This window comes from Myodes glareolus, chromosome 26 (assembly GCF_982192425.1).
Source record: "Myodes glareolus chromosome 26, mMyoGla1.1, whole genome shotgun sequence".
NCBI classification, from domain to species: Eukaryota; Metazoa; Chordata; class Mammalia; order Rodentia; family Cricetidae; genus Myodes; species Myodes glareolus.
The window spans coordinates 12,861,401-12,930,971 of NC_142051.1; the positions used below are offsets into that span (position 1 = coordinate 12,861,401).

Genomic DNA, 69,571 nt, shown 5'->3' on the forward strand with positions numbered 1-69,571 from the left:
TTTCAGACACCATTTGACAGATTGGCCAGGCCTTCACTGTCCCGGAGTCAAGAGATCCACCTGCCTTTACCTCCAGTAAAGTGTGCTGGATTAGTGGTAGGCACCACAACCCAGTTTAGCCCTTCAAATTTTGAGTTGGAATCTTGTTAAATTAATTAAACACAATGAACTGAGGTACAACTGCAGCTTGAGTTAAAGTTTTAAAAATCCAAATAAAAACCTAATAGAATGATTTTACAGCCTGAGCTGGTGTCTCAAAATAAGAAAAGAGCATTTTACAAATCTGAATTACCAGTTTATATGAACTTGGAGGGAACCCGGCTCAATGTTTGGTGGTTTTAGGTTTGCAGAAAAATTAAGACCTCTCCACACTATTCTCAGTTCCCATATGGTCTCTCAGTAAGCATGCCCATCAACAGCCAATAGGGTGAGAAAAACATAACTCGGGAAGAGCCCAGGAAAAGCAAAGCTAGCCTACTCTGTATGTAACGGTGTGTGTATCCATCCTGCAGCTTTTGCTCACCCAAGTATTCACAGTTCAGCAGTGCTTCACATATAGTAACCTTACTCAAGACTATCACAGCTTGGCACTGAAAACTTGTCTAAGATATTTTGGGTGACCAGGGATGTAGCTGGTAGAGTGCTCGCCTAGCATGCATGAAGACCCCCAGCACTGTAAAAATGAGGTATAGTTGACATATGCCTGTAATCTCAGCACTAAGGAACTAAGGCAAACTTGCCACGTTGCCTTTGTTAGTACACTTTAAGTGCCCCAGTTCTAATATAACAATTCTTGCATACTTTTAATTACCAGAATTCCACATTAAGTAGTTGAGATTCCAAAACCAGGTATGGCACTCCACCTTTAATCCCAGCACTCTGAAGGCAGAGGCAGATGGATCTGTGAGCTCAAGGTCAGCCTGGTCTACAGAGTTAAGTCCCAGGACTGGCTCCTAAGCTACTGGGAAACCGTCTCAAACAAACAAAAAGGAGCTCAGCTGGACAGTGGTGCCCTCATTTCGTCCTACCAGGAAATAGAAGTAGGGAGGTCTGAGTTCAAGTCAGCCTGGTCTGCAGTTTGCCAGGAACAGCCAGGGCTACAGAGAAACTGACAGAGAAATTGCCCCAACCCCACCACCGCCACAAAGACAAAAAAGAACAAATGCATAGTATTATGAGCAGATCCAAATTTATTTTTAATACCATGTCATTTCAAAAACCTCTTAAGTTAGTGGGAGCCTTGGTTCCCTGGGACAGCATGCCAGAGGTACAAACTGTAACCTTTCTCTTAACCCCCAGAGTCATCCAAGTCCACAGCTTCTCAAAGTCAGTTCTCTTCAGTCTACTCCTCTGGTTCCTGGCTTTTCTTTCATGGGAGGGAACTCAAAATATTTCAGATGGGAAGCTGGGCGTGGTGGCGCACGCCTTTGGTTCCAGCACTCATGAAGCAGAGGCAGGCGGATCTCTTTGAGTTTGAGGCCAGCCTGGTCTACATAGTGAGTTCCAGGACAGCCAGAGCTACATGGTGAGAACCTGTCTCAAACCAAAAAGACAAAAGAAAAAAAAAATAAAAAGACCAAATAGACAACAACAAAAAACCCAGTGGGATTTTCAATGTAGGTTCAACGATGGAGCATGAGGAAAAACCCACTGGTTCCAGAGAGGGGGGCAAAACCAGCAACAACAAAAAACATGGTTGGGGATGATTACTGCTGCTCAATTGCGAAGATGGATGGATGCAGGACTCTGCAGAACAAAATGTCTACAAAAGTTTACAAACAAGAATCCATTTGGTAGATGTTAAGAATCTTCTTAATGGAGAGACATCAGCATCTACCATCGGAAGGGCCTAACCAGATACCCTACATCACGAGGCATCTGCCACAGGTGAATAAAAAATACAGCTGGTCCTCCTCCTTGAAGGCAGATTAAGTTCTCGGTGACAGTGGGAAACAGAAAAGCCCCCAAAAGAACAAGAAAATGACATTGGTGACATAAAAATTTCGGCAGAGGTTCTAGTGGTGGTGGCAATTTAGCCTCCTTTGTTCTGTTGTAGGGTCTCAAACCTTGACCAAGCAGAGTAGAAAAGGCCAGAAAGAGGGGCTTGAAAACGGTGCATTTTGACTCCTGATTTTATTATTAATTTCTTTTTCTACTGAAAGTAGTCTTCAGTGGCTGGGAAGCCTGGCCTCCCAAGACCAGAGTCAGTTGGAGCTGGTTCTTTGTTGGAAAGAGTGGGTGGGTGAATGGGCGGGGACTAGGATGAGGGCAGAAGACCCTGCTCTGCTGGCGGTCCTGGGTGGCGAAGACGAACTGCACTTCAGAGCCTGGGGTGCGGTGGGAAGGGGGTGAGGCAGGAATGACAAGCTGGGGATATGGGACCCACCTCAGTCCCCAGCTTCATTCTCTTCTAATGTCTCTCCACTGGTTGCATTCTCTGCAGTCTTGGAGGCCTATATTCCAAAACAAAAAGACATCAATTCCTAACTCCTTTGGCACCAACTCCAAGCAGAGAAGGTGAGCCCCACCCCATGATTATCAGAGGACTTCCCACCAGAAGATCACACACACCTTCTTTTTCTTCTTTTTCTGCGTTTTTCGACTTGCAGAACTCTGGAGGAGAGCCTGGAAGACAGGAGGAAGACAGCTCTGAAAAATGCAGGCTAAGCGACTTCACAGGGAAGTGCCCTGTGGGTCGGTGCCCCACGGTCACCACTTTCCACCCCACACTGACCTTTAGCTCTGCATCCTGGACTTCCATCTCTGACTTGTAGAGGTCAGGCTCAAAGGGACCACTGGTTATCCGCATGGGGCCATTGGGCATGAGTAGGACTGTAAATTTAAACTGGGCAACATATTCACCTGGGGGGGAAACAGCAAGTTCCAGTCCCACTTAGCTTTCTGAAGTTAAGGGAGGGAAGCACGTTAACTGGGGCTCTAAAGTGAAGCCCTCCTCAGGACTCACCCTCCTTCTCATAGAGAACATTAAATGGCTGCAGTAATTCATGTTTGGCACATTCTACCACACCCATCCGAGCCTTCTTCTCATCTTCAAATGCTCTGGGAAGAGAGACAGCACTCAGGTCTCCTTAACAACCAACCAGGTCATTACCACTTATTTTCATTAGTGTGATCGCAGGCATGATGGGGGTTGGGGGCAGGGCATGGGTGTGCAGACCAGAGGACTTTCTGAAGTTAGTTCACCCTCTACTGTTACATGGGTTTCAGGGGTTGAACTCAGGCTGGCAGTCTTGCAAGCTCCTGACCTGCAACTGTACAGGCAGCTGGCCCTATTTTTTGAGAGATTCTTATTTAATGTAAGTCAGGCTAACTTAGAACTCTACTTCCTGCCTCAGCCTTCAGAGTGCTGGCATCACAAACATTGCCACCACACTCAGGTATGCATATTTTTAAATAATTTCTATCTTTGTAAAGAAATTATGTTTGGGGTTGCTCTTCTATATTATATTCAACCAGGAGATGAGCAGGACAGAGGACGTGCATTCAGGCAGGAGCTACAAGTCTGGGCAGGAGAGAGAGGGAGGGGTCAAGGGAAGGGAGGATGTTTCTGAGTGTACAAACTGAGTCAGACTGGTTCCCAGTCCTGTTCTTGCAGTACCTTAAAGTAAATGGCATGGCATCAAAACGCCTCTCCACCTCGCTGAAAAAGGCACGTGAAGTCTTCATCTTCAGGCCGTACTGTTTAGAAGGGTCTCGTTTGTAAATGGTGGTTCTCTGTCCTGCATCTTTAGCCTAAAAGAGTTAAGCCAGGTCAAATGTGGTCTGGTGAACATGCCTTCAAGTTACCCCTTTTGTTAATTATGGAATTCCTACCTTGCCTTCTCCTGAGCTGACAAGGACATCCACAGCATAAACTTCATGTACCTCAAATTCAGCCTTTTCATGGTCCTTCCTAAAAGAGAGAACGTAAGCCAGACACAAGGGTGCAAGCCTGTGATCTCAGCATCAGGACATCAGTCAGAGGGGAGCAGTGCAAGTTCTAGGTCAGTCAGGACTACACAGTGACAACTCCCCACAGAAAGATGGCTCAGTAATTAAGAGGAGGCATTGCTCCAAGCCAGGCGGTGGTGGTGCACGCCTTTAATTCTAGCCCTTGGGACATAGAGGCAGGCAGATCTTTTTGAGTTCAAGGCCAGCCTGGTCTACAAGAGCTAGTTCCAGGACAGGCTCCAAAGCTACAGAGAAACCCTGTCTCGAAAAAACAAAGAGTATGCATTGCTTCTTAAAGGAACTGAGTTCGGTTCTCAGCGCCCAAACCAGATAGGCTTACCAATGCCTCTAACTCCAGCTCCAAGGGGACAGATGCCTCTGGCTTCTATGGGTATCTGCACTCACATGTTCAGACACACTTAAAAGGCAAAGAATGGGGCTGGCACCTACTTCTGCTGGTCTGTAGGATTCTGGATAATGGTTTTCTCTCCATCGATCACATGCTGCTTCAACTGATGTGACAACATACCTGTAGACAGGATAAAGCCTATGATACCAGCTATACAGCACCCTAACAGATTCCAAATCCACTCCTGTAAGCAGTTTGATGGTGCGATTAAGCCTGACTATGGAAACAGGGCACAGACAGGTATCTATCTGCATAAGACAAAGCTAGATTCTAATTCTACCACACCTCTCGCTGTTAGACCTTTAACCCCATTATCTGAGGTCTCACCTTCTATTGGCGTGCAATTAAATGAGTGAGCAACTTTGTTCCAGGCTTCTGTCACTTGTGTGTTCTAGAAGTACAAGAGCAAATAAAGGGTGATATATCTGATCTTTCCAACTTATTCCAACACCCCCTTGCCAAATGTCAGTGATTCTCATTCACAATCTTAATCCTATAAACTAAAACACAGATTTTAAAAATGAGCCACGCTATGGTTGGAGGCCAGCTTGGTGAGTTGTAGGTCAGCCAGGGCTGTAGAGAAACTCTGTCCCCAAACAAAAAAATTGCTTTCATAAAAGTGACAATAGTTCTTAAAGACCAGAGCAGATCTACACCCCAGTGCAGAAGATGAGGAAACAGGCTCAAAATAGTGGAGAAGCCTTGCCAACCGTGCTTTCCAATGTCAAGCCTAGGGTTTATCCCAGCATTCTACCCGATGGAGACGAGAAGCAAAGCAACAAAATATTTAATTTTTCAAAAACTTCTGTGCTAGCCTGTGGTGGCACAGGTAAGCCTTCAATCCCAGCAGGGTCTCTGTTGAGTTCAAGGTCAGCCTAGAACAGAGTGAGTTCTAGGACAATCAAAGATACACAGAGAACCTTGTCTTGGAAAATCAAAAATAAAGCAACAAAAGAAAACATACATTACTAAATAATGTAACATCTAGGATTCGGTTCTCACTTTCCGTCAGGTAGGTCCTAGGATCAACAGGTTGGCAGGTTTAGCGGCGAGGGTCCTTTCTGATCCTAACACTCATGTTTACCGAAAACACTAATTCAGTCCCTGACCCAAGAGCCCCAGGTCAATCTCACTTTTTCCTATTTTACAGGTGACAGAATTTGAGCTCAAGACTACTACTGGCCAGCTGTGGCACACACCTATGATCTCAGGGGAGGAAGATGGAGCCAGCGACACCAGGAGGGGGAAGGTGGCTTTTAGAAAGCTAAGTGCACAGATCGCAGGATTCCACAGTTATAGACTAGCGACTGTGCAGATAAGCAAGTGTATAAAGTAAGTGACGACTGCTTTAAGAACTTGCTGCAGGCAGGCACTGCTCAAAGGGCTTGGGAACACTCGGAAATCAGTGTGCCACACGGGACAAAGGCAGGATTTTAAACAGAAAGTATGCAAGTAATCACGAGGACGACACACCAGCTGAGTACAGCGTGAGCAACGAGAGCACAGAAATGGAAAACAAACTTCTGAGGGCTTCTCTGAAAGTTAAGCTTCAGAGAGAATGTCCACTGAGAATTTAAGATGCTTGCTGTCCACTCACAAGAACTACCTACCCGCTCCAGGTTTCCTGATACTTTTTTTCAAACAGAAGAATTTAACCAGACATGAATTTGCCTACACTTTTTTCTACCCGCTTCATGCAGTTTTTAAAAACTTATTCCATTGTTAGTTACCCACCTCAAATTATTCTGGGGTCAAAGTGCACAAACAGAATCTAAAATGGCCTTTATAGGCTCTGCCATAAGCAGTTAGACCCCCATCCCTAGCATGGACTGTGGTAGATACTGAGAGTTAAATGCTGCTTATAGGTGCCTGATTCCTCTTTGCTTATGCCAAGCTACAGAAGTGTAGGAAGCACCTTACCTGGTTTCCAGGTTTGACCAGTCGTAAGGCAGCTTCCGCACAAAGATGAGCTGCCTTAATGACGTCTGCTTTCCGCCCTGTGACCTGGGTCCCCTGTGAAGAAACAGAACCACTGTCATTCTGGACAGTCAATTATACAAGAGAGCCAGAAAGGCCTTCCATTCGTTTCTCTAGATACTCTAAAGTCATGCGGTACTAGAGTGGAGATGAAAACCCAAATGGCAGCATGCCCCTCCCCAAGACGACAAAGCTGAAAAGCATGCTACCTACCTGAGCTACACCAATCACAAAAGTGTGAGCCACGTTAGCAATGAAGCCATCCACATGGACTCCAAGGTCACTGAAAGGCAAGAACAGAGCAGAGCACTGCATTAGGAAACAACACCGTGAACATGTCGGAAACGACAAATTCTCTAGAATGGTTTAACCTTACATTTTTACCAAGTCACCTTCCTTGAGTATATAGTCCTGATCACTCTTCAGAGGGGAGAAGTGACACACACAGTTATTTACCGAAATGCTGGTAGGAAAGGCAATACCTGTAAAAAGAACCATCAACCTTACTGCCTTGCTCTGTCTTGGGAACACTTGTTGCCCACAAAACTGAAGGGGTTTTTATTCTAGGGACCTTGTTTCCTCAGATTGGGAAGAAACTATACCCATCCCACTGCTACTCCAGACTTCCAGTGATGGACAGAAATTTCAGTGAGAGACGGGGCTGGATGTGGGTCAAACGGGGAAGCTAAGAGGGGTTCTTTCCCTTTACCTTTCTTCATTTCCTTCTCTTTCTTGAAGATTTTCCCTGTCTCTTCCATGATCATGGCATCTCCTTTCTCACACAGGCTCAGTACTGACACACCTGAGCTGGCAGCGTCCACCAAAGACCGAAGTACCCCTGGGAACAGAACCCCACCAGGTCAGTCCTGCATGCACTCAAAATCTAATTAGACCTAAAGTGGAATTCATTTTTCTAATACTCCCTAGTGCCAATGTTGAAAAGAGGAGAGGAAACAAATTTTGTGTACAATCTATCCTCCTTTAATGCCTACCTTTTTTGTTTGCTTGTTTTGCTTTTTTGAGACACCTCTGGCTGTCCTAGAACTCACTACATCTACCAGGTTAGCCTGGAACTCAGAAACGAGCTTGCCTTTGTCTCCCCCAAACAAGTGCTGGCACAAACAACAACAACAACAAAAAACCCAAAAAAAAACCAGAAAAAACAAAACAAAAAAAACAAAAAAACACCACCAACCTTACTTTCTACCTTTCCTTCCTAAAAATAAAGGTTAGCGTTTACAGTTCTTTCAATTATCTGATACCAGGGCAGATGAAGGCCTCGCACCTTCCAAAGATGTTATAGTATTCAGAATCATGGACGTTAGGGAACTGTGCCCAGATACCCCAGATTCACAGGCAAAGCCCAAGAAATTTATAGGCGTCGGGGACATCGGGAAGGTACACATAGAACTGCTGAGTCAAAGCTAAAGCAGTTTTAAATGTTGCCTTCTTCCCTCCCCTAGACACACCAATTAGGTGTTAGCAATCACAATTTATGTAGATGCATTTCCCCATATACAAGTATATAAACCCAGGGGGATTAATCTAAGGTCTCAAAGGTTCACGGGACTCAAGGTTTACTTTCAGTAGACAGCTTCAAAACTATTATATGAAGTTACAATGGTCTAAAGCTGTAAATTGTATGGACCGAAACTGTCCGATTTAAACCAATAATACCAACTACTAAACCATCACCCCAAATAGGGCTATTATTTTGTATATGTCCTCTTTATGATCCACGGGAATTCTAGCTTTGATTTCTTTCGTCTTATTTCGTTATCTTTGGAATTCAGAAAAAACTCGGGTTTAAACCAAAGGCATCCTAAACACCTTCTATTTTGTAAAGACCATTTTAAAGTCCTATGAAGTCCTAAGTGGCTTTTAAAAATGGAAAGGAGCCGGGAGTGGTGGCACACGCCTTTAATCCCAGTACTAGGGAAGCAGAGATACCGGGATCTCTGAGGCCAGCCTGGTCTACAGGAGAACCTGGGTAGCCAAGGCTACACAGAAACCGGCGGGGGGGGGGGGGGCGGGGGCACGGGGACCAGACACGAACTGGAAAGAGAAAACAAAGTTATCTGCCCAAGTGGCAGACAACTGTTGAGAAAGAGCAAGCAAGGCTCCAGTAAGAATTGCTTATGATAGCCCTAAAATCAGCCCCTCTCCGCTCCGCTCCAGCATTATTGACAGGCTCGCTTAGCCGTGGTCTGAGCAGGACCTCCGAACACTGTCAAGCCTCTAAGAACAAATATTAAAGGCCATCTCACAGACTGGGGCAGCAGGCATTAACCTCTTCCAGAAAACCAGGTATCTTTCAGAGTTGTTAGAAGCTCCAGACGAGCCCTCCAACGGTCCCTCGAGCTAGGCTAGGGGAGCAGGGGGCCCCCACCAGGAAGACCTGAAGTAAAGACTTAGCAAAGCACGTGGTGGGGAAGCACGGTAGTAGAGGAAGTGGGGAGCCAGCGGTCCGCACAGGGACCGGGCAACACGTGCCGGCCTGGCGCCTACGGGTCAAGACCCGCGCCTGCCAGAGGGGCGCTTCTGTCGCCAACAGCTGGGAGCTTCCTTTTCGAGGTGGCCTCACTGCTGCCAGTCAGAGCAAGCAGAGATCCGGACAGACCGAAGGGTGATGGGCAGAAGACGACGCGTCTTGCCTCCTTACCAACCGCCTAGGGTCGGAGCAGGTCTGGGCCCCTCTGCGCTCCTCGCGGTCGCCGGCCCGCACCTCCACTCTCCAGCCCAGGCATGGCTGCTCAGTCCCCGAGGCGACACCAGATCTCCCCACCACGTCGCCCCCGGCCGTCGGCACGCGCCCCTCGGTGGCTCACTCCGCAAGACCCAGCCGCTCCAGCCCCTCCGGAGACAGCCCCAAACCTCTCCCTCTCAGCCTCGATTCCAAGACCCCCGAGGCCGCACTCACGGTTGGCGATGTCGCCCCCCATCTTATACTTGGTCACGACCAGGTCCTCGGCGATAGTTTGCTCCTGCTGCTCGTCTTCGCCCGACATCTTCCTACCACCACTACTGCAGCTTCACTTTCCCTGAGCTGCGGCCTCCGTCTCCCTTCCCAGCCACAAGCTGTAGCTAGAGTCTCTTCGATCCGCGAGGAAAGCGCGAGCAAGCAAGGGAGCGGGAGGGCGGGCGGAGAGAGCGAGAAGCTGCGAGCGCGCGGGCTGAGGCGCAGGGCACCCTGGGAGAATGAGTCCGGCCGGCGCCCAGCCTCCAGCCGCCCTCGTGGCCTCTAGAACTACAATTCCCAATCTGCTCCTCGCGCTCCTCCGCCAAGCCCTGGGGCCTTGCCCTCCCAAGTCTGCGCACGCCGGAATCGCCGGGCACGCTGGGAAGGGTCTGGCTCCGGCGGGAAGGCGGAGCCGTTGGGGATCCTGAGGGAAAGCGTGGTCTCTCCGGGAAAAACTCATTCACCGGAGCTGGGAGCCAGAACTCGTAACAGAGGGGGGCGGGCTAAGCGAGGCGGGGCGGAGCTACGCGGAGAAAAAGGTTCAGAGGCCGTTGGGCAGGGCGGAGCCGGGTGGAGCAGGGTGGAGCCAGGGTACCTGGGTCGCTGTGAGTACACCTAGGGCGGTTATCCTGTGCGCGTAGCCTTGGAATCCCGGGTCGGCTAGCGTGACCGGCCTGGCCAGTCCAGTCCTCCTCCTCCTCCTCTGCTGGCAGAACGGGAAGGGGCAGAGCGGAGGTGGAAGATTTAGGGTGAGCGAGCACTAACTGGACAGTTTGAGAGATTATTCATTTACCATGACTTGCTAGCATAATAAGACCACACTTCCCACTGTACTAGAGTAAAAGGGCATTTTTGTCGCAACGGTACGTTCTGATGGGGGCCTCTAAAGGAAATGTTTAGGAGGTATTTGGTCACTCTCAAGAGAATGCGTTCCGAATCATTTTAGGCTTTCAATATTCCACCTGTGAAGGAAAATCCACAAAAACAAAAATGCTCACGGTTTTGGGCTTTTTCCATTTTCCCAAGCAATCGCTTTGACTTTATTGTTTACACTTGCTACTCTGTAGCAATTCTCAGTAAAATGGGTTGATAAAAAGGATTAGAAACAGGATCTAGAGAAATGGCTCCGCGGTTATAACCTGATATTCCTGCCGAGGAAGGGAGTTCCCAGCACCCACGCCAAGTTCACAAACCACCTGTAACCTGAGCATTCTTTGGGGCTCTTGGGGCACTCAAACCTCACACTCCCTCACGTACACGTAATTAAGAGTAAAATCTTAAAAGCATTTAAATAAAAGTTTAGATGAGAAGGAAAAAGAATGTCAGAAGAGAAAGCTACTAACTGTTTGTTGCTAAGAATCTGATAAGAATGGTCTCATGCACTTTTTAGTTGACAATAAAAAAAAAAACACTTTGGCAACTTTTTATTCAGACACGTATAAAAACAAAACAAAAAACTTTTAATGGTACAGGAAGACGTTTTTCCCCAGTTCCCATCCAGGAAGACTGAAGTCTGAAGATGGATCCACTTTCTATCCCACCAGAAGTTTCTCATTACTGGTTAAATGAGTCTTAGAACCTTTGTTAATTGTCTTGTAAGGAGTGTATATCATCTACAACATATGTGGGCTGTGGCTTGCACAAAAAAATAGCCAGTTAGTTGTCCTTCTGTGTTGTCTTCACTTCTTCCTGAGATGAGAAGCCTGGGTGCTGGAGGAAAATGTAGCCGTTGGCATTTGCTTGATTCAGTGCATAAACAAGAAAAGGAGTCTGGTTCACAGGTATAGTCACAGCCTTTGGAAGGCTGAGACAGGATTGCGGGAGCTGAGTTCAAGGCCGTCCTGGGCTACATAGTTCCAGGTCAGTGTAGAGTGAGATCCTGTTTCTCTCTCTCTCTCTCTCTCTCTCTCTCTCTCTCTCACACACACACACACACACACACACACACACACACACACACCCCTTACAAGGATTTGACATAGGTACTCCTTGACACCTTATAATAAAAGTACAGGTATTGGAATTGGGAAGATTTTGAATCCTGGACCTGCTGCTTAATTTCTTCAAGGCTCAGTCCCCCACTATCTGAGGTTTTGCTGTCTACAGTTTTAGTAGCCTGTGATCAACTACAATCTGAAAATGTCGAATGACAAATTCCTGAAATAAATAGTCCCTAAAGTTTAGATTGCACACAATTCTGAGTAGCATAATGAAATTACAGCCATCCTTTTCTGTCCAATCTGGTAATAGCCCATTAGTCACTTAATAACCCACATGTTATCAGACTGACTGGCAGTGATATCATAGTACTTGTGTTAAAATATCCTTATTTTACCTACAAACGGGTTCAGAATGCAAGAGTAGTGGTGTTGGCATTCAGACATACCAAAGAGAAGTGGTTTTTGTTTGAGAAAAGGTAAAAGTTCTTGACTTCATATGGGGGAAGAATCCTATGGTATTATCTAAAATAATAAATCCATGAAATTATGAAAATAGACAAATTAGTACCACTTTTGCTGTGGCACCTCAAACTAAAAACATTACGGCCATAATGCATGATGACTCCTTAGGTGAGATGGAAAAGGTGCTAAACTATAGCATTCAGTTTTGTACAACTAAAACATTGTTTAAAAAAACTATAGGCCAGGCAGTGGTGGTGCATGCCTTTAACCTCAGCACTCAGAAGGCAGAGGTAGGTGGATCTCTGAGCCAAGTTCGAGGCCAGCCTGGTCTACAGATTTGAGTTCCAGGACAGCAAGGACAACAGAGAACTGTCTCGGAAAACCAAACCAAACCAAACTACAGGATTCAGTACTATCTACAGACTGAGGAAGCTGCTGGCTATCGTGGAACACTCGGGGGCTCCTGTATTGGTAATGGGATCAACTCTACCTCAGAAATCTGTAGAGATAGATGTGGCTGAGCTCATGCAGGCAGAGGTCACCTTGATGGTGCCCGGCTCACGGTGAGTGCTCACTCATAGTTACTGCTATCTACTCCTTAACGTTAGTCCGTAAAGTTTCAAGTTTCTCAATCTTTCCATGGGATTTGGTCTCATGAGCCAAAAACTTCCTTTCCTCTTCCAGCTCTGTGTCATCTCTTCCTTAGGACAGTCTGATGAGAAACAAGGCAGTCTAACCCTAACAAGTAGGAGCCGGAGAGAAAGGGCTTAGAGACTAACCCTTCATATCTCCAGGGAGTCTCCCTGAGGAAGATGAGGAACGGGATTGGGAAAGTAGACAAACAGGAAAACCTTCTCTTCTCCTGGGGCTGGGGAAGAGGAGAAAGTGCACAGCTGGCTACGTACCACAAAAATTGCGTAAGGATATGTGTACAAGTCTCCGAAGACTGGACGGCATTGTCTAAGACTGGGGAAGTGGGGGTGGGACCTGAGGGAGGGGTACCCTCAAGAGGCACTAGCTGCCATCAAATGCTCCCTGAGAGTCTCAAGGAGCAGAGGTTAAGTTCTCTGGGCATTAGCCTTGGGGAAAAGCCTGCTATGCCAGTAGTCAGGGTTGTCAAAGGCAGAGTCAGTGGCTTCTAAACTGCGCAGAGTTTTGAGGCGGGCATAACGAACATGGGGGGCATGCTGTCCAGGCCCCTGGAAGGCTCGCATTTCTTCATACCCTTGTTCCACTGCCGGGCAGGCCCCCATGGCGGCATAATCCCCGCCAGCACCACCTACACCTCGCCTGCGGTTCATATATTCATAGTCCTCATCTGGAGTTGTACCAGCAGAGGGTACGATGGCCATAGGATGGAGTGGGCAACTCTGCGTACTGCCCAGAGAGGCACTGAGCTCTGAGCCGACGTCCATGTACTCATAACCCAGCTCCTCAAGGGATCCAGGCCTAGGGGGCCGCGGTGGACTGTTCCTTCTCTTCCGGTTCATGTACTCATACTCCTCATCTTCGTCTTCCTCTTCAGTACCCAGCACAGAGCTGAGACCTACTGAAGAAAGCGTACCTTCCCGGGAGGAGGGTGTACCTGTGGGTATGTATAGTACTTCAGAGAAATAACCAGAAGGAATGCGACTAGGAGATATCAGAGAAGATGAAAGAATTAAAGGGAGTTTGGAGAAAGAGATTAGAAGATTTAAGGGGAAAGCTGGAGGAAGAACCAGGTACCTTTGAGGTGTGTATCTGGCATGACATAGCCATTGACATCCTCTTCCTCTAACCCTGGTGGGGACAGCGGGGTGACAGGGGTCAGCAGGCTGTGTCGCTGGGAATGGTAGGCACTGTCTCCACGTGGCCGAGGGCTCCGACTTCGGCTCCGGCTTCTACACATCAATACTTTCTCCTGGAGTTCAGCCTCAGAGCCTGTCACGTGGCCCTCTGATGACTCTGAAGCCACACGTCCCCGTGGGATTGGGTGCAGAGAGATGGGACGAGGGCACTGTTCACTACCCCCAAAAACTGCAGAATCCTGAGGAGGAAAATAACAGGAGATGACACAAGGAGAGGTAAATGGATTCAGAAGGAGGTGCGGCCATTTAGGGCCTTCTCAGTTGCAGGATGCTGATGAAATCAAGATTTGAGGTGTTTCCCTCCATTATTCTAGCAGGACTTCCAAGCCCATAAGACTCTGCCACCCCAGCTCCCGGCAACAGATCTTACCAGACAAGCCTCCCCGAGATTATTCTGGTTCATGGGCATGTATCCAGACGAGGGGCTTAAAAGACTCTGACTCTAGGGTGAGAAAGGAAAGGAAAGGGTTAAAATGAAGAAAGAACTCTTATTAGCATGGAAGCTAATGAGTGGGGATGGCTCAAGGGGGTTCATGGGGCAGAATCTCGTGCAGTTAGAAGGCCTCCTACCCCACGTGGCCGGGTAAGTGTTCCCACTGGTAAGCTGAGGGCAGAGCCCAGTGTGGTCGCCAGGCTGCCCTCCTCTGCCTCGAGGTCTAGGTCGGGGTCCAGTTCAGGCTCCAGCTCTACTTCCTCCAGCTCTTTGCTTGTCAGAGCAGAGGGCTCTGCCCCAGGAGGTATTCCAGGCCCACTCTCTCTCTACAGGAGCAGACAGACAATCATTAGGGTGGATTCTAGTTCTCCACATGAACTTGATGTCCTCTGGCCCCCACTCACCTTTATAACCAGATATCGCGGTGGGTCACGGGCCATCCTGGTGAACTCATTGGCTAGCTCTTTAAAGGTCGGGCGAATATTCTCATCAATCATCCAACCTGGGGGGGGGGGTGAGATGTAGGGGGCGGAGTCAGCAGAGAGCCTCTGAGGAGAAAGGAGGGAAGTCAGAAAAGGCAGGGTCAGCAGTCAACTCACACTTGACCATGACCATGTAGACATCAATGGTGCAGATCTGAGGCTGTGCTAATCTCTCTCCCTTCTCCAGCAGGTCTGGTATCTCAGCCAGTCTCAGCCCCGCATAGGGCTCTGCCCCAAACGTCATCAACTCCCAAACTGTAACACCTGATATGAAAAGAAATTAACTAGTAGGTATGAAAAATAGACACAGGCTATTTAAAAGTAGTAAAGGAAGGTAGACTTTGCTTTAAGACAAGGGTAGGTAGTTAGGCTGTTGGTTTCTAAGAAGAGAAGACACAAAAGATAAGGGGGCTTGGGCTGGTAATGACATGGGAGGGGGCAGTCAGGTATGCTCACCGTAACTCCAGACATCACTCTGGTGTGTGTATTTCCCAAAGTGGATACACTCGAGGGCCATCCACTTAATAGGAGTCTGAAGATGAAAGATAAAAGTGCTACTGGTTAATTTTCACAAATTTTCTTATTGTCTTAAAATCTCAAGTTCTCAAAAAAACAAACGAACAAAACACCCAAGTTTTCTATCATCCTGTTGTCTGAACTTAAGATTTTAGCCATTCTCAGCTCCCTCTCCTCAAACGGACCATGACTCACCTGCTCATCTCAGAAGGAGCCCCGGACCACTCTGTCTCCCATGCACACCCCACCCGACCACCCCACCCTGGTCACCTCACCTTGGCCTCACTGTGTAGTAACTGCTTGTCCTCCGGCGGCAGCAGGTCAGCCACACCAAAGTCTGCCACCTGCACCTGACTAGGTGACTTGAGCAGCACGTTGCGGAGCGCGAGGTCCCTGTGCACCATGCTGTGTTCCTCAAGGTAATACATACCCTAGAGGAGGGGCAGTCTCAGGGTGGGGGTGCCAGGCACTGAGCAGCAGGAGCTGCCCAAACCCTGCAGACGGTCCCCAGACCTCAAACCCTGGGACTCCCTGCCCCTGCCCTGACTTTCCCCAGTCAACACTGGCTATCGTAGGCTCCTCCAGATGCCCCTCACCTTGGCAATTTGTACTCCCCAGTTGAGCAGCAGCTGTGGTCCCAGGGCTGCACGGTGCTGTCTCACATAGTCAAGGAGGGAGCCCAGAGGCAAGTACTGAGTGACGAGCTGCAGAGATGATCCTGGGCACAGTCCCAGGAGCCGCACAATGTGGGCGTGGTCTAGGCTACCAATGGCCAGCATATGCTGTGAAACATAAGAGGTGTCAGCCAGGAAGGAACAGGTTCACATATGCTCCACAAACGTACACCAAGTCCAGAGGTCCCGCTAACGCTCAAGTACAGCATGCCTAACACAGAGCTCACATACAAAGTCATATGCCAGCATGCACGCCTGAATCCAACACTACCTGTCCTCTGGTGCGGCAGAGAACTGCCTCCCTTCACTTACGTCAGTCACAGATTGGAAACTTTGCCGCCCACTCTTGTCCTCGATGACCTTAATGCAGACTGGAATCTTGATGGATTCACCCTCAGGGATCCAAACCCCCTGGAAAGTGTGGGGTGGATGTGACGTCAAAAATCATTCTTTTCGTTTTCATTCTTTCTCTTTTTCTTTTTTTGGTTTTTCAAGACAGGGTTTCTCTGTAGCTTTGGAGTCTGTCCTGGAACTTGCTCTTGTAGACCAGGCTGGCCTGGAACTCACGGAGATCTGCCTGCTTCTGCCTCCAGAGTGCTGGGACTAAAGGCGTGCGCCACCACCGCCCGGCCAAAAATCACTCTTTTATGTCACTCTTTTGCCAAAATCCTTCTCCCATTTCCCTCCATCTCTTCCCCAGCTCTGAGACTTCCCGTGAGCCACTCACCTTGTGTACGGTTCCGAAGACACCAGAACCCAGCACTTTGAGCTTCCTCAGCTCTGGCTCTTTGAAGATTCTGGCCAAGACTTTGTTTGCCTTCTCGCTGGGGTCCAGAGGCTCGATGCTCTGAGAAGCACACGGAAGAAGGTGTTCAGAAAAGCCTACTCCCACAGTCTCATCCTACCTACTCCCCGTAGGAGTTGCCAAGGGCAGCAGAGCCCGGAGCTGAGGGTGGGAAGAGAGGCACACGAGGCCCTTCAGGAACAACAGTTCACGCTAGGTTGGTTCTTGTTTTCTGTCCCTGTCTCCCTCACTAAGACGAGGGCTTATTGTGTACGTCAGACTTGGCCTGCCTCAGTCTTCTAAGCGCTGGAGTTATTGCCGTGTACCAGGATGCTGATGAAGCTTTTCAGGGTACTCCCACATGCCACCCTACCCGTCAACCCTGGAGAATGAACGCTGTTTAGGTCTAAGTTACCCAAACCGAGGCACAGAGAAGGAAAGCAGTTTCTTCACAGCCATGGCAAATGGCAAAAGCAACATGAGAATACGTGTTCCCACTTCCGGTGTGGACTGGTGCGTACATGTGTATGTGCGTGTTTCTGGGATTGAACCCAGGTCCTTGCACATGTTAAGCAAGCAATCTAAACTATAACCATGCTGTACATTGTCCTCTATAAGACAGGGACTAAATTCCAGGGGAAGAGGAGTAGGGACCATCCTACCACTCACCCTAGGAGCAGATTATAAGTGTGCCCCCCAAAGTTACTCACCTCACCCCGTTCCAGGTAGCGCCTCATAGCCCTCTTATTCTGAATCCTGCGTCCACGCCAATAGAGAAAAAAGCCTCCCAGAATCAGAAGAGCCACGGGAAGTCCGACCATCCCAGCCATGGCCAGATGGGTTTTGCTATGGGATAAAGAAAAGACCGGCATCCTAAGTTTACAGCAGCTTCACAGAGGTCATCTGTATGGTGTGGCTCTGATTAGTATTCATCTCCACTAATATCCATGAGCACCGAAAGAGTCAACCTAAACATGAGACTTCCCTCTTCTAAGCTCGTGTAAGTTAATTTTAGGAAGGGAATGCCGGAAGCCACAATTCTGGAGCCCAGGGATGATGGACTATTTATAGAAAAGGAAAGAATGACCCTAGTGGACGCTTCCACGCCCACATGCATACGGTGGCACTAAGAGGACTCGGGGTTATTAATAGCAATAATGAAAAAGAGGACAGGAAATCAAGAAGAGGACAGGCGAAGGGGACTATCTGGAGGAGATAATGGTGGGTTGGTATGATAGAAACACATTACAGAAATGGACTAAATTTCCAAAGAATAAGTAACATTATTTAAAAGGGTGAGGTGGGGTTGGAAAGATGACTCAGTGGTTAAAAACACTGACCAATCTTGCAGAGGACCTAGGTTGGGTTCCCAGCACCTATATGGTGGCTCACAACCACCTGTAACTCCAGTTCCAGGGGATCTGATGCCCTCTTCTGAGTGCATCTGTACCCAATGCACATACCCACACCAATACATGTAATTAAATATAAAATAAGTCTTTATCATAAAAAAAAAAGGCAGAGAGAGGGGAGGCTGGAGAAATGGCTCGGCAGTTAAGAACTCTTACAGAGAACCCAGGTGTGGCTCCCAGAACCCATGACATGGCTCACAACATCTGTAACTCCGGATCCAGGGGAATCCAGTGCCCTCCACTGGCCTCCTCAAAAACCAGGCACACACGGTGCACACACACATTCAGCTTTACTCATATACAGAAAAAATAATTTTTTAAAAGGGAGAAATAAGCTGAGCGGTGGTGGTGCACGCCTTTAATCTCAGCACTCAGGAGGTAGAGGCAGACGGATCTCTGTGAGTTCGAGGCCATCCTGGTCTACAAGAGCTAGCTTCAGGACAGGCTCCAAAGCTATAGAGAAACCCTGTCCCGGAAAACAAAAAACAAACAAAAAAACTAAAAGGGAGAAATAGTGGCGCACACCTTTAATTCCAGCACTCGGGAAGCAGAGGCAGGCGGATCTCTGTGAGTTTGTGCCAGTCTGGTCTATACAACAAGTTTCATGTCAGCCAGGGCTATACCCTGTCTTTCACAAAACAAAACAAACAAAACTATATATAAAAAATAGATGCAACTTGAATTTTGCAGGAAAATGGATGGAGCTAGAAAACATTATTTTGAGTGAGGTAACCCAGACACAGAAAAACAATTATCACATGTACTCACTCATAGGTGATTTTTAAACATAAAGCAAAGAAAACCAGCCTACAAACCACAATCCCAGAGAACTTAGACAACAATGAGGACACTAAGAGAGACTTACATAGATCTAATCTACATGGGAAGTAGAAAGTAGAAAAAGACAAGATCTCCTGAGTAAATTGGGAGCATGGGGACCTTGGGGGAGGGTGGAGGGTGCAGGGGAGAAGCAGGGAGGGGATCAGAGAAAAATGTAGAGCTCAATAAATATCAAAAAAAGGGGGGGGCAAGCCAGGCAGTGGTGGTGCACACCTTTAATCCCAGCACTCAGGAGGCAGAGGCAGGTGGATCTCTATGAGTTCAAGGACAGCCTGGTCTACAGAGCAAGTTCCAGGACAGGTTCCAAAGCTACAGATAAACCCTGTCTCAAAAACCAAAATAATAAATAAATAAATAAATAAATAAATAAATAAATGTGACTGGAGAGATGGCTCAGAGGTTAAGAGCACTGGCTGCTCTTCCAGAGGTCCTGAGTTCAATTCCCAGCAACCACATGGTGGCTCACAACCATCTGTAATGAAATCTAGTGCCCTCTTCTGGTGGGCAGGCATACATGCAGACAGAATACTATATACATAATAAATAAATATTTAAAAGTATGTCTCGATAATAAATTTTAGAAGAAAGGCAGAATGGGACACTGGAGTGTTAGAGCACTGGCTGCTGTTGTGGAGGACCGCAGCACCTACATGATGGCTCACAAGCATCCTTAACTCCAGTTCTAAGATCTCCTATACCCTCTTCTGGCCTCCAAGGAGACCCGGCAAGCAAGTCATGCAAAGACATGACATACATGCAGACAAAACAAGAGTACACATAACATTTTTAAAAGGGAGAATGAGGGCTGGAGAGATGGCTCAGCGATTTAGAGCATTGCCTGCTCTTCCAAAGGTCCTGAGTTCAATTCCCAGCAACCACATGGTGGCTCACAACCATCTGAAATGAGATCTGATGACCTCTTCTGGCCTGCAGGCAGACACACAGACAAGAATATTGTATACATAATAAATAAATAAATATTAAAAAAAAAAAGGGGAGAATGAGGCCAGGCAGTGGTGGCACACGGTTTTAATCTCAGCACTCGGGAGGCAGAGGCAGGTGGACCTCTGTGAGTTCAAGGCCAGCCTGGTCTACCAAGGGAGTTCCAGGACAGGCTCCAAAACTACACAGAGAAACCCTGTCACAAAAAATAAAATAAAATAAAAAACAAAAAACAACAACAAAAAGGCAGACTGAATAGCATGGAATAGCACGGACCTCCCCATAATCTTTCTCCCAAACATTCCTGGGTCCCACAATTAATTCCACCTTACCTCATTAATACCTCTGTTTGGCCTAAACAGTCTTGTAGCTCTGGTCCCTTACACCTAGAAAAGAAAATCGCCCTCTTAGTTAAGTAGACAATAGAGGCGTGGGCCAACAAGACGGCTCAGCAGTGAAGGGCTTGCTGCCAAGCGCGAGGACCCGGGTTTGATTCCTGGGAACCATCGACGGGAAGGAGAGAATTAACTTCCTCAAGTATCACTTGGTCTCCATACACACACCACAGCACACAGGCACACACTGCCCCCATATACACAGCAAATAAATGCAATTGTAAAGTAAATAGGGATCCAAGTCCAAGAGCCTGCACTTATAAAAGCTTGTTTCAGAACAAAGCTACTGTGAGAGCTCAGCCTGGAGCTGGAAACCCAGCCCCTAAATGGAGAGGACGCCACTCCCGTCTTCATGGTCTTATCCTTCATCTCCAGCTAGGGAGCCTTTCCTGAACGACCCTCCTGAGCTTATTCCAGCTGCCCTAGCCATGCGATAATCTCATGTTCTGTGTTTCGTGTCCTCCAGGCCTTTTCTCTATAGCTGGAAGTGAGGTCCTAAGTAGCCCACCCTTTCTTCTTGCTTCTCCCCGCACCCTAATTCCGTGTTCCTACTCCTGCTGGGCCCCTCCTTCCTTTCATCCCATTACTGACCCCTGGGTGCAGTTCTCGTGGCAGGGCCGGCATTCATTCTGAGCGTCTGGGTACTTGTAGATTGGACCCTTGGCACCTAGGATCCCATTGGGGCAGCTGTTCACACAGTGGGGGCCGTCACGGAAATGGGCACACCGAGCACAGGCGTCAGAGCCCTGAGCAGAAGAGAAGAGGACATCGCCAAGGAGATCTCAGTGCTAATTCCAGCCTTCCCCATAAGGCCCAGCCCAGCCCTCAGGGTCTCCCATGTACAAATTCCAGGCTTCTCTGACCTCCCTGGGCGCACCTGGAAATTTGGCCATACCATTCCCTAGACACTCCCCGCCTCCCATACAGATCCCAGGGCTGTTACTGTACCGAGCCATTGCACGTGCTGGTGCCCTGCATGGGTAGGCATTCGGGGTGGCAGGAGAAACATTCACCCTCCTGAGCAAACTCACGAGGTTCCCTGCCGTGGGGAAGACAGAGAGAGGTCACTGCCAAGTTCCGACCTCCATGCTCTTATTATTCTCTTATTCTGTAATAAGGACCTCTGACTTCATGCCAACCAAAACACAAGCAGAAGGCTGGCTACAAAGCCAGGTGTGGTGGCTCACATCAGTAATCCCAGCCCTCAGGAGGCTAAGGTAGGGAGATTTTCACAAGTTCAAGGCCTGCCTGAATTACAGAGCAAACCCCTGTCTGAAAACAAAAGGAAGCAGAAATGCAAGAGAACAAGAAAGCAACGGAGGGCCAGGGGCAGCAGCGCACATCTTTAATCTCAGTGCTCAGGGAGCAGAAGCAGGAGGCTCTCTGAGTTCTGTCTGGTCTGCATAGCAACTTCTAGGCCAGGACTATGAGGTTCTGTCTGTCTGTCTGTCTCTCCTGGCCCCCCTCACTCTCTCACGCATTCACACGCTCAAGACAGACATGGTGGCTCAGAGCTGTAATCCCAGCATTTGGAAGGTTTAGGCAGAAGGATTGATTTAAGGCCTGCCGGGGCTACAGACTGAGTAGGCTAGAGGGGCCTCCCGGGCCTTACTCCCACCCCCTTGACCTTCTCCCCACTGTACCCTTCCAGAAAGTGGCAGTGAGTCACGCAGACGCCTTCTCGGCTATAGTTTCGACAAGACAAGCACTGAGCAGGGCCTGGGCCCCAGCATCCCCCAGAGGAGCACAGCGGGTCACACACTTTACCCTCAGCCACTGGAAAAGAACAGATATGTTAGGAAAAGACTCCAGACTCCCGGGAAGCCTTCCGAACCCTTCATGGCTGCCTCCGCCCTCACACCTTCTTCATCGGTCCCATCCCTCAGGGTCAAACTTTCCCTACTCCTTTCCCCCTCTCCCCCAGACCACCCGTTCTCACCCCTCATAGACCCTCTCTCTCACCACAGTCTCTTCGAGGCCGGTTATACTTGATGTCGAGTCTGTCTTCCGGAGGGCCCCGAAGCAGTCTGGTCCAGTTCAGAGAGTGGTGGTAGCAGAGCTGCTGATTGGCACTTATGTAGACACGCCCAGCACTGATTTCCTTCAGGGACCGGAGGCCCAGAGAGGTGACGTTCAAGTTCTTCATGATCAGCAAGGAGAAGCCCCGGCTGGAACAAGGAGGCAGGGTTAGAAGGCAGACTACAGAAGGAAGAGATTCATGTCCACTCATCCAAGTCGCTCCAGGTTACATTAGAACCACGGAAAGGGGCTGCCCTCTTTGGCAGATGTGTTTTCTGAAGCAGGCCTGGAACTCACTGAGTAGCTCAAACTGGTCTTGAACTTGCTGTGATCCTCCTAGGTCAGCCTCCCCGTTGGTAAGATGACAACAATGCAGTGGGCTTTCCCCTCCCTTTCTGCCTTTCCCCTGTCACGTTAGCATCGCCCTGCTCACTGTCTGGAGACACCACCGCCTCCGCCTCCACAGCCTTACTCACTTATAGAGGCTTCTGCCCCCGATGGTTGTCAGGTTGGAGAAAACACTGAAGTTCTGCATGTGCGGGGGCCAGGACTGGATGTTCAGGTACCCTGGAGGGTTTGGGAAGCGGCAGATAAGCAGGGAGTTCTCTGTCACCTGCCTCGCTCTGCTGTGATTGGAGAGGACCTTTCTTAAGTGGCTTAACTGTAATGCCTGCCAGAGAGTCATCTGCTCTTCCCAGGAGGAGAAGCCTCTCTTCCTCACCTGTGATCTCCCGTACTGTCCTGAAAACATTGAGTTTCTCTGGGTCCAGAGCAGGGATCTTGTGCCAGGGGTCTCTGGGGGAACAGTAAAAAACTCTCAGTACAGCAGAGGTATGCCTCAGTGGTAATAAACATACCACACCTCAGAACATGGTTTTTAGATGTCATTCTCTCCCCAGTGCTGGGGATCAAACCCAGGGCTTTAAATATGATAAGCAAGCTGTTCTCCTGGAACCCAGCCTCTTGGCTCCTACATCACAAATCTTCAAACTAAGGAAACAGAGCTCCTCGGAGAAACATAAATACATGCTCCTGGCGCATCCCATCCCAGGAAGAAAGGAAATGCTCCAGGGCTGCCCATAGCAGGATATAACTCCAGCTCCATAGCCTCAGACGCCCTCTTCTGGCCTCCTCAGGCACTGCATGCACATGGTGCACAAACAAACATGAAGGCAAAACACCCATACACATAAAAAGATTAACTAGAGCAGAGGTGAAAGCACCCACCTATAATCTCAGCACCCATACACATAAAAAGATTAACTAGAGCAGAGGTGAAAGCACCCACCTATAATCTCAGCACTAATACCTGAGGGGCTGAACGAGGGTGGCAAAATCAAGGTCAAATTTGGCTACACATGGAGACCTTATCTCATTGGGAAAAAAGCAAAACAAAAATAAAACTAAGGTCAAAGGTGTGCATACCTGTGTACGCACAAAAAGAGAGAAATGTTTTTGTTTTTGTTTTTTGGGGCCTGTCCTGGAACTAACTCTTGTAGACCAGGCTGGCCTTAAACTCAACAGATATCTGCCTGCCTCTGCCTCCCAAGTACTTGGCTTAAAAGCATGCATCACCACTGCCCGGCTGAGAGAAATTTTTTAAAAATGCTAAAAAAAAAAAAAAATGTATAGCTGGTCATAATGGTACTTGGCTTTAATCCCAGCACTCAGGAGGCAGTGGCAGGAAGCTCTCTGTGAGTTAGAGGCCACCCTGGTCTACAGATCAAGTTCTAAGACAGCCAGAACTACATAGAAACCCTGTTTCAAACAAACAAACAAACAAACAAGCAAACAACACTAGCTGCTCTTGCAGAGGGCCTGGGTTTGTTTCTTAGCAACCACATAAAGGCTCACAGCCGTCTGTATATCTCCTTCCAGGGGCCTGACTTAACACCCTCTGCAGAGCTCTGAGGACACCAGGTCCACGCGTGGCTCAGAGACATATATGCAGGCAAAATATAACACACATAGCAAAATAAAATAGATAAATGTAAATAAATGAGAAATAGACAATCATTTTCATTATTTTTAGTCGTGTGTGTGTGTGTGTATGTGTGTGTGTGTGTGTGTGTGTGTGTGCGCATGCCCACTGAGACCAGGCCCACATAGACAGCTGTGGACCTGTGGGAGAGCAGTATGTGATCTTAACCCGTGTTGTCTCTCCAGCTTCCTCTTATTTAAATTTAAGGAAGAGTTTCTGAAAACTTTAGCTGGTCCATACTGCCCATTGTACCACGTCGTTCCTCGGGGTAAACTGTGCTGCTTAGGGATGGCCTTGAGGGACACTGAGGGACACTGAGGGACACTGAGGGACACTGGGGGACAGCAAGCTCCAGGTGGAAGGAAGGTGGAGCTATGCATTCTCTCAGGTTCTTTGTAGCTCTTACGACTTCATGCCTTACTTTTCCTGCCAGCTTCACTGGAGGGATTTAAGTCATTGAAACAGGTTGTGTGGTGGATGAGGCCGCGGGAGGTTAGGATGGGAAGACAGAGTCTCTTACCCGTTGAGGCCAGTGATAAGGAAGTCCAGGTTGCCAAGGATCTTGGTGCAGTTCACGAACCCATCAATGTTGCTAGAGTCCACAGTCTGGTAGCGGCTTCCAGAGCCTGTCCCCTCACAGGCTGCCAACACAAAACAGTCTCAGCACTGGGTTCTGGCTCACCTCAGAGAGAAGGCTGGATACAAGGCTGCTCACCTTTTGGACACAACCCTCCACAAGGCTCACACATCTTGAGTCCATTTTTATCTACTTCCATCTTGTCGGGAGGGCAGGCCCTGACACAAGATGTCTGATCAACCACAAAGTTATCTAGGAAGGAGGAGATCGATCGATCGTCATTAAATACGAAAAATGTTGCCAACTACTAAGACCCCTCCTCTTCACCCCTGCTCCCCTTACGCCTACAACCTAGAGTTCCTCAGGTTTGTCCTATAAATCAGACGTCCCTTTGTTCTTAAGAGAGCCTCAAGGGGCTGGAAGGATGGCTCAGCAGGTTAATAGCACTGGCTGCTCTGCCAAGGGTTTTTAGTTCAATTCCCAGAACCCACAGGGTGGCTCACAACTGTCTTCAACTTCGGCCCTATGAGATCCAATGCCCTCTAATGGTGTGAAAATATACATACAAACAAAACACCCATATACATAAAGTACACGAATAAATTAAGTCGTTTTTGAAAAAGATGGCCTCAAACCCTTTATGAGAAAAAGATTTAGTTATGTATTTTTAAGATTCATTTTTGTTATTTAATTACGTGTATGTGCATCTGTCTGTGCACACACAGGTACTCTTGAAGGTAGAGGCATCAGATATCCCTGTGTGGGTACTGGGAATCCAACCCAGGTCTTTCGGAAGAGCAGCAAGTCTTAACTATTGAGCCATCTCTCCAGCTTTCTATTTTATGTGTACACATAATGTCTGTATGCAGGTCTGTGTATCACATTTGTGCCTGGCACCCGAGGAGTCCAGAAGAGGGTGTCAGGGCCCCTAGAACTGGAATTGTAGGCTACTATGGGCTGTCTGATACGGGCACTAAGAACTGAGTCCTTTGGAAGGGAAGCAATTGGTCTCCTCAACTGCTGAGCCATGCTTCTAGCCCTGGCATCAAACACTTCACATAGCTGAGGATGACCAGGAGCCTCTGATTTTCCTGCCTCTTCCGAGTGCTGGGAGTACAGTGTACTATTTTGCCCAATTCATGGTACTGGAGTTTTCGAAGCCAGGACTCTGAGCACACTAGGCAAGCACTCCGTCAACATTCCCAACTTCCTTGGCTCTTTGTTGTTCCAAGTGGCCATGGCCAGAAGCAATGTCACTCACTAGTTGAAGTCACATGATCACATATAGGTTCCAGAGTTAACATCTAACTTAATCCCTCTTTTTTTTTTTTTTTTTTTTTAAATATCCTGACTGTTCTGGAACTCACTTCGTAGACCAGCGCTGGCCTGAACTCAAACTGAGATCAGCCTGCATTTGCCTCCCAAGTGCTGGTCTTAAAGGTGTGTGTGTGTGTGTGCCACCACTGCCCAGCAATTTAATCCCTTTGGCATTCCAAATTTTTGTCTCGGATCTTGGGTCCACTATCGCTGTCCCTTCCCCTGAGAAGGAGATACTCACGGGGACAGTTGGCAACGCAGACCCCTCCGTACTGATACTTGGTGTGGGGGTTGGGTTCGAGCTGGAAGGTTAGCTTGTTGTACACAAGAGGCTGTGGGCAGCGAGGCACGCAGGCCCCACTGTCATTGAAGTGTCGGCAGGCCTGGGGAGGAGAAAGATTCCTAGCATTTATGTTTTCCATACGCCCCTACTCCTTACCAAAGCCTGGACCCCCGTTTCAGAGCACAGACAGACAGACAGTACCACTACGTACAAAGCAATCCGTGTCCTGGGGTCCAGAGCAGCCCCCTGCACACTCGTCATGGCAGCACTGGTTGGGGTTGGGCCCAAAGCAATGACCGTTACACTGAGGGGCACAGATGGTCTTGGTCACTATGGAAAGACAGGAAGTATGGCGGTCAGAGCTAGATTCCGAGGCCCTCGCTCATTTTGACCATTAGGATCGACCCAGGCAGGATGGGGATGCCATAGGGAGAGTATGAGAGGGTATGAGCTTTAAGGTTTTCAAAGGAAATTCAAACCCACATATCTGGCAGTCTTCTGGTCCAGGCCCCCAGCATCGCCCCTTGCAGACCTCATGACAGGGTGGACCTGGATGGGATGCAAGACAACACACTCAGGACCAGGGGGCTGAGAAAGACTTGGTTGAAACAACAGGGTATGATGTCAGCACATAAACACCTCAGCCCTGGGAGCGAAAGCCCTGGGCTGTGTCCCTCCCTGCCCTTGGAGAGCAGGGCTGGGCGCAAGTGAACCTGTCAACAAGGGTGGAGCCACTCCCCCACACTACCCACTGGGCAGCTGAAGGGGAGGGACTGGGGCAGATGCCAACCTCAGCCCCAGTGCCATCCCAGGAACTTGGTTCCTCCCAGACAAACAGAGTCTGTACTTGAGTGGATAGGAGCAGGAGACTACTAGGTCAGGGTAGCAGGGAGAAGTCATGTTGGCAAAGGCAATTGGGGTTGGTTCAGATCTGATCTCCCCGCTCAGCATCTAGACAACTTTGGCCTCTTTTCTGGATACACTGGTTTGGGCTCCAGGAGACTGACCTGGTCCCTCCTGGCGGGCAGACTCTTGGGTCAAGGGCCTGAGGTAACTATTTGGGGAAGGTGAGTTCAGATAAGGGGTAGAGGAGCAACGGGAAAGGAATCACTCTGGTTTGCTGGGACAAGGGGAGCCATCTTGATTGCCGCAGCCGTCTCTTACAGTTTTTCCCGTTGTTCTTCACCACGATGTCGGCCCCTCGGACCCTCACGATGTCGCTCCAATCAATTGTATCCATATGGCAAAGTTTGTCATTCTTCTCAATATAAACGCCCCCTGACAGAATCTCTGTGGTGGGGAGAAAAGCCACAGGCTGAAGTCCGCAGCATGACTCCTCTATTATCCCTTCCTATCTACCCAAAGACTCAGGCTGGTCGGGGGGGGGGGGGGGGCGAGGGGGGGGGCCACGGGTCTGGCCCACAGGTGGTCCAGTCAGACACAGGCTCCAGGAAAAGCCCTGGAAGAGGAGGAGTCAGAAGCGCCTGCCTCTTCAGACACCTGTCTAGATCCGGTTTAGCCAGTGGGGGAGGGGCGGGGAAAGCAGGACAGGACACCCTGATTCAATCCTCTAGGTTTACCTGAGTGTTTTCCAAGCAACTGGGACCGAGCAGAGGGTGCTCAGATTGTGTTTAACCCACTGCAATCTTCCCTGGTCGAGGCAAAGGTAAGAGTCCAGGGATGCGGGGAGATGGAATGACTCTTGTACTTCAAAGTTGGCATGGGCAACTGATCCAATTCCCAGTCCAGCCCCACAGTCACATAGGGTCCTGCCTTCCCGGAGCAGACACCCCCAGTTCCCTCCTGGGGCACCCCTACTGCTTAAAGAGTGGTGGACTTCTAAACCAGCAAGGTAGGGGGCGGCTAAGACGAGCTGAGAGTTAGCCATCTTGGGTCCTCACCAAGACCCTGCCTGTCAGCAGGGAGGCTCGGAGGGAGACCAGGACTCATGGACACTAACCAGTAAGCTGAGTGAAGCGGAGCTGGCGCAGAGCATGGCTGGAGTTGGTGTTGTAATTCAACATGACAAAGATGGCAAACTTCCCATCGTACACTTGGGTTCCTCGGACCACTCGGAGGTTAGGCAAGGGTAGTGTAGAGAACTCATTCATTGCCACGAGGACATAGCCTGTCACTTCTCGGATCCACTACGATAGAGCAGGTCGTGTCAGTGAAAGGCGCAACAAGGCAAGGTGTCAGGGATCCCTCCTTCCTTTAAGGTATGGAGGAAGGAACCCTTAACTCACTGACTCACTGAGCCACAGCGGCTCCCTGACTCCCGTCCTGAACTCTCTGGTCTTGAACTCCGGGCTCAATGAGTATTATCCCACCTCAGCTTCCCCAGCAGACAAACTTGAGGACTGATTCCTCCTGTTGACCTCGTGTGTGTTCTGCAAGCACCCCACCATCGAGCCAGCACCCCAGCTCTGAATTCTTTCCAGTTCCTCATTCGTAGGAAGTATGCTATCTCACTGCTGGGCCACTTTTGTGGGCAAACAGTCCCAGAAATGACCAGGGACCTACATCTCCAACCCATTTCTTCTCGGAATCACTCAGAACAGGAAGGTTCCGGCTCGGTCCCTCTGTCATCCCTCCAGCTGCTTCTGGGTCCTTGCATGGCTTACCATTCAGTTCTGCCTAGAACACCAGCTGTTCTGTCCCTTTCTTGTGGCTTTGACACCTCCCTGGTTATAGGACCAGACTCCCCGCCCTCTCCCCATTATAGTCACTGACTTCCTAAGAACACAGGTTTGACCCTTCTGAGCTACTGAGTCTTGGGAACGCTGACTGCAGCAGAGGGTGGCCCTGAGAAAGGGAAAGCATCTTCTAGGGAAAGGGAAGAGGAACCACGAGGGGTGGGGGTAGGGGGGCTGTGCACACTCACCTGCAGGAAGGAGAGGTCAGCGTTGTGCCCCGTGAGCACAATCTCCAGGTTGCCCATCACCACCTCACACCGGTCGTAGAGCTTGTACAGCGTCTGGTACTGATTCTCGGCATCACCCGTCACACTCAGCCCATTCAGCGTCCCTGGACACACTGCCGAAGGGGAGGGAAGACGGACAGATAAGCTAGATGTCCCCTCCACGGAAGCCCCTCGGGTGTCCTCGGTTGGTTGCATTCAGGTGCCCTCCAGGGCTGGGGTCTCCCCACTTCTCATGCTCCCCCGATCATTACAAACAGAAAGGTGAAGTGTGTGCTTTCCCACACCAGAGTCCCCACCCCACCGTGTTTCTTTCAGGCACTCGTTTGGTCACTGAGGGGTTAATGCAGAAGGAAGACATTAGGGGACTTTTCCTCTCCCTTGATAGGACACATTAGGCAGGGATCAAACTTTGATTACCCTCTTCTCAACTAAGGCACTTACATCTCTGCCCCCATCCTGCCTCTCTCTGGGCCCTGGAATAAACATCTCTTTGGGGCTAGCACACAGCCCCTATTGTGTCTACGGAGGGTGGGATGGGGGCAGAAGGTGGGGGCAGTGCCTGGGGCCACAGTTCAGCCCACAATGAGGCGATTCTATCCAGGAGGAGGGGGCTGCCCCACCCTGTCCCAGACACCCCATCCTTAGCAGCACCCCCCCCTTATCCTGGAGCTTTGGGCTCAGACAAGTGACCTCACTGGAGGGAGCAACCCTGGTAGTAGGGTGGGGGTCAATGGGAGCTTTGTCTGTAAAGCTGGATAAGGAACTGCGGCCTCCCCCTTCCTGAACTCTGGTTTCCCTTCTAGTCCCTTCCCCTGAGCCAACATGCTCCAGCTCTCCCAGCATCGCATCGCAGGGCAGCCCTGGAGAGACACAGCGCAGACTCTCCACTTCTGAACCTTCTTCCCAACTTCACCGTCAGCAGTATTCAGTAATAAGACCTGTAACTGTGCAGGGCTCCCCAGGGGAGCCCAGAAGAATGGCCAGGCAGTCCAGTCTTGGGCTTTCGCTTTCCTTTGTAAGAAGGGAGGGTAGTGGGGTTTAGGGAGACTTGACCCTGGAAGTGCTAAGGATCTTTCCTCTGACACAGTGAAAGACACTTAGGGAAGGTGGGGGCAAGGGGGCGAACCACCTGTTCTAACCACCCTTCCCTGAGGCGGGGCAGGAGCGGAACAGTGGGAGAGAGAGAGAGACAGAGGCCCAGCTTCTCCTACTAGCTACACCTCTGGTCCGACCCCTTCTTTAAGACCCTCCATGAAGGAAGGAGTAGGCCAGTTCCAGCAAGAAGGTATAAACAGGTTAGAAGCTCCCAGAGGCATCCAGGAAGCCCAGGGTCCTTGGACTGAAGTAAAAGACTAGCAAGGTTAGTCATTTCTGAAACGGCCCCACCCCTGTCCCCTTCCTGGCAGGACACCCCTCTTCCAAGTCAATGCACCAACCCTTTCTCCCCGATAAGGGAGGAGCTAGGATCTCTGTATAGGGAAGTGGATGCGTGCATACATGTGCACGAGCACTATCACACCGTGCGTGCACACACCGTGTACTGGTACACAAACACGTACACAGTTCCCCTGGCTCACAAATGGAGATTGGTTTGCCCCTGGGATACGTACTGGGAAGTATTACAAGGGGCTAGTCCATTCCCCTTGCCCACAGTACCTTGTACACTTTGTGTCTTTGCAAGGCCTTACAGGTCTCAGTTACCGGCCACCCTGAGGGTAAAGTCCATATTTCACAAACAGGGGCAAAGGGCCTGGGCAGGACAGGAATATAAACAACTACCCAGGAGGAACCCGGCAACTTGGGGATCTCGGCAAGGAAGCAGTGAGAACTGTCTGTGCTCGGAACCAACGCTCACAGAGGAGCAATGGCAGAGCCCTTCTTATGTAGAGGGCACTGACTGAGGTTGGACAGAACAAGAACATCCAGGCCCTGAGAAGCCTCCCCTCTGTTGCCCCAGCCATACACACAAGGGGACAAAGGGGCTATACAAGGTTTGAGACAGGGCCGGATGCCCAGAGGCTGCAGGACAGAGATAAAGGGTAGAGAGAGACCCAACCACGGCTGCTCCCTGCCTCTTGGGGAGGGTGGTGGGAATCCTGGACTCTTGGGTTCCTGGTTAAGGGGGGGCACAGTCAGATGGAAGAGTGATAAGGTCACTCCCCTGGCCCCTCCCACTCCAGTCTCCAGACCACCCCCTCCACCAGCTGGGAGTGTTCACATCTCAAGATCCCAGGGGCTAAATTTAGGCAGAGCAACTGTGGGGGAAGCACAGGTGGTTTCTCCCACTCCCACCCTGGGGAAGGGGCCCTGGCTGTACCCCACGCTGAACTCAGGGGGTGAAGTGAGAATTACACCAACCCCAGAACTCTTCAGGTGTCCACAGTCCTGGAGACACCCATTCCATTCCATGGCGGAATGGGAGGTACAGTCTGGGCTGTGTCTTGAAGTTAGACAATAAACTGAATGGGGGGGGGGTCTCTAGCAGCGAGATCACGGACCCCACTGTTCAGAAGGTGGGAGAGGTCTAATTGTCCTTCCCCCCCCACACACCTGCAGGCTCAGTCACAGACCCTGAAATCGTATACTATATAGTAGATGCGCAACTGTTAATTGAATTGACCTGAGTCTTGGTAGAGAGAAGTTGGTTAAATTGAGGACCAGCTTATCTTGTGGGAAGGCAGCCAGCCAGCCTCCGTGAGGCCTCTCCCTCTGATGTCACCTGGACTTGGCCCTCAGGTTAATCTCGGCCTTCTCAGGGCAGCCCCACTCACGGAAGAGGAGGTGCATTGTTTTTCCAACATCAGACAACAACAACTTCAAACCCTTGCATAGCTCCGCCCTGTCGGCAAAACAACGAAACCGGGGGTTGCTGAAACCTGGGGTGGGGTGGGGACCAAGGAACCGCAGAGCAAACGGAGACCCTCAAGTCAAGGCTTCTCAGGTTTACGGAAGGATCCCTACCCTCCCTCTCTGCAGGCTCTCAGAACTACTGTTTACACCAACATGATCAGAAAAAGAGCAGTCAGAGGGTCCCCGACGCCCTGGGGAGAAGGGTAGGCATCCAGGAATGCGGTCCCTGCCCAGTTCACTCGGAGAACCGAGCCACACAGTCCCTTCTTTGCTTGTTCCAGTAGACTCGGGGTCGCACCCCCCAGTTCAGCGAGTCAGAACCCGAACCCCTCGCCCAGGGTCTGCGCGCCCTCAGGTCGCGCTCTCCGCTTCCAGTCTGTTGGTGCTCCCAGCGCGGCTTACCTGCCTGAGAGTTGCCCATCTCGGAACCCCGGGCCAGGCTGAGAAGGAAGCCCAGCACCTGCAGAGTCGCCCTCATGGTGAAGGGAGGGTGAAGGGAGCCCAGCCGAGTCTGGCCCGGGGGCCCCTGGATTAGGACATCGAAGCGACAGCCACCTGAGCAGCCAGCGAATAGGTAGTGCAGCGGCGGCAGCGGAGTTGCGGGCTGCCACGGGAGCCGGAGTCGAGTTCGGAGCGGGACTGCAGGGGAGGCTGTCTGTCTGGGAAGGAGGGAGGGAGGGAGGGAGGGAAGGGGGAAGGGGGTGTGAGTCACGGCCGCGCCCCCTCCTGTGTGAGGTTGGAGTCGCGATGGTTGCTGGCAGCCTGGGACAACCGCCCAGAGCGCGCCCCGCCAGCCCGCAGCTTGGCCAAGAGGGTCAAGGAGGGGTCTCACTCTAGCAATTTCCCCCGGAGATCGTTAAGAGGAGATCAAGAATTCAAAAGTCCCCAGGCCGGGGAAAGGTAGTGAATGCGGGTGGGGAGCGCGCCAAAGCCCAGCCCCCTGAAAGCTGGCCTCGCCCATTAACCAAATCACTCAACTCCCCTAGCCGGTTGGATCACTTGAGGGATTTTTTTTTCTTTTGGAGTGTGAAATATTTCCATTTTTTGAGTGGGAGGTTGTTTTTTAGCCTAGCGTTCACGCCACCTCAGTTTCCCCGGGACGCAAAGCCCCATAACTCATGTATCCGGCCCGGGAACCCGAGCCCCGGAGGCCGCGTGAAATCGCTCTGTCTCCGGCCGCTTCCTCCCGCAGACCCGGCGCCGGCCCGGCCTCTCGGGGGGATTTGCTTGGGGGGTGGGCGGGGGTGGTTTCCAGCCTGGGAACAGACCCCGGAGCCTGCCTTCCCACTTCTGCCCTGGGAGGGGCTCCCGCACCTGTCGCGGTCCCCTCTGCTGCCCCCCACGGCCGCCGGAGAGCACAGCTGTCTCCGAGTCCTCGCAGGGACAAGTGACCGACCGCGCCGTCCGGGTGCCCGCGGTTCCCGCCTCTCTTCCGCGGACCCAGAGGAGCACACCTCCCAGAGGGGACAGTGGAGAGGGGCGCGGAGAGGTCACTACAGACGGCGCGCACGAACCGCACGGCTCCCGGGACCTCCCGCCTTGCAAGGAGGTGGTGTGGCTACCGTGGGTTGCTAGGTCCGGGACGGGTTCGACTGGTGCCCCCTGGTGCCCAACACGTTGCAGTTAACACCCCTTAAGTTGGCGTTCCAGAACTTGCCTAGAGAACTTATTGTTCCCTTCCTCTCGGGGAAGACTACTAGCTACAGTCCTTTCTTTTCTGGATTTTTTTGTTTGGTTGGTTTTGGGGGGTTTTTTGTTTTGTTTTTTGAGACAGGGTCTCACATAGCTCAGGCAGGCCTCGAATATATTATGAGGCTGAAACCGGTGTTGATTGGAGATCTTTCCGCTTCCACCTTCCAAGTACAGATGAGCGCCGTGTCCAGCTCTCCCGCTACATTTTTTTTTAATTTTAGTTTGTTATTATTGCCGTGTGTATGTTTGGGGGGGCGCGTGCGTGCTACCGTGTGAGTGTGGAATCCGGGAGACGACTTCATGGAGTCAGTTATCTCTTTCCATTTTTACGTGGGTTGGGGATGGAACGCAGGTCAACAAGGTTTCTCTGCAAACCTGTGAAGGCCGGAAGAGAAGTCGCCGAATCCCCTGGACCTGAAATGACTGCTGCCACGCGGGTCTAGGAATCGAACCCTGGCTCTTTGGAAGAGCAAGTGTTCTTATGCACTGAGCCGTCTCTCCAGTTGCCCCTATGCCTCGCCATCTTGCAACAATTCTTTAAATTTGCCGCTGTACAGATGTGCAACCTAAGGGCTTATCTGCTCTCGGCCTTTCCCCGGGACCAGCTACATAATGGTCACACTAGGAAAAGCGAGAAGAGCACAACCTTTAATGGAGGCGGGTTGAAGCGGGATGCCAGCAAGTTTATGGCCAGCCTGAGCAACTTAGGGAAGCACTGTCTCAAAATAGAAGTGTGTGTGTGTGTGTGGTGTGTGTGGTGTGTGGTGTTTGCCTAGTATTCTTGAGGCTATAGCTTCGATTTCCAGTACCCAGACTCAAATCTACAAAAGCATATGAGCTACGGATGTCACCTCAGCTTTTCAGAACTGGAAACTTCTGAATTTTCTCCAAATCTACTAGTGACAGGAGAGGGGCTCAGAATTTGACCTAGGATTTGCCTCTCTCTCTCTCTCTCTCTCTCTCTCTCTCTCTCTCTCTCTCTTTCTTTTTTCTAGACAGGGTTTCTCTGTGTAGCTTTAGAGCCTGTCCTGGAACTTGCTCTGTAGCCCAGGCTGACCTCGAACTCACAAGGATCTGCCTGCCTCTGCCTCCCAAGTGCTGGGCTTAAAGGCGTGCGCCACCACTGCCCGGCTGACCCAAGACTTCATCTGGTCAGATTCAAACTCTTTTCAGAGCTAAGATGCTAAGATGAAGCCCAGTCTTCAAATGTTGCTTAGCCACAGGCATGGACTGTTTGATATCCCCACAGCAGGGGAGGAGTGCCTCCCGTCAGGTGCCAATGGTAAGGGACTGAGTCTCCTCTTCCACCTATATACCCCCAATCAAAGAGCCTTGCACATCATCACACGTCCACCTCAATTTGGTGAGTGTGTGGGATACCTTTATGTCAATTTGACACAAGCTAAGTCATCTGAGAGGAGCGAATCTCAATTAAGAAAATGCCAGTGCACACCTTTAATCCCAGCACTCGGGAGGCAGAGGCAGGCAGATCCCTGTGAGTTCAAGACCAACCTGGTCTAAAGAGTGAGTTACGGGACAGTCAAGGTTACATAGAGAAACTCTGTCTCAAAAAAAAAAAAAAAGAAAGAAAGAAAGAAAAAAAACCCAACAAAAACCACAAAAAACAAAACAAACAAAAGAAAATGCCTCCATAATATTTCCATATTATTCAGTTATAAGACATTTTCTTAATTAGTGATTGATGGGGGAAGGCCCAGCCCATAGTGGGTGGTGCCACCCCTGGGCTGGTGGTCCTGGGTTCTATAGGAAAACAGATTGGGCAAACCACGAGGAGCAAACCAGTAAGCAGCACCCCTCCCCGGTCTCTGCATCAGCTCCTGCCTCCAGCTTCCTGCCCTGACTTCCTTCAAGGATGGACTGTGAGCCTTGTGAACCTGTCCTCCCCAACTCACCTTTGGTCATAGGATTTCATCCCAACAACAGAAACTCTAAGACATTGTTCAAGACCCTGTTCTCTCAAAGAAGTTTCATTGTTCAAAAGCCATTGTAGGGCTGGGGTGTAGAGCAGAGGTAGGGAGATTGCCTGGCGTGTGCATGGCCGAGTTCGTTCATGGCCCAGCCAGAGCCATTGACTGTTCATACAATGGTTTGGACTTGAGAGGAAGAGACAGGCGTGGGCATCATGGCTCACACTTGTAACCTCAGCACTGGAGAGGCCGGGGCAGAAAGATTGACAGGAGTTTGCGGCCAGCCTGGGTTGCACAGTTAGTTCCTACACACAGGGAAATCGCATCTCAAAATAGTAAATAAATAAATAAATAAGGAGGAGGCGGGCCAAGAGTCCTCAGTAGCTGTGCTGTTCTCAACCTTCATGAAGCGTTAAGTGAATGCTAACTGTGTTATCGCCAACCCCACCACTGCCAGCTCGATCCAAGACACATGTGCTTCAGTTCCTTCTTTCCCATGAAGTGAAATACACCCTCAGCATCTGGGATAGAAACAGTGCACAAAACCGCCATATTGCTGACAGGCTCTGCCAGGGCTTCCATGAATAAATTAACGGAAAGAAGGGCGGCTTTGTGAGCGCTTGCTGGTTTTCCTGCATCCATTATCTTCTTCCATTCTTATCCCTGACTTTGTGGTCTGGTGTGCGTGTGCGTGTGTGTGTGCACATGTATGCACAAGTCCACATATATGTGTCCACCAGTGGATTCTGAGGACCAAACTCAGGCTCTCAGGTTTGATAGCAGATGTCTTTTTTTTCCCCCCTGGTTTTTTGAGACAGGGTTTCTCTGTGTAGTCTTGGCTGTCCTGGAACTCACTCTGTAGACCAGGCTGGCCTCAAACTTGCAGAGATTCCCTGCTTCTGCTTTCCGAGTGCTGGGATTAAAGTCATGCATCACCACCACCCGGCTCTCATTAATTTTAAATTACATTTATTTATCTATTTGTGTGTGTGAGAGCCATCTCATTAGCCCTGTTTTTGAGACCTCAAACTTACAGCAATGGTACTGTCTCAGTTCTGGGCTGGAGGTAGTGTCACCGTTATTGACGGCCAGTGTCTGAACGGGGTGCTTCCAGGTTCTTGGTGTCTTATTCAAAGGATTGAAAAGGAGGTACACACGAACTGGAAAATATCGACAGGAACCCAGTTCCGGTGGACATATCTACAAAACAACTTCTGACCCTAAGTCTCAAGGAACATTCCAGAAGAAAGGGTGGAAAGATGAGGAGTCAGAGGATCAAGAAGCATGTATGCTGTGAGACTGTCACTCCTAGCAATGTCAGAGGCCACAGCCATCAGGTCTCAAGTCTCAGCTGCTCGGCTGCCCACACGTGAGCTGACCAAGGATAGCGACAGACAGACAGACAGATGTGGATGGGGAAAGACAGGGGGGCCTCGACCCCACACTGAGAACTACTAGGAAGGTTGAGAGAAGTCATCCACAATTGGACTCCTAATCCCAGTGGTCAGTCCTGAAAACATACAAACAAACAACAGTATACAGACCGAGCAGGTCACACTGAGGAACATGTGTATACATATATTCAGGTAACAACAGTATACAGACCGAGCAGGTCACATTGAGGAACATGTGTATACATATATTCAGGTAACAACAGTATATAGACCGAGCAGGTCACATTGAGGAACATGTGTATACATATATTCAGAGGAACATGTGTATACATATATTCAGGTAACAACAGTATACAGACCCAGCAGGTCACATTGAGGAACACGGATATGCAGGTAACAACCAACCACTAATGAAAAGAGGCCAGGAATGAAAACAGAGCGAGGAGTATGTGGGAGGCTTGGAAAAAAGGGAACTGGGGAATGATGTAACGGTGTTATAATTTCAAAAATAAAAGGCATTATAATCATAATAGAGAGGAAGCTTTAGTCAGAGGCAAGGTGGCGGTCTGGAAATGCTGCCAGAGACCGCAACTGAGATTCTCTGCGGGAAAGTCGTCAAAGGATCCAGGTTATTGCCTGAGCCTTCTTTATGGGATCTGAAGAAAAGAGGGGGTGGATGGCAAGGGTGTAATTTAAGAGGTTTTCTGTTTTAATTGACAATTTACATGAGCTTTACTCCATTGCACACGTCCCTTCCTGTACGTGTCTGAGCTGAATCATTTGCACACCCAAGTATTTGTAGGCATAAGATGGTAAATCCGAGTTTTCTCTAAAGGTTCACTGACTCTGCACACCTTTCATGTGCAGATATGTTCTGAAAATGTTTGAACAGGAACTGAATCTCTAGCACTTTCCCGTTTCCATTAAGGTACAAATGTATTGTTATATCCTATCTCTTTCCCTGTCTTTTTAGGTTTTTTGTGGTGGTGAACACTTTTAATCCCAGCACTAGGGAGGTAGAGACAGGTGCTTCTCTGAGTTCCAGAACAGCCAGGGCTACAGAGACAAACCCTGTCTTGAAAAACAAAGACTGAAAACCGAAGAAACAAAATTTTATAGCGTGTGTGTGTGTGCATGCACGCACGTGTGAGGAGTTGGTTCTTTCCTTCTGTCATTCGGGTCTCTGGCCAAATGCAGGTCTTTTGATGGCAAACCTCTTTACCAGTGAACCAGCTCCTGCCCCTAGCCCATCATTTTTGTTTGTTTGTTTTGTTTTTCCAGACAAGGTTTCTCCGTGTGGCACCTACCTGTCCTAGAATTCACTCTGTAGACCAGGCTGGTCTTGAACTTACAGAGATCTGCCTGCCACTGCCTCTGCCTCCTGAGTTCTGGGATTAAAGACATGGGCCACCACTGTTCAGCCCATAATTTTTTTAACCTTAATTTTGTCACATGTTAAAATTCCAATTTTCTTTTTTTATTTTTATTTATTTTTATTTTTTTTTAAAGATTTACTTATTTATCATGTATACAACATTCTGCCTCCATGTATACCCGCATGCCAGAAGAGGACCAGATCTCATTACAGATGGTTGTGAGCCACCATGTGGTTGCTGGGAATTGAACTAAAGACCTCTGGAAGAGCAGCCAGTGCTCTTAACCACTGAGCCATCTCTCCAGCCCCTAAAATTCCAATTTTCTTTTGGATTCTCTTTCCTGATTGTTCTCTTCCCTTCATGGCAGGAGTTCCCTGGAGGCCAGCCCCTGGGGAAAGACGATACAGGGCATTCATGGGCAAGAGTTCTTAGAATCAGCTCTTACAGTAAAGAAGGGAAGAAAACAGGACAGAAGGCCTTTCAACTGCAGGCTGTTCTTCGGTTGTTCTGAAAACACCTTTAAGATAATGGTAGCATGCCTTAAGGAGTTTTGTGAGGAGCCTGACATTCCTGGTCAGACCAGTCCTTGGCATGATGTTATCACTATCCTGAGGATCTGGGAGCCAACCCTGTGGTTAGTTGCCTTCTGGTTATTTATGGTAGAGGACAGGAGAGCTCACAGAGCCTCAAGGCAAAGTATGTTGTTGTCTCTTCCAGGGAAATGTGAACTGTTGCTTCTCTCTGCAGAATAGGGGAGAGTGTGGCTTCCCATCAACTTTCTGTAATTTGAGTGAGCTAAAAATTAAATTGGCATAAAACTGGAGAGTCAAAGGGTAACTGCTAACAGTTTCTAGGCCATCCCGGGCTACGTGATAAACTCCTGCCTGGCCTGGAAGAAAGAAAGTAAGGAACAAAGAGCAGGAACTAGTAAAGCAGCTGGCGTGGCAAGCCCACCTCTGCGCACAGCTGGCGTGGCAAGCCCACCTCTGCGCACAGCTGGCGTGGCAAGCCCACCACTGCACACAGCAGCTGGCATGGCAAGCCCACCACTGCACACAGCAGCTGGCGTGGCAAGCCCACCTCTGCGCACAGCAGCTGGCGTGGCAAGCCCACCACTGCGCACAGCAGCTGGCGTGGCAAGCCCACCACTGCGCACAGCAGCTGGCGTGGCAAGCCCACCTCTGCGCACAGCAGCTGGCGTGGCAAGCCCATGTCTGCGACCCCAGCATTTAACAGGCAGCAGCAGGACTGGTGCCAATTCAAGGCGAGTTTGGTCTTTATAGCCATCTACAAAATGTAGTAAGACATTTTGTCAGAAGAAGGAGAAGAGGAAGAAACTAAAGAAATACAAAATAATTGTATAATACTGAAGATGGACAAAGCTGTTGGTTCTGACATCAAAGATTTTTAAAAACTCAGGCCTGTAATCCTAGCTGTTTTGGGAGGCTGAGGCAGGAGGATCACAAGTACAAGGCCTGACCAGTCAATTTAGTGAGAATCTACCAAAGAGAGAGAAAGATACAGCTCAATAGTAGAACTGTTGCTTAGCAAGTGTGAGGCCCTAACATTAATCTCCTGTGTCCCCAAAGAAGTCATATATGAGCCTTTAATCCCAGCACTCGAGAGGCAGAGGCAGGCAGATCTCAAAAAAGGCAGAGTTCAAAGCCAGCCTGATCTACAGGGTGAGTTCTAGAACAGCCGTGTCTACACAAAGAAGATTTTTGGTCTTAAAATCAAAAGAAGAAAGAAGTCACCATATACGCATACGTGAATAGGGTGGAAGTTTCCTGTATTGCCCAGGATGCTCTGGAATTTATGGTTGGCCAGAGTGTCCGATTACAGGTGTGTGACATCACACCTGATAAGGAGCAGGCTTTTGTGCACCAAGCCCGAAACCTGAGTTCTACTCCCTGAACCTACAAAGGCAGAAGGAGAGTCGATTCCTGCAGGTTGTTCTGTGACACACAAGCCGTGCCATGAATGTATACACACACAAAAATAGAAAGTAAATAAACGCAGTATTTTAAATTTTTACTTGTTTGTTTGGTTGTTCGGGACAGGGTTTCTCTCTGTAGCCTTGCTGGCGGGAGTGCTGTTTAAGTAAACTAGGTTAGCCTAGAATTCTGCCCTTTTTGCTCGTTTATTTATTTATTTATTTAGGATTTTTGAGACAGGGTTTCTCAGTGTAGTCCTGGCTGTCCTGGAACTCACTCTATAAACTAGACTGGCCTCAAACTCACAGAGATCCGCCTGCCTCCCGAATCCTGGGATTTAAGGTGTGTGCTACCACTGTCCGGCTGCTTGTTTATTTTTAAAATTTAATTAATTAGTTAGTTAATTTTGAGACAGCAGGTCTTGTAACTCAGGTTGGCTTCAAAGTGGCTATGTAACAATAATGACCTTGATTCTCTTGCCTCAATTCCTATAGTGTTGGGATTATAGACCTATGCTATCAGGCCCAGTTTATGTTCAGGTTGTTTTGATCAATATTGTGTAGACTCAGTACGGTGTTGCTGGTATAGGGGTAGGCATAGCTGTCTTCTAATTCTGTCTGAACAATAATGATAAAAACCCAATCCAGAAAAAAAATTAAGCCAGGTAGTGGTTCGAGGCCAGCCTGGTCTAGTTCCAGGACAACAGGCTCCAAAGCTACAGAAAAACCCTGTCTCAAAAACAAAACAAAACAAAACAAAACAAAAAAACCTCACAAAGCTACAGAGAAACTCTGTCTCGAAAAACCAAAACAACAACAAAATAAAAACACAAAAAAATAAAACCCAACCCAGAAAATATTTAATGTAGTCATATTAGAAGATATAAAAGGGTAAATATTATACGTGTACATATTTTTTGTACAAAAGTATATCAACAAAAATCTTTTATGCTGAGTGGTGGTGGCTAATACCTTTAATCCTAGCACTCAGAAGGGAGAGACAGAGGCAGGTGGCTCTCTGTGAGTTCAAAGTCAGCCTGGTCTCCAGAATAAGTTCCAGGACAGCAAGGACTACACAGAGAAAGTCTATTTTTAAACAAAACAAAAAGCTTTTATTGTTTTGTGTTTGTTTGTTTGCAGGGTCTCTTGGAGCCCAGGCAGGCTTGGAACCCCTGACTAGCAGAGGCTAGCCTCCAATGCCTGACTATCCTGCTTCTATTTCCCACCACAGCCATGCACAATGCCAGGCAACCAAACTCTCTTTTAATTGAGATATAACATATTAATATATGAGTAATATTTTGTGGAGGAAGAGTACTTATAACACACATCCAGGGCCAGAGAGACGGCTCAGCAGGTGAAGGTACTCTCCACATAGCCTGATGATCTGAGTTCAAATCCCCAAACCCACCACGGAAGGAGAGGACATACTCCCAAAAGTTGCCCTCTGACCTCCACGCACCTGACACACACACTGTAGCACACACACACTTATACTCACATACATACATACATACTCCATACTTTGAGTTTTGATTTTGAACTTCTGATCTTGCTGACTCCAACACATGAGTGGTAGGATTACAAGCGTCACCATGTCTAGTTTTATACTGTGTCAGGATCTAGCCTAGGGCTCTGTGCGTGCTAACCAATTAATTACTTTACCACCTGAACTGCATCCCAACCTTCTATCTCTACTTTTTATCACACATAATCACTTCAAGAAATCGTTTTCGTTTGTTTGTTTTTGAGACAGGGGACAGGGTTTCTCTGTAGCTTTGGAGCCTGTCCTGGAACTACACTTCAAGAAATCTTAAAGCTCAGATATTGCCAAACAAAGAATGAACTTTGTGCACAACACAGGTACTGTACAAGTAAAGAACGTGAAGAATGATGGCTGGATTTTTTTTTTTTTTTTGGTTTTTTGAGACAGCTGTCCTGGAACTAGCTCTTATAGACCAGGCTGACCGTGAACTCACAGAGATCCGCTTGCGGTGGCTAGAATCTAAAATTCTCTTCTATACATGAAGACAAAAAAACTCCTGTCCTAGCATGTGGTGCATGCCTTTAATCCCAGCACTTGGGAGGCAGAACCAGGCTGATCGCTGACGTCAAAGCCAACCTGGTCTACACAAGAGTTTTAGGACAGCCAGGACTACACAGAGAAATCCTGCCTGGAAAAAGAAAAGAAAAAGGAAAACTCCTGTCCTTCCCATTGTCTTTCTTCTTCATTACCCCAGAAACTAAGTCCAGGCCCAGCTCCAGGAGGCAGGCTAGCAAAGATCTTTCCTTAAGTCACAGTCCTTCCCACACCCTGACAAAGCACCTGCTCACACAGACTGTGGGAAGGCTCACTAGTGCACAGCTGCAGAGGTGTCGGTCCATGGTCACCTGGCTCTGTTGTTGCTGTGCCCACGCATCCCGAGGCAGAACATCACGATGGGGACAGTGTGGCGAAGCAAAGCAAATCACTTCATGCTGGAGAGAAGGCCGCAACCCGGCAGAGGAAGCTGGAGGAAGGATGTACGTTCCAGGCACTCTTCCGAAGAGAGCTACTCTCTCAGATGGGGTGCACATCCTGCTTTCTTTCTTGTCCTAAGAATGCCATTAATTGGGGCTGGAGAGATAGCTCAGAGGTTAAGAATACTGACTGCTCTTCCAGAGGTCCTGAGTTCAATTCCCAGCAATCACATGGTGACTCACAACCATCTGTAATGAGGTCTGGTGCCCTCTTCTGGCATGCAAGCATACATGGAAGGAATGTTGTATACATAATAAATAAATAAATAAATCTTTTAAAAAAAAAAGAATGCCATTAATTTGAAGTGGCTTTAATTAGATTAATCAATGGATTAACCTGTTGATGAAGTCAGAGCTCTTATGATCCAATCACTTTCTAAAACCCCATCAGCAGTCAAGCCTGTGACACAGGGCCCTTCGGGTGGCATTTTAGATCCAAGTCATAGCATTTTTGTATAGTTTGAATGAGAACAGCCCCCACTGGCTCAGATATTTCAACACTTGGTCCCCAGCTGGAGAAACTCTTTGGGAAGGATTTGGAGGTGTGGCCTTGTTGGAGGAGGTGTGTCACTGGGGGTTGGTCATTGGGCTTCAAGAGCCTCCACCATTCCTAATGTGCTCCCTCTGCCTTCTTGTTCAAGATGTGAGCTTTCAGCTGTCTCTTCCCTCCACCATCATGGACTCTGGCCCTGAAATTAGACATTTTCTTTTACAAGTTGCCTGAGGCATGGTGTTTTATCACAGCAATAGAAAAGTGACCAAGACAATTTCCCCCAAATAAATAAAAGATGAGGGCATTGTGGCACACACCTGCTGTGGAATGTTCCCTTACACTACATGAATATATGTTACTGTGATTGGCTTAATAATGAAGCTGGCGGGCCAATAACTGAACAGAAAAAGGTTAGGCAGGAGAGCCAGACCAGGAGAACGCTGGGAGAAAGAAGGGCAGAGTCAGGAAAGTCAGAGGAGACACAAGTCAACCACTGAGGAAGCAAAACATAGAGAAAATGAAGTAACAAGCCATGAGCTACATGGTGAGGCATAAATAAGAAATATGAGTTAAATTTTTAAAAGATTGGGGCTGGAGAGATGGCTCAGAGGTTAAGAGCAATGCCTGCTCTTCCAGAGTTCAATTTCCAGCATCCACATGATGGCTCACAGCCATCTGTAATGAGATCTGGTGCCCTCTTCTCGCCTGCAGGCATATATGTAGACAGAACACTGTATATATAATAAATAAATAAATAAAAATCTTAAAAAGATTTATTATTTATTATGTATACACTATTCTGCCTGCGTGTATGCCTGCACGCGAGAAGTGGACACCAGTTCTCATTACAGATGGCTGTGAACCATCATGTGGATGCTGGAAATTGAACTCTGGAAGAGCAGTCAGTGCTCTTAACCTCTGAGCCATCTCTCCAGCCCCAAAATATGTTTATTTAAGTGTAAGAGTTAACTAGTAATAAACCTGAGCTATCAGCCAAGCATTTACAACCCTCTGTGTTGGTTGGTTATTTGGGACCAGGCAGTTGGAACAGGAAACGTCCATTTACACAGACCTTTAACCACAGGACTCCGAGCCAGAGACAGGAGAATCTTTGTTAGTTTGAGGCCAACCCAGTTTAAATGGCAAGTTCCAGGACAAGCCAGGACAACACAGAATAATCCTGCCTCAAAATAAACAAACAAAGGACATTTGTGAAGTGAATATTTGACTATTTCCTATTTCTTTTTTTAAAGATTTATGTATTTTATGTACAGAATGTTCTATCTGAACGTATAACTTTATGCCAGAAGAGGGCATCAGATCCCTCTATAGATGGCTGTGAGCCACCATGTGGTCACTGGGAACTGAACTTATGTCCTCTGGAAGAGCAGCCAGTGCTCTTAACCTCTGAGCCATCCCTCCAGCCCCTATTTTTTACTTTTCATGAGACAGGGTCTCGAGTAGCTCACTCTGGCCTTGAACTAGTAAGGCGACTGAGGGTGACCGTGAATTTAGATCTCATCTCTGCATCCCTGCTTCTGGGATTACTGGCATGTTTCGCTACACACAGTTTCTTTTCGTGTTAATGGAAGCAGCACGTAGGGCTTCCTACATGCTAGGTAAATGCCCTACCAACTAAGCCACATTCCCTCGGCTGAATGTTTCATTCCTCAGTGCCTAGAGTTTCTTCCTGTTTCCCACAACCGGTTGATATCTTGGTTTTGTAATTGCCAATGCCGAGAACGACACTTTGTATAATGCATTGTACAAAATGGCCAAAGTACGTTAAGGACCATTTCAGGAATTGTTGGAAATTCTGTCCCAGTCCTAAGCTCAATTACAGCCCGTGGTTATTTGTACCGTCCGTGTACTATGTTACTACGTTTCTGCACTGCAGGACATTTGTGAGCTGGGCAAGGGCCTGGAGATTTAAACACCCCAAAACACACAGACAGAGACAAGGGTTATCCTTGAAACAAGAATGCCCCCCTTAGTGTGTCCCAGGGCAGCTTATATATGGATCCTTAACTGATAGCCACGCCCCAGCCAAACCCACCAGAAACCACTCCCCTGCCATCAGGAACTCCTGAGGGTCTCCTGCTCAGAGCAGCTGCAAGCACAACAAGTTGTTTACAGGAAATTCAAGGTCTGGGTCCACAGCCCCCAACAGTTAGTATTTATTTTGGAGACAGGGCTCACCTGGTAGCCAAGGCTGGCCTTGCCCCTCAGTGCTGCTGGCTCCTCCTACCTCACTGTCCTCAGTGCTGGGACCGTAGGTCTGAGCCACCGTGCGCAGCTTCCTTGGCCTCTTTCTATGTAAGGACCCTTTAGATTCTTGACGGTATCTTTTGTTTCTTATTGGTTTTCTTACCTCCAGCTAAATGTTTGTAGATCTTCTCATCATTCTTCAAGTGGCTTAGCTGACAATCCCTACTGTTTCCCCGGCCTCTTTCAGCTGTCCCTGGTCCAGCGTGTCACTGTGTGTGGTCTAGAGAGAGTAACAGATTACAGGTGGAAGTATCATTTAGCTCCTCCCGAACGCTATATCTATTAGTGGAGCAAAAGAGAAAATAACCCACCCAGTCAAGTCCTGAGTACATAGACAAGAGAAACAAATCCTCATCAACACACTGTCCTTTTTTTTTTTTTTTTTTTTGGTAGCACTGAAGATTTAATGTGGGCTTTGTGTATGCCAGGCAAGCACGGTCCCATCAAGCTCCATCCTCAGCATGAATTGTTCATAATAGCCCCAAGATGGAAGCAGCCAATAACCATCAATGAAAGAATGACTTTATAAGATGTAGTGTATTGAAAGAGTGGATGCTGTCCGACGATAAAATGAATGCAGGGGCTGTTGAAATGTCGCAGCTGGTGAGAGTGTTTGCCATTCAGGACCTGAGTTTGATTCCCAGAACACAGCGAGCCATGGTGGGAAGAAGAACCAACTCTTGAAAATGATACTCTGATCTGCACACACACACACACACACACACACACACACACCACAATGCCTTCTTCTGACCTCCTCGAACACCAAGCATGCCGGTGATGCATAGACAGATGTACATACAGGCAAAACACTCGTGCACATAATAGTTACTGAAGAAGACTTCCTCACACATATGGCATCCTTACATATGCATACACACCGCACACATGTACACACACACACATCAAACACAGAACATGCACACATACCATGCACATGTACACACACACCACACACATGTACACATACATACCACACACATGCACATACACATACAGAGAGACACACACACAGAAAGAATGAAAGTTAATATATTGTTATGGTAAGGACCCAGCTTGAGTCTGCTGGGTAAGCGCCCTGTTTGCTCCCCGTCCTCCTACATCTCCAGCATTGCCACAGGTAAATAAAACCATTAAAGCACTCCGTGGTAGGAAAGTACCGGCTTTTCTTTTCAGAGGCAGCCACGGCTGTTCCTGTCCTGCACTCCTGGGCTCAAACCATCCTCTTCTCTGGGCAGCTGAGACTGCAGCGTGAGCGAGCATAGGCGCCGACCTTGCCTGCCGCCTTTGCGTGCCTGTTAGGTTGAGATAAAGCAGGCTGGACAGAAGCCATCCTTCTCCTGAGAGCCTCTTCCCTCTTACCCAGGGCTTGGGCTCCAAGTCCCAGCTGCCACCCTGGGTCACAATTCTGTCAGTGTCTGTGAGTCCTCAGTAATTACACTCTGCTGTCCTGAATCCGTCTCTCTTCTCTCAACACCTGCCTGTGGGTTATTTTACCGTGGATTTCCCAATGCAGATACCAGAAAACACTGGACTTTAGTAACTGTCATCAAAGCGTAGCTGTGAGCTATAAGGGAAGAGTCAGGCAACTGTGTTGTTGTTGTTGTTGTTACTTTGATCCAGCTGTAACCCAGAGTGGCCTTAAAATCACAAAGACCTTGTTTCAGTCTCTAATTTTTTTTAACCTTTCTAAACATTTAATCCCAGCAGTAGGCAGGCAGAGGCAAGCAAATGTCCATGTGTCTGAGATCAGCCTGGTCTACAGAGCGAGTTCTAGGACAGCCAGGGCTATTACACAAAGAAACCCTGTCTTGAAAAACAAAAACAAACAAACAAAACAAAACAAAAATTAGCTTTCTAGCTGGTTGTGGTGGCTCTCAAACCTTTAAATCCAGCACTCGGGAGGCAGAAGCAGGAGGATCTCTAAATTTGCAGCCAACATAATCTACAGAGTGAGTTCCAGGATAGCCAGAGCTACACAAAGAAACCCTATCTCAAAAACCCAAGAAAAACAAAAAAAAGAAAATTGTTCCCTCTTCTCCATGTTTGTGCACATGCACACACACACACACACACACACACTCACACTGTTGCTACTACTACTACTACTACTTTTAAAGGATGCAGGCAATTGAACACATGCATAGGAAGAGATCAGGGAGAGTCGTGAACTTTTGTTTAAAGTTGGAATACGTACAATCCCTTCCACCTTCCACTGGGACTGAGAGAGATCTTATTTGTGTTTTGTGAAGCCTTCCCTTTTCTGTTTGTTTGTTTGTTTGTTTTTTGGCTTTCTAGAGTCCCAGACACGTACGGCCTCTTTTGTGTTTTGCTTTTGTTTTTGAATTACAGTTTTATATTTGTTAGTATGAAAGGAATGCACCCCAGAGGCTCTGGCATCTGCACACTTGGTGCCCAGCTAGCAGTGGGGTTGGAGGAGCTCTAGGAGATGCAGCTTTGCCCTCCGGGAATGGCTAAGCACTGACAACAGTGCAGAAATGTGATGGCACAGCGGGACCAGGACGTCAGGGGCCTGAGAGGGAAGCCCACAATGTTTGCTTGCATTCTCCCAGGCTTCTCTGGTCAGTCTTCCCATCCTGCAAAACAAAGGTAGGCCCCTTTCAGAACTGAGAGCCTTATGCAAAACAGACAGACAGAGAAGATTAGTTGGTGTGACCTTCCTTAAAGAAGAGCAATTTTAGCTTCCGTGTCTTGCCTTGGGAAGGTAAGTTATGAACAGTGGGAAAAACAGAATATATATTTCTTACATCCTACCCACAGGTGCACACCTTGCTTCAACAAAAGCAAAATTTAATCAGCTAAATATTAAACCTCTGGCCTGTCTTATAATTCTCACTACCTGAACTCAAGAGTTGGAATCTATGCAAAGACAGAGCCGGTTGGTGGTAGTGCGCGCACGCCTTTAATCCTAGTACTCAGGAGGCAGAGGCAGGTGGATCTCTGAATTAGAGGCCAGTCTGATCTACAGAGTGAGTTCTAGGACAGCCAGGGATACACAGAGAAACTGTTTCAAAAAAAAAAAAAGTCAAAACAAAATAAAAATGGAATCCACACAAAGAAGAAAGGAGAGAACAGACTCCTCACAATTGTTCTCTGACCCTCACTGTTCCAACACAACATGCAGGCACACACAGTAAGAACTAAATTTAAATAATTAAACCTCTGAGATGTATTTATCTACCTTATTATTTATTTTGAGTGTGTGTGCGTTCATGAATTAATGTGTGCCGCTTGTGTAGGAGTTCCGGGAGGCCAGAAGAGGTTGTGGGATTCCTGGAACCGCAGTTACAGATGGTTGCCCGATGCTGGTGCTGGGAACCGAACTCAGGTTAAGGCAAGTGCATTTAACTGCAGGGCCTTCATCCCATTGCTAGGATTACAAGTTTGTGTCACTGTGCCTGGCATTTTTACATGGATTCTGGGGCTTGAACGCGGATCCTCGTGTTGCAAGGCAAAGCCCTTTGCCAACTGAGCCATCATCCGAGTCACTGTATTACTTTCTACAAAGGTGTAAAGATACAGGAATAATAGGTTTTTGTTTGTCATTATTGTTTTGTTTTGTTTTTTAGGATGAAGCACTGTTACAGGGTTTTGTGACAGGGGCTTTGTGTGTATGTTGCTATGTTGTTTTTTGAGACAGGGTTTCTCTGTGTAGCCCTGGCTGTTCTGGAACTCACACAATCTGCCTGCCTTTGCCTCCCCCGTGCTGGGATTAAAGGTGGGCGCCACCACTGCCTGGCTTGTTTTGTTGTTTTAAAGAAGGCCTAGTGCAGCCAAGGCTGGCTTTGAATTTGCGTGTAGGGAGAGATGCCCCTGAATTTCCGACCCTCCTGCCTCCACCTTCTGAGAGCCAAGATTACAGAAGTGCACAGCCATGTCTGGTTTTACCCACTGGGATTGAACCCAGGACTCTGTGCATGCTAGGCAAGCGCTCTGCCAACGGAGCTCCACCCTAGTTTCAAATGGAGGTTTTTTTTTTTTAAGGAAAGACTTTAATATGGCTCAAACACAGAAGTAGGAAGTGAGGGCAGGGAGATCAGGCATTCAAGGCCACCCTGAGCTACGTATTGAGTTCAACGTCAGCATAGGCTACATCAGACACTGCTTCAAAAATAAAAATAGGGTCAGCAAGATGACCCAGTGGGTAAGGTGCTGGCCACGAAGGAACCCACAAGGTGGAAGGAGAGAAGTAAATCCTGCAAGCTGTCACCTGACTTCCCTACATGTGCCATGTACACACAACACACACACACACACACAATACAGACACAATACACACAGTGATGATGGCTGGGCTTGCTCCTTCCAGCATGAGTGTCTTAGGGGACAGGTACCTTTACCCTTTACGTTTAGACAGCCCTGTTTGGTTTTCTTTTGTTTTTTTTTATTAAATTTTTTAATTTTTATTTTTTTAAAGATTTATTTATTATGTACACAGTGTTCAGCCTCCATGTATGCCTGCAGGCCAGAAGAGGGCACCAGAACTCATTACAGATGGTTGTGAGCCACCATGTGGTTGCTGGGAATTGAACTCAGGACCTCTGGAAGAGCAGTCAGTGCTCTTAACCTCTAAGCCATCTCTCCAGCCCCTCTTTTGTTATTTTTTTTTAGATAGGGTTTATATTTTGTAACCGGAGTTGGCCTGGAGCTCAGACTGACCTCAGATTCTCATTAATCCTTCTGTCTCAGCGTTACAATTATTGGGATTATAGGTACTCAGCAAAAATAACTGATGTATAGAGTCATGAAACCACCACTGTATTCAAGATGAACACGTAGGTCTCCCCAAAACTGGCTCTTATCCCCACACTGTCACTCCTACCCTGTCCCGAGACACCACAGCCTACCTTTCTGTTATTATAGAGCGTTTCTATTATAGTGCGTTTTCTAGGATAAATGAAATTCTACAGGGTATTTTTTATCTTAGATTCTTTTTACCCAGTATCTCTGGGTGCATGCTGCATATATTAACTGCTGACTCCTTTAATTGGTCAGTAGGAGCCTATTGTATGGTTGTTTGGGGTTCATCTGCTGAGAGGGACATGCGAGTCATCTCAGGATCCCCACTCTTGTACACTCTGGATATTTTTCTCATTCTGGGATTACAGGTGTTCAGCACCAGTCCCTGCATGACAGATGATACTCAATAAAGCTGTTAAAACACTAATCTGGGGGGGTAGCGGAAAGCTAAGGACTAAACCCAGGGCTTCACGCATGCTACGCTTGTGCTTCACCACTGAGGTAACCTCAAAACGCTAAATGGTTGGGTTTGGTTTTGTTTTCCTCTATAAGGGAGCTGGAGATCAAACCCAGGGCCTCCTGAGGAATAAGCATGAGATCTGCCATCGATTCGCCTTTGGGCTCTGTTCCACCTTGGTGTTGGTTTTGTTTGTTTGGAGACAAGGTCTCACGCAGCACAAGCTGGTTTTGAGTTTACTGTGTATCTAAAGATGGAGAATGACTGCCCTCCTGGCCCTATTTCCTCCTCCGCGCCCTCCACCCTGAGGGCTAGCGCTGGCAAACTGGGCTGCACATCTTTTTTTTTTTATTTCAAAGATTTTTATTTATTATACATACAATGTTCTGCCTGCATGTATGCCTGCAGGTCAGAAGAGGACACAAGATCTCATTACAGACGGTTGTGAGACACCATGTGGGTGCTGGGAATTGCACTCAGGAAGAACAGCCAGTGCTCTTAACTGTTGAGTCTGGGCTGTAATTAATCTCTAAAAATCAACTTTAGAATTAGACTAGGTGTTGCATACCTAGAATTCCATACTTGGGTGGTAGAGGCAGGAGAATCTGGAGTTCAAGGTCGTTCTCCGCTACAAGGAGCGTTTGGGCCAGCCTGGGCTAACTCAAAAGTTAAAAAAAAAAAAAAAGCTTTGGGTGTGGTGGCGCACACTTTTAATCCCAACTCTTGGGAGAAAGTGAGAGAGGGAGGGGGATCTCTGAGTTCCAGGCCAGTCAGGTGTACACAGTGAGACTCTGTATCAGAAAGAAGAGGAAGGCATATTGGGGAGGAGAAACAATGTGATCAAAATATACTGTATGAAAAGAGTTTATTTAATTTTTTATGTCGAGTCAGGGTTTTTCTGTGTGACAGCCCTGGCTGTCCTAGAACTTGCTCTGTAGACCAGGCTGGCCTTGAACTCACAGAGATCCACCTACCTCTGTCTACCAAGCACTGGGGTTAAAGGCATGTGCCACCACCACCTGCCTATTATTTTTATTGTACTACAGCTCCTTCTGAAACGCTAGATGAGCACTTCCCACACTTTGTGCACCGCATTGTATTGTTTGCTCTGCGATTCAGAACGTTCCGAATCCTAGACATGGTGGTGCACCCTGTGATCACAGCATTTGGGAAGTGAAGGCAGGCTGATTGCCAACCGGAGAGTTCCTGAGGCTATGTAGCTAGCGTGTTCAGTCAGTGAGCTACACTATAGGACTGGATTGTAAAACCAAAGGGTTGAAGATGTCATTTAGTGATTGGGTACTTCTAGTGTGTACAAGGCTTTATCCAAAGCACTATTAACAAACAAACACAACAGAAAAAAACGCCAGGCAGTGGTGGCACACGCCTCTAATCCCAGCAGAGGCAGAGACAGGAGGATCTATGTGAGTTCAAGGCCAGCAGAGCAAATTCTAGGACAGCCAGGGCTATTACACAGAGAAACCCTGAAAAGAGAGAGAGAGACAGAGACAGAGAGAGACAGACAGACAGACAGACAGACAGAGACAGACAGAGACAGACAGAGACAGACAGAGAGGAAGGAAGGAAGGAAGGAAGGAAGGAAGGAAGGAAGGAAGGAAGGAAGGAAGGAAGGAAAAGAAAGAGCCAAACAGAAATAACCTCTTCAATGAAATACCGTCACTTTTTATTATCGTTGTTTTGACAAGGTCTCCTGTAGCCCAGATTGGCCTCAACCTATGAAGCTGAGATGACTTCAGCTCCTGATTCTCCAGCTCCTGATTCTCCGGCTTTCATTTACCAAGCGTTGGGGTCACAAGACTGTGTCAACATGCCTGGCTTCACACTTTCTGTGTTCTGAGACAGGGTCTCTCTAAGTAGCCCTGGCTGTCTTGGAACTTGGTAGGTATATCAAGCTGGATTTAAGATTAGAGATCTGCCTGTCTCTTCCTCCTGAGGGCTGAGATTAAAGGCTTGCACCACCATGCCTAATTTCTCTCTCTTTCTCTCTGATAGGGTCAAACAAACAAAAGGCAGAAAACAAAAAATAAACAAACAAAAGAAAGGTCTTAGTAGGTCACCCTGGCTTACCTGGGACTTGCTGTGTAGATCAAGCTGGTCTCCAAGTCAGAAATCTGCCTGCTGAATGCTGGGGTTAAAAGACCTGTGCCTCCATACCCAGCTATGAAACAAGACCCTGCTACATAGACTACACTGGGCTTTATATTGATATATTTATATTGATCTATTCTCTTGCTTCTGTTAAGTAAGTGAGATTATAAGTGTGTGCCATCATTCCTGACTTGAATTTTTTTTTTGGCGGGGGGGGGAGGGAGGGCGTTTCTTTGTGTAACCAGGAACTCACTCTGTAGAGCAGACTGGCATCAAACTCACTCATATCTACCTGCCTCTGCGTCCCAAGTACTGGGATTAAAGGCATGTGCCACTACAATCTGGCAAAATAAAAATAAATCCTTTTTTAAATTATAAAAAATTAGTATTTTTTTTTTTTTTAAAAAAAAGGCCATGTGTGGTGGTACATACATCCAATCTCAGCACCGGGGAGGCAGAGACAGAAGGATCTCTGTGAGTTCCGGGACAGTCTGGTCTACATAAAAAGTTCTAGGACAGTGCAGACAGTGGTGGTACACGCCTTTGATCCCAGCACCGGGGAGGCCGAGGAAGGTGGATCTCTGTGAGTTTGAGGTCAGTCTGGTCTACAGAGCGAGTTCCTGGACAGCCAGGGCTGTTACACAAAGAAACCCTATCCCCCCAAAAAACAAGAAAAGTCAGGTCCATCCTTCTTTCCTTCTCACACTCTTATTTTCTCCTTCCTTTCTCCCCCCCCCATAGGATTATCTGTGGTATACTTTATACATTTATTTATATGTTTGTTTATGCACCATTCTACCTCCATGTATCCCTGCAGGCCAGAAGAGGGCGCCAGATCTCATTACAGAAGGTTGTGAGAGCCACCATGTGGTTGCTTGAATTGAACTCACGACCTCTGGAAGAACAGCCAGTGTTCTTAACCTCTGAGCCTTCTCTCAGCCCATTTTCTCCTCTCTTGACACAGCTTTTTATCTTACCCTGTACCCTCGGCTCCTGGACCTCAGTGACTCACTAGGCAGCCCTTGCTGACCTTGGCTTCTCCTGCCGCTGGCCTGGGATGAGCAGGGCTCCCTGTGAAGCTCTTACTCTGAAACTCACTATATAAACCAGGCCGGTTTCTGACTTGGAGTGATCATCTCGTCTCTTCGTGCCCGGATCACAGAAGGGCAGCCCCACATCCGGTTTATATACTTTATTTCTACCTATTTTCTTATGTTTTGCTGCAGAAATAGTAAGCTTGATCCCCGTTGCTGTTCCGAATCCCTTTTAGGATGTTCTATGTTAAGCAAATATGCACTATATTGCTCCTATAAGCTTAAAACTCATAGCAAAACAACTAAGGGCCCAAAGATAAAGGCTCACAAACCTGAACTGTTCCAGACACTGCCTGCCTCCCTTTCTGTAACACACCAGCTTGGTAGGCATGCTCCTGCCTCAGACACTTTGTCTCGTCACTTCCAGTGAAGGAAAGGTCTTTTCTCATTTATCCAATTGGCTTCTTGGCCTTTACAATCCCCCTTCTCTTTTTGGGGGGAGTGGTGGTCTCATAAAGCTTTGAACTCCTTGCGTACCCAAGGATGATCGTGAACTCCCGGATCCTATGCTTCTGCTTCCTAAATTCTGGGATTACAGGTATGCACCACTATCCCTAACTTTCCTTCCTATTTTTTAGGTTTATTGTTAAGCATTATCAGTAGTTAAGTCTATTAAGAAGTAGAGATGACTCACTGGTTACGAGCACTGACTGCTCTTCTGTAGGCCATAGGTTTAATTTCCATTTACCTACATGGTGGCTAACAACCATCGGTAATTCCAGTTCCAGGAGATTCGAGGCCCTCTTCTGACCTCCACAATCACCATGGGGTACACATACATACATGCAAGCAAAACACTCATACACATAAAAATAAATAATTTTTAGAAGCAATGGCTTCCCTGGGAATGGGTATGGTGGCACATACCTTTGATCCCAGCACTGGAGAGGCTGAAGGAGGAGAAGGATCTCTGAAATGCAGGCCAGGCTGGTCTACAGAGTGAACAAGTCTGAGAGTTGGGGCGGGACGGGCAGGGGATGCTACCCGGAGTGATCTGTAGATGTGGTTCAGTTGGTGGAGTGTATGATGGACAAGCGTGAGCCCTGGCTTCCGTCCCCAGCACCATGTACTCAGGTGTGGTAACTGTGCCTGCAATCCCAGCGCTGAAGGTGACAGCAGGGCCTGAGGAAATTCAAGGTCCCCCAGTGAGTCTGAGGCCAGTCTAGGCTACAAGAGACCATGTCTCAGAAACAAACGGGTGTGAGAGCTGTTAAGAGCTGGTACTGCGGGGGCTGGAGAGATGGCTCAGAGGTTATGAGCACTGGCTGCTCTTCCAGAGGTCCTGAGTTCAATTTCCAGCAACCACATGGTGGCTCACAGTCACCTGTAATGAGATCTGGTACCCTCTTCTGGCCTGCAGGCATACATGGAGGCAGAATGTTGTATACATAATAAATAAATAAAACTTAAAAAAACAAAAAGTTGCCGGGCGGTGGTGGCGCACGCCTTTAATCCCAGCACTTGGGAGGCAGAGGCAGGTGGATCTCTGTGAGTTCGAGGCCAGCCTGGCCTACAAGAGCTAGTTCCAGGACAGGCACCAAAAACTACAGAGAAACCCTGTCTCAAAAATCAACAAAAAAAAAAAAAAAAAAAAAAAAAAGTTGGTACTGCTCTCTAAAGGAGCTTGGTTTCTAGCGCAATTCCAGGGGACCTGACACATGGACTCTTCGGGGACCTCCACCCATGTCATATATACACTTATTCATGAACACAAGTAAAAATAAAAAAATTCTTGTTATTATTTTTTTTTTCTAAACAGGGTTTCTCTGTGTAGCCCTAGGTATCTGGGAATTTATTCTATACCAGATTGGTCTCGAACTCATAGAGATCCATCTGTTTTTGCCTCGTAAATACTGGGACTAAAGGTGTGTGCCACCACACTTGGCTTTTTTAGATTCTTAATCAGTTGGCTTTGTGTAACATAGGCCTTGGACTCTGAAGGAAGTTCAAGTTCCAAGTACATAAGAAATGAATATTTACTGAACAAGGCTGGAGAGATGGCTCAGCAGTTAAGAGCACTGGCTGCTCTTCCAGAGGACTCAGGTTCCAAGTCTAGCAATCACACCTCAGTAACCAGTCTCAAAAAAACGGGAGTAAACCCAGTTCCAGGGGATCTGGTGCCCTCTTCTGGCCTTCATGGGCACTGCATGGTGCGACGCACAGACATACCAGCAGGAAAAATACCCATACACAGAAAATAATATTTAAAAATTATTGAACAGATACATTTATATTCTAATGCCAATTTTTTCATTTATGGTCTAATTTGATAAGACTATTTAACTCATTTGTGATGGCTAAAGAAATTCCATTTTATGCCAGGCATCCATCTTGGTACCCATTGTCTCTGACTCCAGTCCCTGGAAGATAAGCTCTCAGTAACCCTGATTCAGTGACTATCTAACTTGTTATGATTAATTGCATTTTTTTGTTTCTGTAACTTGCTTATACAGAAACCCCAAAATTGTTTTAAGTTGCTTTAACCAGTTAACTTGGTAGAACAAACAAGTTTTTTTCTTGCTTGCGTAGATATTGAAGGTCTTCTTGTGGTTTTCCCCTTAAAAGCTCTTTCCTGAACTGGAGAGAGATGGCTCAGAGGTTAAGAGCACTGACTGTTCTTTTTTTTAAAAAATATTTATTTATTTATTTATTATTATGTATACAATATTCTGTCTGTGTGTATGCCTGAATGCCAGAAGAGGGCACCAGACCTCATTACAGATGGTTGTGAGCCACCAGGTGGTTGCTGGGAATTGAACTCAGGACCTTTGGAAGAGCAGGCAGTGCTCTTAACCGCTGAGCCATCTCTCCAGCCTCCGACTGTTCTTCCATAGGTCCTGAGTTCAATTCCCAGCAACCACATGGAGGCTCACAACCATCTGTAATGAGATCTGGTGCCTTCTTCTAGCCTGTAGGCATACATGCAGGCAGGACACTCTATACATAATTAATAAATAAATTAAAAAAAAACTTTCCCATACTCCTTGAAACCTGAGACTGGGCTTAAAGGCTATTTTTCTGCTAGCAGCTTTAAAGTATAATTCATTGAGTCTATGGTCTTTTCTCAGAGGTCACAAACTCCCTAACACATTAAGTGGATGTATCCATATCCCTTATGGTAACTGCAAGAATAGACTTTGGGAACCAGCAAGATAGCTCAGTGGATAAGGGTGCATGCCATCAGGCCCGATGACCACAAACACACACACAATAAATATAATAGAAAAATTTAAAGAGGAGGGCAGAGAGATGACTCAGACTTCTTGTCCTTGCAGAGAACTTGGGTTCAGTTCCCAGCACCCACATGGCCACGTGGCAGCCCACCACTATCTGGGTGCCCACATGGCGGCCCACCACTAACCAGCGCCCACGTGGCGGCCCACCACTAACCAGCGCCCACTTGGCGGCCCATCACTATCCATGACTCCAGTTCCTGATCTGACTCTCTCTTCTGACTTCTAAGGTTGCTAGGTACACATGTGGTGCACAAAAATACTTGCAGGCAAGATACCCATACACAAAAAACTAAAAAAAATGAATATTAAAAAAGTTTTGGTGCCCATCAAAATCCCAGAAAATTCTTCAAAGACCTCGAAATAATGGTACTCAACTTCATTTGGAAAAGCAAAAAACCAGAATAGTCAAAACAATCTTGGGCAATAAAAGAACTTCTGGAGGCATCACAATCCCCAACTTCAAACTCTTACTACAGAGCTACAGTACTGAAAACAGCCTGGTACTGGCATAAGAACAGACAGGAGGACCAATGGAACTGAACAGAAGACCCAGATATCAATCCACACATCTTTGAACACCTGATATTTGATAAAGAAGCAAAAAATATCAAATGGAAAAAAGAAAGCATATTTAACAAGTGGTGCTGACATAACTGGATATCAACATGTAGAAAAATGAAAATAGACCCATATCTGTCACCATGCACAAAACTCAAGTCCAAATGAATCAAAGACCTCAACATAAAGCCAGCCACACTGAACCTTATAGAAGAGAAAGTGGAAAGTACACTTGAACACATTGGCACAGGGAACCACTTCCTAAATATAACCCCAGCAGCACAGACACTGAGAGAAACAATTAATAAATGGGACCTCCTGAAACTGAAAAGCTTCTGTAAAGCAAAGGACATGGTCAACAAGATAAAACGATAGTTTACAGAATGGGAAAAGGCCTTCACTAACCCCACATCAGACAGAGGTCTGATCTCCAAAATATACAAAGAACTCAAGAAACTGGACACCAAAAGATCACATAATTCAATAAAAAAAATAATGGAGTACAGACCTAAACAGAGAACTCTCAACAGAGGAATCTAAAATGTCTGAAAGACACTTAAGGAAATGTTCAACATCTTTAGTCATCAGAGAAATACAAATCAAAACAACTCTGAGATTCTATCTTACACCTGTAAGAATGGCCAAGATCAAAAACACTGATGACAACTTATGCTGGAGAGGTTGTGGGGAAAAGGGAACACTTCTGCATTGCTGGTGGGAATGCAAGTTGGTACAACCCCTTTGGATGTCAGTGTGGCGATTTCTCAGAAAAGTAGGAAACAACCTTCCTCAAGACCCAGTAATACCACTTTTGGGTATATATCCAAAGGATGCTCAATCGTGCCACAAGGACATGTGCTCAACTATGTTCATAGCAGCATTGTTTGTCATAGCCAGACCTGGAAACAACCTAAATGCTCCTCTATTGAAGAATGGATAAGAAAAATGTGGTACATTTACACAATGGAGTACTACACAGCAGAAAAAAATAATGACAGCTTGAATTTTGCAGGAAAATGGATGAAACTAGAAAACATTATTTTGAGTGAGGTAACCCAGACACAGAAAGACAATTATCACATGTACTCACTCATAGGTGGTTTTTAAACATAAACAAAACCAGCCTACAAACCACAATCCCAGAGAACTTAGACAACAACATGCACACTAAGAGAGACTTACATAGATCTCTTGGGAAGTAGAAAGTATAAAAAGACAAGATCTCCTGAGTAAATTGGGAGCATGGGGATCTTGGGGGAGGTTCCTGTGGAGGTCGCAGACTCTGAGTCAGGTCGTTGGCTCACCCCTTGTCTGCCAGTGTCCCAGGATTGGGTTGGCTCCCAGGGCTGGATTTGCTCCTGGCTTCTGCTCCCGGTGGAGCTTGTTTCCTTCTTTTGATTTTTCGAGACAAGAGTTTCTCTGTGTAACAGCCCTGGATGTCCTTAACTAGCACTTGTACACCAGGCTGGCCTCAAACTCAGAGATCCACTGGCCTCTGCCTCCTGAGTGCTGGGATTAAAGGTATAGGTCCCCACTGACCAGCCCAGCAACTTACCCTTTTCAAGTAGGTGATGGGATCTGTATCTTAGGTGACTTTCCCAGAGGTGGCAATTGATTGGCTGAAAATGGGATAGGCTAACTCTAGAGGCTGATGTTGGTCAGAATCTAGCTGACCTTGAACTCCCAAATGCTCATATAACAAGCAGGGCAATTTTGGATTATCAAGGGGACGGGGCGGGGGATTCACCAAGTATTTTGAACTGGAGTTATAGCCGTGAGCTGCCATGTATGTAAATGTGTCAGGAACCAAAACTAGGTCCTGATAGCGTAGCCAGTATTTTAGTCACGCCTTCTTCGGAGTCTCCCACATTTTTAGTTAAGTCTATATAAATGCAACACATGTATGAATTGCAATCTCAGGGGCAAAAGGAAGGAACTGCAACCCTTCAAAATAAGGTTTGGGATGAATGTGAACCACGGTGTGGGTAACTCAAGTTGAAGCCAAGCAACAAGTACTTTTGGTTTCTGTGTAGCCTTAGTTGTCCTGGAACTCACCCTGTAGACCAGGATGGCCCCAGGACTCCTGAGTGCTGGGATTAAAAGCTTCTTTCCAGCTCCACTATTAACTGTTTTTTATTTTTGTTGAGCACTACATTTTTCTCTGCTCCCCTCCCCCAAGGTCCCCATGCTCCCAATTTACTCAGATCTTGTCTTTTTCTACTCCCCATGTAGATTAAACTATACAAATCACTATTAATTCTTAATGCTAAACCTTTAATCAGAAAATACCTACAGAAAAAACCCAAACTACTCTGCACTGAATTAAGTAACTATTTGGGACAGACTGAGGATTATAGGTGCTTTTTTTTTGGTTTTTGGAGACAGGTTTGGAGCCTGTCCTGGAACTAGCCCTTGTAGACCAGGTTGGTCTTGAACTCAAGAGATACGTGCCCTCTGGGAGTGCTGGGTAGCGTGTGCCACCACCTGGCAGGTGCTTGTTTCTATCCCAGACCCTCAGTATAAAGACCTGACCCTTGCAAACTGTCCTCTGAAGGGCTTCATGTGCTGAGCCAAGCAGTCCTCGGCGAGGAAGAGTAAGTTCCTAACTTAATGTGCACTAGTGTAAAGGTGCCAGATGCCCAGGAACTGGAGTCACAGTTGTGAGCTGCCATGAGGGTTCTGGAAGAACAGTCAGTGTTCCCAACCGCTGAACCGTTTCTCCAGCCCCCATGAACAAGTTTCATTTTTTTAACTAGCTCTTGTAGACCACGTTAGCCTCAAACTCAGAGATCCACCTGCCTCAGCCTCCCAAGTGCTGGGATTAAAGGTGTGCGATGATCTTAAAGATGCTGGAAAATCACACCTGTAATTAATTTCAGCACCAAACCCACCAAAAAAGCCTGGGCCAGACCCCTTACTTCAAACCCACAAATATAGAGGGCAACAATAGACAGGGGCAAACTCCAGCCCATAAAAACCTCTTGGCTTTAGTTTCTGATGAGGGTTTGCCAACAGGATCACCTCCACAACTGGTACAGACTATAGTCCCTCCTATTGACCATATCCCCTTTTAGCCCAAGGCACCAACTGCCTTAGCTTTCAGAAAAATGTTAACTGGCTACTTAGCTGGGTGTGCTTTTATCTTACCAGTTAGAGACATAAATTTAAAGCTAGTAAGGTATCTGACCATGTACCCCCAAAATCCAAAGGGAAAACAATGAAAAACACACATAATCTAGAACTCACATAAAATTAAGTCAAGTTGGGGCTGGAGAGGGCTCAGAGGTTAAGAAAACTGGATGCTCTTCCAGAGGTCCTGAGTTCAATTCCCAGCAATTGATTTGGTGGCTCACAGACATCTAGAATGAGGTCTGGTGCCCTCTTCTGGCATGCAAGCATACATGGAAGAAAGTTGCACATATAATAAACCTTAAAAAGAAATTAAGTTGAGCCTGTCAATCCCAAGGCTGGGGAAGCATAAACAGGATCCCTGGAGTTCAACAGGTTCATCAACCTGCAAAACATGAGGTGTACGGAGTACAGTGCCCAAAAAATACCAAGTTTGTTCTGCCTTACGGTCTCCAAAAGCACACAGAGAAAATGAAGTAACACAATTCACACCTGGCAAAAACACACTCAAACGCTACATAATGTATAAGTTCCATTTTATTTTTCCAAGGTGTTCTCTTCTATCTTTATGAAGCCACGTTACATGGGCTTTGGTGGAGGTCGTGGGGCAGCACCCTGAAAAAAATAAGAGATGAAGTAAATTAATACTAAGTATCTAACGTTGGTGCAGCAGGTTCACTTAATCCAGTATTCCAGAGACAGAAAAATCCTGGGTCAGCTAAGGCCACAGTGAAACTGTGGTGAACAAATAAAAACACCCACCACTATCAAGAGATGCGGATCTCTACAAAACCCCAAACCTGTTCATGATGAATCCATGGAGTTCACTTACAGCACTTACCAGTAACAAGCCGAGGGCCACCCAGATATGGCCACGAGCATCACAGAACCAAAGAACCCACCCGGAACCTCCATCACCACTAACAATGGTTTCGGGTCATAAGCCATATGGAATAGTATGGTTCAGGCAAGACACCATACTATTCCACTGGAAACGGTCTACCAAGGAAAAACAAGCAAAACTGACTTACAGCAGGTCTAAATCGTGGTGGGGGCGTTCGGTCCTTCCGAGCTTCCCGAGATCGATTCCTGACTACCTTGCTATGGATAGCACAGCTCACGCAGTAATGCAGCTTGACATAGAGTTTGGGGAGCACATAAGCTGAAGAACAGAGCAGCAGTTAGGACATAAGCCCGTTCCCCACCATCCCCTCACTTAGGCACACCCACAAAAACCTGCTCAAAAGGCCACCAGTAAGCAGTCTCAACCTGAATAAACACCCCCCGTGAAGCAAGCCCACCTTGCCAGCATGGAAACCAAGCTTACATATACTAAGGTGTAAGTCCAACTTTTGGGTGAAACGTTGCCATTCAAAAGGCTGAACACCACTTGAAGCCAGACCACACAGTAGCAGTAAGAACAGCTCAAGTCGGGGAGTCCAACTGTGTCTGCAGGTCGAATGCCTAGCAATTCTCACTTAAGAAACTCAGTCGGGTGTTGTGGCCTATGTTTTGAAACCCAGCATTAGGGAGGCATAAACTAGGGTTTCTGTTCTAAGTTCCAAAACTTACTGCCTGCACTCTGCCATATTTACAACTCAGTCTGAGCATGTTTTATTCAAAGTAGTAGTTGAATGAACTATGTCTATCAAACGTCCATCTCTTACAGTTTCTTACAGATTTTCCCTCTTCTAAACCGGCAGTCAAAGGCATGGGATGCAGGCAGGGTTTGCCTAGCATGCAATCCACCCAAAAAGAAAAACCATCAAGTTCAAACCTCAACGTTAAGACTGCTTACTATGCCATAAAAGACAGCCTCTGCCCAAAGCTAAATATAAACCAAAGGTAGCCATGGCCCCGCGTTCATTCCTCACCCCTATACACTTACCGTCAAAGACACTTGCTTCGGATATGTCCCTGACGGCGGCGGCCTCTACGATGTTCCGAATGACGAACTTCTTAATGGCCTTGTCCTTAGGCACGCAGCGGGCGCAGTTAGTGCAGCGAATTGGCTGCACATGGCCGCGGCCCTTTTTGGCACGGCCGTTGTTTCTCCTTTTTTTGGTCTGAACATGAAAAAAATATCTTACTAAAAATGGGGTGCGACTTACTCAGCCTCAGCAATTTCCGGCCATTCACCGCCCGCAGCCCCAGCAAAGCGAGCCACACAAATCCCAGGCATTTTAACCCCGGGCTCAGGAGTACATGCTGCCCCTTCCTCCTCTGAGGCTCCGACTCCCGAGTCCCCACGGCCCGAGAGCCTACTTCCCACTCATTGCTCAGGCTCGCGCTCTCTCCACGCGGCGACACTCACCATCTTGGAGCCAAGTCCCGAAAGAGGATCCGGCTCCTCGCCGGCCACTCTTATATAGTACGAGATTCCTACGCTCACGCCGGGGAGAAAGAAAAAATTTAGAGATGTGTAATTGTACTTAATATTAGCAACTGCTGTACTCAAATTTATCTAATTATTTAGCGTTTCTGATAAAATGTAGGTTTAAAATAAGTCCTTACAAATTACCTGTGGAGCAAAGTATCAACGGGACTATTTTACCTGCTGGCGGAAGACTAAAAGTTATAAGTTTACGAACCAGGAAGTAATTCCGACCACTATAACATCCGGTTCACGTTGTCTCTAGAGCGGAAGTTATCTAGAATTCGGTCTCAGGATGCATGCACACTCCCTATTACGAGAGGCCGAGAGAGATGCATTGTGGGAGTTGTAGTATGAGTCGAAGAGGCTCTGGTCTGGAGGAGACAGACTAAAGGCGGCGCTACACCACCGTAAGACGCCATGACTTCATTTCTTTGAAATTTGTGTTCTAGGCATAAGAATAAGAAATAGAAGACCCGTGAGGAAATAAACCATTTTGTAAATTCATCCTTTCCAAATAAAAGCTTCAGCCGGACATGGTAGCACAGGCTTTTAATCCCAGCACTCGGGAGGAAGAGGCAAATACATTTCTGTGAGTTCAAGGCCGTCCTGGTCTACATTAGGATTACAGGTTAGTCAGAGCTACACAGTGAGACCCTGTCTCGAAAAAACAAAAACAAGCAAAGCAAATAAAAGTTTCAACGAGACAAATGTTCTATTGGTGGGACTATTTGTTTTGTTTTGAACCACTTTTTTTTTTCCCCTCCAGACAATGTGTCTTAAATGTAACCCTGCCTATCCTGGAGCTGCTGTAAACCAGGCTGGCCTTGAACTCAAGAGAGTGCAGGCCTCTGCCCTTAGGATTAAAATGCTGAGATTGAAATGCCGGGAGTGCTGAGATAAAAAATGTATAACTCCACACCCAGCTTGTTTGAACCCCCTTTTTATTCCAATGTCCTGTTAGCCCAGGGGAAGCTCTGTAGTTAGTAGCTTGTATTACCAACTCAATTTAACTGAGCAAGTCTATCAGATAGATAGTTATTATCACTTTATTTTGAAACATAGTCATTTAGTCCAGGCTGGCCTAGAACTCTGTTTGTAGCCAAGTGTGTCCTTGAATTTCTTGTCTTCTTGAGTCTGTCTCCCAAGTGCTGGAATTACAGGGAACCCAGAGTAATCATGAAACTCAGGGTAAAAGTGTTAGTCTTATAAGCCTAAGGACTGGATTTCAATTTCTAGAAGTCATGGAAAAGGCTAGAAGTCATGGAGGTGGCACACATCTGGAATTGCAGTACTGCTGGGTGAGAGCAGGTGTGGGAGGAACGGGGAGGTGGTGGTGCTCACAGGACAGCATGCCTGGGGCAGTGTGTGGTCGCAGGGAGGAGAATGCATCTAGCCAAGGCAGACAGCTGGAACTGGCTTTTGAAAGTTGTCATCTGGGGGCTGGAGAGATGGCTCAGCGGTTAAGAGCATTGCCTGTTCTTCCAAAGGTCCTGAGTTCATTTCCCAGCAACCACATGGTGGCTCACAGCCATCTGTAATGAGGCCTGGTGCCCTCTTCTGGACTGAAGAAAGAATACTGTATACATAATAAGCAAATAAATATTTAAAAAAAAAGAGAGAGAAAGTTGTCATCTGACTTCCACACACTTGCTGTGGCACAAACATTTTTTAATGTTAATTTTATTTTGCATGTATAAGTGTTTTTCGCAAATATGTGTATGTACGCCACATGCATGTCTGGTGCCCAGAAAGATCAGAAGAGCTAATCCAACCCCATGGGACTAAAGTTACAGATGGTTATGAACCACCCTGTGGACGCTGGGAACAGACCCTGGGTCCTCTGCAAGACTAACAAGTGCTCTGGCATCCGCCTTTAATCCCAGCACTCGGGAGGCAGAGGCGGTGGATCTCTGTGAGTTCAAGGTCAGCCTGGGCTACAAGAGTGCCAGGACAGGCTCCAAAGCTACACAGAGAAACCCTGTCTTGAAAATCCGAAAAGAAAAAAAAAAAAGACTAATAAGTACTCAAAACCTCTGAGCTATCTCTCCATCTTTTAAAAAAAGTTCATCATAGCTGGACAGTGGTGGCACACGCCTTTTATCTCAGCAATCAGAGGGCAGAGGCAGGCAGATCTTTGTGAGTTCAAGGCCAGCCTGGTCTACAAGTGTGGAGGGCCTGGAGGGCCGCAACCACATTCTCCATTACTTCAAGGGACAGAGGTAGAGATTGACCTCTGTGACCTCAAGGTGTGGTAGTACACGCCTTTAATCCCAATGCCTGGGAGGTAGAGACAGACAGATCTCTGTGAGTTCAAGGTGTTGTAGCACACGCCTTTAATTTCAGCATTGGGGAGGCAGAGACAGTGGGACTATAATGCGCATGTGCTTGGTAACTTTCCACTGCTGTGTCCCTGCCTACTGCCGAGAGGTAGTAGGTTGATGGGCAGCGGACCAATCCAAGAGTGACACGTCCGAAGCGAGGACTGTTTCCTATATAAGGGATGGGTTCCCCTTATTCTGGGTCTCAGCTTTGTAAGCTTATGCTCTCTCTCAAGACGCATTAAAGGTTTTCTGCAGAAGGATCCTAAGTGTGTTCTTGCTGGCGAGATGGTAGCGTGGGATATCTGGTGCTGACGCCGGGGGACCCTGACCACTGCTCGCACCGCCGGAGATCCCTTGGACACAAGGAGGATTCAGAACTGCAGGTCTGTATGCTCAGAGAGGTATGACTATTCCTGGACTTTTTGATTTGGGGCTTGACTTGTCTCTGCCTTGGGAAGGTTTCGTAGAGGCCTTGGTACTTTTAGCAGTTCTCTTATTTTTTCTTTTGGGATCTCTTTGGAATTGCTTAGAAGATGAATCCTGCCAGGCGGTTGTTGCAGAAGGACGAAGTATATTGGAGGAAGTCCAGGATAGCATGTCAGAAACTGAGCGCAGTGAGAGGTTGGGTGCACGCAAGAAAAGGACAGTCCCAGATAAGAAAAAAGGACCCCCCGGTGGTTCTAAGAAAATAAAAACGGGGGAGAAGACTGACCTACAAGGTCAAAAGCTTTCTGATACCAACAACAAGAAAAAAGGAAAGAACAGCAGTTTATATCCTCTGCAGGAGCTCGAAGCTCTGCAAATTGAAAGTGACCATGAAAGTGAGCATGGAACGAAAGTTCTGGCTCGGGAGAAAAGGTAGAAGAACTAGATATAGAGAAGGAGGCAGAATTAGAAGAAGTGGCTAGATATGAGAGGGAAAGATATCCCCATAATGGGGCACGGCCTTCCAGCAGTAGGGCCGTGAGAAGGTCATCCCGCAGGGCCCATCTGCCTCCTTATGAGCTGCGCCCTCCCCCAACCGCCCCTCCGGCGCCTCCTTATGAGGAACGCCTTGGGCCAAAGACTTTTTCTTTTATCCTTGACAAGGTCAAGAGAAAGTTGCACCTGGCCTTCCCCCTTTAGGAAGGGGAGAACGGGCGGGTGCATGCACCTGTGGAGTACAACCAAATAAAAAAGTTAGCAGAGTCAGTCAGGAAGTATGGAGTGACTGCTAATTTTACCTTAGCCCAATTGGACAGATTGGCCTTGACTGCCTTGACTCCGGCTGACTGGGAGACAGTTACAAAAGTGTCGCTTGTCAGCATGGGTCAATATTTGGAGTGGAAAGCCCTGTGGCATGAGGCGGCTCAGGAACAGGCCAGAGCTAATGCTCAGGCCTTAACTCCAGAGCAACAACAATGGACCTTTGACCTCCTGACCGGTCGAGGGCGCTTCACCGCCGCCCAGACAAACTATCCTTATGGTGCCTACCGCCAGGTAGCCGATACAGCTATAAGAGCATGGAAAGCCTTGTCAAAAAAGGGAGAAAAGAGCACTCCACTCACCAAAATTATACAAGGGACTCAGGAGCCGTTTTCAGATTTGCAGTCACAAAAACGCCTTTTTAAAGGGCCAGACAAAAGAGTTTGCTTTAAATGTGGGAAGCCAGGACATTTAAAAAAGGATTGTAGGTCATCAGAAAAGGAGAGAGCGCCTCCTACCCTTTGCTCGTGCTGTGGTAAAGGTTATCATAGGACTGAGCTCTGCCGCTCCGTTAGGGATATCCATGGCAAGATCCTTCCACCATTAGGAAACCCACAGACTGATGGTCCAAAAAACGGATGATGGGCCCTCGGTCCCAGGGCCCCCAAAAATATGGGAACAAGTTCGTCAGGGCAACGACCGAGGGACCCTTGGAGGCAGAACAAGAATGGACTTGCATGCCTCCACCAACTTCCTATTGATGCCCCAAATGGGGGTACAGCCCATCCCTGTGCAGCTGCCTGAGCCCCTACCCCCTGGAAGCGTGGGCCTGCTTTTAGGGCGTGGCTCGCTTACCCTACAGGGACTGATTGTCCACCCAGGCCTTGTTGATAGTCAGCACACTGCTGAAATACAAGCCCTATGCTCTTGCCCTGATGGAGTTTTTTCCATCAGTAAAGGAGACAGGATAGCTCAGTTACTGCTTCTCCCGGCAGACATCCACCAGAGGCCGGAGAATAAATTAATGGGGTCAACAGGACAGGATTCGGCCTACTTGGTTGTTAGCCTTCAAGATCGACCCAAACTGCCCCTTTGGGTCAATGGTATATGCTTCGAAGGCATTTTGGACACTGGCGCGGACAAAAGTATTATCTCATCGCGCTGGTGGCCACGGTCCTGGCCCATTACCGAGTCGTCTCATGCCCTACAGGGCTTGGGCTACAGTGCAAGCCCCACCATTAGCTCCACCAGATTAACCTGGAAAACAGACGAAGGGCAGTCAGGATATTTTACACCATATGTCCTCCCCCTGCCAGTCAACTTATGGGGAAGAGACGTGATGCAGGGTATGTGATTGACCTTATCTAATGAATATTCATCTCAGGCCCAAGATATAATGATAAGAATGGGCCATAGGCCAAGAAAGGGCTTGGGTCGCTCCAAGCAAGGAATACGGGAGCCAATAAATCCTAAACCTAATATCAACAAACAGGGCCTGGGTTTTTCCTAGGCGCCACTGGGGCAGCACGGCCCATACCATGGAAAACTCCAGCCTTGTGTGTGACCAGTGTACCATATGAGAACTTTACAAAAGCGGCTAACCTGTCCCGAGAATTGTCTTTGTATCTTGCAGAAAATTGGACCGAGAATTTTGATGATTTGTTGTCCTCCTTGAGACAGTCCATCGTGACAATCAACTCCACGCGAGTGGACATAAGCTTGGCCGAAGGATTCCAGTCCTGGATTATGTCCTTCATCTCCTACTTCAAAGAATGGGTGGGGGTGGGAATGTTTGGAGCAGCCCTATGCTGTGGAATAGTGTTTCTCCTCTGGATGGTCTGCCGACTCAAATCCCAAAGCCGTAGAGACAAAGTGGTTATTGCACAAGCGCTGGCTGCCCTGGAACAGGGAGCCTCTACTGATGTGTGGTTATCTATGCTGAAGCAGTAAGGTTTATGCCAACCAGCTCCTGCACCCCTAGGACAGTGGTCCATTGCACAGGGTGGAGTGCTTGGCTTAGCTAGCCCTGAAGGTTGTCGAGCTGAAGAGCATCGCACAGAGAATGGCCCTCTCTGAGAGATATGTTGCCCTGCATAAGGGTTTCCTGCTGTATATTCCCTTTCCCAGAAAAATGGCAGAGGGCAGACCGGATAAGTTCCAGGTGTCATGAACCTAGGGGCAGATTCCGTGCAAGCCCATTATAATGTTTTCACTCTGGGAAGTGCGACCTCTATCTTTGCCTTCTGAGGGAGTTGCCTTTCTGCAAAGAAGTAAAAAAGGGGAAGATGGTGGAGGGCGCAACCACATTCTCCATTACTTCAAGGGATAGAGGTAGAGATTGACCTCTGTGACCTCAAGGTGTTGTAGCACACGCCTTTAATTTCAGCATTGGGGAGGCAGAGACAGTGGGACTATAATGAGCATGTGCTTGGTAACTTTCCACTGCTGCGTCCCTGCCTACTCCCGAGCCATCATCTGGGTTGATGGGCAGCAGACCAATCCAAGAGTGACACGTCCGAAGCGAGGACTGTTTCCTATATAAGGGATGGGTTCCCCTCATTCTGGGTCTCAGCTTTGTAAGCTTATGCTCTCTCACAAGACGCATTAAAGCTTTTCTGCAGAAGGATCCTAAGTGTCCTGCGGTAGCGCGGGACATACAAGGGCTAGTTCCAGGACAGGCTCCAAAGCTACAGAAAAACCTGCCTCAAAAAACAAAAAAACCCAACCCCCTCCCAAAAAAAAGTTCATCATTCCTAGCAATCAGGGA

At 47.8% G+C, this 69,571-nt stretch overlaps 3 protein-coding genes and 2 long non-coding RNA genes across 7 annotated transcripts; 1 reads left to right on the forward strand and 4 right to left on the reverse strand.

Annotated features, from left to right (window-relative positions):
- Positions 1-1,172: 1,172 nt before the first annotated feature.
- Positions 1,173-9,502, reverse strand: Pa2g4 (proliferation-associated 2G4). Its single transcript, XM_048418502.3, has 13 exons — positions 9,258-9,502; positions 7,047-7,175; positions 6,714-6,819; positions 6,551-6,620; positions 6,281-6,373; positions 4,688-4,751; positions 4,402-4,480; positions 3,835-3,913; positions 3,620-3,753; positions 2,966-3,060; positions 2,735-2,862; positions 2,572-2,625; positions 1,173-2,453 (listed from the first exon to the last, which is right to left on the reverse strand). The coding sequence occupies exons 1-13, from the start codon at positions 9,343-9,345 to the stop codon at positions 2,388-2,390; spliced, it is 1,185 nt and encodes a 394-aa protein (XP_048274459.1). The 5' UTR covers positions 9,346-9,502; the 3' UTR covers positions 1,173-2,387.
- A 1,203-nt stretch (positions 9,503-10,705) lies between these two features.
- On the reverse strand, positions 10,706-32,642 carry Erbb3 (erb-b2 receptor tyrosine kinase 3). Of its 3 annotated transcripts, none has more exons than XM_087901955.1 (28): positions 32,376-32,641; positions 29,085-29,236; positions 28,161-28,347; positions 27,365-27,490; positions 26,684-26,749; positions 26,412-26,530; positions 26,159-26,300; positions 24,739-24,852; positions 24,544-24,664; positions 22,764-22,837; positions 22,519-22,609; positions 21,986-22,191; positions 21,667-21,799; positions 20,972-21,062; positions 20,615-20,769; positions 19,961-20,014; positions 17,145-17,280; positions 16,378-16,497; positions 15,963-16,061; positions 15,573-15,758; positions 15,252-15,407; positions 14,917-14,992; positions 14,578-14,724; positions 14,383-14,480; positions 14,116-14,304; positions 13,916-13,987; positions 13,420-13,724; positions 10,706-13,279 (listed from the first exon to the last, which is right to left on the reverse strand). In XM_087901955.1, the coding sequence occupies exons 1-28, from the start codon at positions 32,449-32,451 to the stop codon at positions 12,757-12,759; spliced, it is 4,014 nt and encodes a 1,337-aa protein (XP_087758081.1). In that variant the 5' UTR covers positions 32,452-32,641; the 3' UTR covers positions 10,706-12,756. The 3 variants fall into 3 exon arrangements, with proteins under 3 accessions (XP_087758081.1, XP_087758083.1, XP_087758082.1); XM_087901957.1 differs by lacking the exon at positions 32,376-32,641 and adding an exon at positions 31,744-31,890; XM_087901956.1 differs by lacking the exon at positions 15,963-16,061 and having other exon boundaries at positions 32,376-32,642.
- Positions 32,643-43,106: 10,464 nt separating this feature from the next.
- LOC148117740 (uncharacterized) lies at positions 43,107-46,850 on the reverse strand. Its single transcript, XR_015736783.1, has 3 exons — positions 46,738-46,850; positions 45,681-45,797; positions 43,107-43,505 (listed from the first exon to the last, which is right to left on the reverse strand). It is a non-coding gene; the product is annotated as an uncharacterized LOC148117740 (long non-coding RNA).
- A 14,595-nt stretch (positions 46,851-61,445) lies between these two features.
- Rps26 (ribosomal protein S26) lies at positions 61,446-63,275 on the reverse strand. The gene is made up of 4 exons (XM_087901976.1): positions 63,236-63,275; positions 62,810-62,987; positions 61,953-62,083; positions 61,446-61,536 (listed from the first exon to the last, which is right to left on the reverse strand). Exons 1-4 carry the CDS (start codon positions 63,236-63,238, stop codon positions 61,501-61,503), a joined length of 348 nt encoding a protein of 115 aa, XP_087758102.1. The 5' UTR covers positions 63,239-63,275; the 3' UTR covers positions 61,446-61,500.
- Positions 63,276-63,558: 283 nt separating this feature from the next.
- On the forward strand, positions 63,559-69,430 carry LOC148117741 (uncharacterized). The gene is made up of 3 exons (XR_015736728.1): positions 63,559-63,926; positions 65,853-66,020; positions 68,438-69,430. It is a non-coding gene; the product is annotated as an uncharacterized LOC148117741 (long non-coding RNA).
- Positions 69,431-69,571: the final 141 nt, after the last annotated feature.

What these genes read in the sequence shown, in the direction of transcription:
- Rps26 (XM_087901976.1), bottom strand. An exon ending in CGAAGCAAGTGTCTTTGACG is followed by an intron (nt 62,084 to 62,809) that starts GTAAGTGTATAG and finishes TCTGTTCTTCAG; the next exon opens with CTTATGTGCTCCCCAAACTC. An exon ending in CACCACGATTTAGACCTGCT is followed by an intron (nt 61,537 to 61,952) that starts GTAAGTCAGTTT and finishes TATTTTTTTCAG; the next exon opens with GGTGCTGCCCCACGACCTCC.
- Erbb3 (XM_087901955.1), bottom strand. Translation starts at nt 32,451, where the DNA reads ATGAGGGCGACTCTGCAGGTGCTGGGCTTCCTTCTCAGCCTGGCCCGG. An exon ending in CGCGATATCTGGTTATAAAG is followed by an intron (nt 14,305 to 14,382) that starts GTGAGTGGGGGC and finishes CTGCTCCTGTAG; the next exon opens with AGAGAGAGTGGGCCTGGAAT. An exon ending in ATCTCGGGGAGGCTTGTCTG is followed by an intron (nt 13,725 to 13,915) that starts GTAAGATCTGTT and finishes TTTCCTCCTCAG; the next exon opens with GATTCTGCAGTTTTTGGGGG.
- Pa2g4 (XM_048418502.3), bottom strand. Translation starts at nt 9,345, where the DNA reads ATGTCGGGCGAAGACGAGCAGCAGGAGCAAACTATCGCCGAGGACCTG. An exon ending in TGGTCAAACCTGGAAACCAG is followed by an intron (nt 4,752 to 6,280) that starts GTAAGGTGCTTC and finishes TTGTACTTCTAG; the next exon opens with AACACACAAGTGACAGAAGC. An exon ending in AATCCTACAGACCAGCAGAA is followed by an intron (nt 3,914 to 4,401) that starts GTAGGTGCCAGC and finishes TCTCTCTTTTAG; the next exon opens with GAAGGACCATGAAAAGGCTG.